The sequence below is a fragment of the Tinamus guttatus genome, unplaced genomic scaffold, assembly GCF_059628265.1.
Source record: "Tinamus guttatus ecotype Peru unplaced genomic scaffold, ASM5962826v1 Tinamus_guttatus_pri_ptg000060l, whole genome shotgun sequence".
Lineage (NCBI taxonomy): Eukaryota > Metazoa > Chordata > Aves > Tinamiformes > Tinamidae > Tinamus > Tinamus guttatus.
This window is the reverse complement of record NW_028288594.1, coordinates 4,826,309-4,894,350: the sequence shown is the minus strand read 5'-3', so window position 1 is coordinate 4,894,350 and position 68,042 is coordinate 4,826,309. Positions and strand designations below refer to the sequence as shown.

Here is a 68,042-nt window from a genome sequence, read left to right as displayed (position 1 = left end):
TGCTCTGGGAGCCTTGGGTTGGAGTTGTCTCAGGGACCCAGAGGAGGCCCCTTCCCCTTTCTCCAAGGTCCCTGACATTTTCTCATGGTAATTCAATGCTGGTAATAGTCAGTGAGGTTGTAAATCTCTTTTCAGGACTGAAAATGCAGAAAGGGAACAAGAGGGGGAAGGGGAAACAGCACCACGTTTGCACAGCACGTGCTGGAGCTGTTCTCCTCAGCTTGGAGCCGGCCATGGCGAGCCAGGCTTCACTTGCATTCCCAGCAATGGTCTCATCCTCAGGAGCGCTGGGGGCTCCCCACCAAGGCCAGCCCTTCCCTGGGGACTACCAAGCCATCAGCCAGCCTTTCTCCATCCCCAAACCCTTTCCAGTAGCCTCTCTACTGATGAAAGCCCACTCAACTCCTACAGTTTTCATTCTCATCCTTCTGCTGAGGTTTTCCTAAGGCTCTGCCCCAGTCCTGTCGCTTTGGCTGCCCCCACAAGGTGCCATGCACCCCTTTGGGGTGCTCGGTGGGGCAGGGAGGCTTCATCGTTCATCTCGTGAGTGATGCAATGCGCAGCCCTCCCCACCGAGCTCAGAAGGGCTTCGCGGCCCCTCTCCTCCTCCGGCTCGCCCCCCCGTTTCCCTACCGACGGGGCTGGCGCTGTGCCTTGCCGTGCTGCCCCGGCAGCCCCCGGCCCGCCGGGGGACTGAGCGGCGGCGGCGGAAGGTCACGCCGGGGCGGCGGCGGCGGCGGGGCCGGGCCGGGCCGGGCCCCCGCCGCCGCCGAGGGGCGGGCAGCACCGGGCGCCCGCCGGGCGCTCATTGGCTGTGTGCGGCGGGGCGGGGAGCGGCGGGGCCGCGGCTGGCTGCAGCGGCGGGCGCCGAGCCCAGAGCGGGCGCGGCGGAGCATCCTCGGGCACCGCGGCCCCGGTGCGGGCCGCCTCCCCCGCAGTCCCGCGGCCTCCTATGGGCGGTGCCGGCGCCCCGGCCCCCGCGGCGCTACACGCGCGTCCCGCTCGGCCTTAGCATGGGCACGGTGCTCTCGCTGTCCCCCGCCGCCTCCTCGGGCAAGGGCGGCGGCGGCGGGGGGCTCCTGGCCGACAAGGCACCGGGCAGGGTGCCGGGCAAGGGCGAGAGCCGGCTGAAGCGCCCCGGGGTGCTCATCTCCGCGCTCACCTGGAAGCGGCTGGTGGCCGCCTCGGCGAAGAAGAAAAAGAACACCAAGAAGGTGACTCCGAAGCCCAGCGGCGGGGCCCCGGGAGGGGCCCCGGGCCAGCCTGACCCTCTGGTGGTGCAGCGCAACCGCGAGAACTTGCGCAAGTCGCTCGGGGGGCCGCCCGACGGCGCCAAGCAGGGCCCGCTGGCCGTGCCGGTGCCCACGGTGCCCTCGGCGCCGCAGGAGCTGCACCCGGGCTCCGGGGGGGGCAAGCCGCCGCCGCCGCCCGGCAGCCGCGCCCCGGGCTCGCCGCGCCGCGTGGTGGTGCAGGCGTCCACCGGCGAGCTGCTCCGCTGCTTGGGGGACTTCGTGTGCCGCCGCTGCTACCGCCTGAAGGAGCTGAGCCCCGGCGAGCTCATCTCGTGGTTCCGCAGCGTGGACCGCTCGCTGCTGCTCCAGGGCTGGCAGGACCAGGGCTTCATCACCCCGGCCAACCTGGTGTTCGTGTACCTGCTGTGCCGGGAGGCACTGCGGGGCGAAGACATCGGGAGCCAGGCCGAGCTGCAGGCCGCCTTCCTCACCTGCCTCTATCTCGCCTACTCCTACATGGGCAACGAGATCTCCTACCCGCTCAAACCCTTCCTGGTGGAGGGCGACAAGGGCCGCTTCTGGGAGCGCTGCCTGGGCATCATCCAGCGCCTGAGCGCCAAGATGTTGCGAATCAACGCAGACCCGCACTACTTCACGCAACTCTTCCAGGACCTCAAGAGCGAGGGCGAGGGCGGAGACGGGGCCAAGCACTGGACGATCAGCCTGGACCGTTAGGAGGTACCGGGCCCCCGGCGCCGGGGGCAGAAAGGGCCGCGCACGGCGGGCCGGGGGAGGCGGAGGACTCCCGGCTTCTTCCCCCCTCCCCGGCCTCCAGCGCCGCGGAGACGCTGCCTGGACCCTCCCTGCTCCGCGACAGCGAGACGGCGGCGACGACCGGAGTGGGGTGGGGGCGGGGAAGGGTCCCCTCCCGTGTGCGCGATGGGGAGGGCGGGGGGGCTGGCGGCGAGCAGAGGCTCCTGCGTGTGTTTTCTCTAGGGGAAAAAATAATAATAAAAAAAAGAGGAGGGAGGGGATCCGCAGTTGGGCGGTGGGGGCAGGCGGAGGGCCTGGCTGGGGGAGGGGATGCGGGGGGTGCGAGGCGCTTCCCGGTGGGGAGGGCAGCCCCTGCATGTGAACGTGCCCCGGCCGGCGGAGCTGTCCGCGGTGCTGGAGCCGCCGCCGCCGCCGCGCACAAAGGCGGCCGGGCCGCCCCGCCGGGCCCGGGCGCCGCCTCTGCGGGAACGGGGCTCCCCCCGCCCGGCCCGGCCCGGCCCCCCGCGCCCCTTTGTTCGCGGCCGCCCGGCCCCCGCCCCGCGGCTGTTGCCTCCCTGCCCGGTGAGGGGTCCCCGGGGCTGCTCCGGGGGCGGGCGAGGTGCCCCCCGCCCCGGCCAAGGGCCAGCGGGCGGCCCCACTGCCTCGCCATGGGCTCCCGAGGGGAGGGGAGGGCAGGGGGCTGCTGGGGTCGGGGGGAGGGAGGTCCTCTCCTCTTGCTTTGCTTCACTGGAGAATAAAGAGGTGGCCTAGATGGGCCTCGTGGTGGCTCCCTGGACTTGCTGGGCTGTGGGGTGTAAGGGGGAATTGAAGGGGGAGGTGGGAGGGTCTGAGTCATGTCCTCCTCCTCCCCCCAGGGAACATGGGAGGAAAACCCTCTCTTACGATCAGCCCCCCCAAGTTGAGCTGGGGGTCAAAGCTTTGTTTTTTGAAATATTTATTTATTTTTGGTTTTGGTGCACGAGGCCAGTCCGAACCTACCTGGATGCCTCCTGACTGCCTTGTGAGCTCCCCTTGCCTCCTCCATTACAGCTCGAAGTGCCTGCTGTCTGCCTGCTGCACCGATCTGAACTGGGTTCCCCCCACCCATGTTGACTTTGGTCTTCTGCCTAAAGCCACCCCATCCCCAGTCTCCTTCCTCCCTGTTTCTGCTCTGCAGGGCCTGACAGGCTTCACTAGCACAGCAGCAGGCTCCAAGATTTATGTTGCTAGCCCCATTACCAGCCCAGTTCTTCAGCAAACCCTGAAGAGTGGGATGGAGAAGGGGAAGGCTTTGCAATTCTCCTAGCCAGCTGCTATGCTTCTGGCTGCTGAGTTTCCTGGGGTGTCTTTGGCAGGATGCACAGCACACACTCTCCTGCTGGAGCCCATGTTCAGTGCTCCCCAGCCCCTCTGAAGCAGACAGGCAGGCTCCCGTCAGCCAGGAAGAGCTGTGCTGGCTCTGCAGGTCATGGAGGGTAAGCTGGATTCTCCACCTTTGTGTGCATCAGCAGAGCTGCTAATTAGGCCCAATCTGGCTCATTCAGGCAAAGCTGTGCAGCCAGGAAGACAGCACAGATGTCCCTGTGACGGAGTCAGATCTGGCTGGGTGCTGTGCAAGGCTCTTCTGTGTCTAAACCTGGTGCGTAAACCCACAGAGGCCTGTGATACTCCATCCTCCTTGTCCCCAAGGTGTATTGTTGTTCCTTCCTTGCCATTTGTGTGACCTTGAGATAAGCTGGTCTGGGAGCTGGGTGGGTCAAAACCCACTCACTCCCCCACACATTTGGATGGATCCTTGTGAGGGAAGGCAGCACAGAGCGGTTCTGACTTCTGTCTTAGAGAGGGAACTGGACCCTTAAAGCCACTGTAGTGCTGCAGAGGGGATCTTTGGCTCTTCGCTACCAGCATTTTGCAGACAGAGGGGCTGATGTACAGTGAGAAGCAGCAGCATGTCACAGCCCCACAAGAGGGGATCTCAGTCAGCAGCACTGCAGGGTAGCACCCATCCACTGGTGCTAGCTGTCTTCATTCTGAGCCAGGGATATTTGCAGAGCCCAGTGGCTACCACCCCCTCATAATGGGAGTCTTTTGCCTTTACAGTCTCTTTCTTCTCCAGAGCTAAAAAATCTGCCAAAATTCGTGCACTATTCCCACCCTATAGAGACCCTTAGAGGCACTTTCAGGCACTTTCTAGCACCACAGTCTGCCTTTAAAATGCATCTGCAGAAAGGCTGTCCTTTCCCTCCTTTCATTGATTAAGAGTGCTAGGCATCATTGAGGGATTTAGGAAGAGCTAATTGCAGACTGGTAATTGAAGACAGCTTGGAGTCTCTGGAAATGTCAAGGAATGAGAGATGAGCTCGGATGCTCCCATGCATTTAAATATGCATCAGTGGCTCAGCTAGAGCCTTACTGAGGGGAGAGATGTCTGGTTTCCCCCTCTGCCAGAGGGAATTGCACAGTTGCTAGGAAGAGCTGATGGGGAGCACTGACCCTACTTTGCCTGTGTGCCTCCTGCTCCCATGAAGGTAAAGGGGAGGAGGGAGAACAGGGCACAGGTGGATGGTGAGTTGGTTGTGAATTTGGTGTTTCATGCTCTTAAAAGCTTGATGCCTTGCCCTCCTAGGCCTCATCTCCAGTGCAGGATAGCTCAGGAGTCTGGACTTATCCCATAGCACAGCCTTGGCAGCCCAGAAGCTACCTGCAGGACAGCGGTGGGGAATGAGTAGAGCCTGCCCAGACACCTGTGATCATTGCAGCCACCCAGGGCTCCCTGAGGAGCTACAAGAACAGGGCAGACCTTTCCTCTCTGAGCTGTAGAGCCCAGGAGCATGTGGCCTTCCAGGGATGTTGAAGCTGCATCAAGTTTGCGGGTCAAGGTCATTCAGCTGAGCAAAGTCCACTGCCCTGGCCCTTGGTGGAGGTTCCCAGCTCTTTCCTGTAGCACCAGTCTGCCCACTGGGTCTCTCAGAAGAAGCCCTGTCCATTACATGCCATGTTATCCTGGGGCAGGTGGGCACAGCTGCCTATGGTCCCCCCCATCCTGCTGCTCTGCTATCAGTGCACACAGACATTGCTTCATGTGCTGTGCACACAGACCATGGCACTGGGACATGCAGCAGTGACGGGTGGCTGTGCCAGGCTGGCCCAGCAAGCCGTGCCTTCTCCTGGTGGATAAACAGCAGGAAACCTGTGCTCTTGCTATTAGGAGCTGGCAGCAGCCCCCAGAATTACTTGGAACTACTCTGTGGGGAGAAAATATTTCCAGATTACATGGGCCTGATGCCCATGTGGCTGTACTTATGGCTGCAGAAGGACCTGCCTGGGGCCAGCTCTGCACACAGGCCCTTTGCCTCAGTTCAGCCACAGAGGTGAAGGACAACATTCCTCAAGACAGATGGACAAGCAAGACATCTCCTTTTTTCATCTTCTGCATGAGTTGCCTGGATGCTGTTTCTGGCCACTGCTGCTCCATTGCCTGGGGCGGTATTTGCTGGCTCTGCCTTCTGGTTTCCTCCCTGCTCCATCAGGTACATCAGTCACAGCTGCAGGTGGGTTGTCTTGGGTAGGGGGGAGACATAGTGAGATAGACAGTGCTAAATCCATCCCCCTGCCAGCTGAGGGCCAAGTGTGGGGCTGCTGCATTCTGTGCTCCCAGTTCCGCTTCTTGCGGTCCCCCTGAGGACCCAGCTGCTCGGCTGTCCTGCAAGGAGTGTCCCAGGGATGTTGATGGGAGGCTGCCTCAGGGAGGCCCCAGGACCAGGCTGGGGCTGCACCGGGTGCTGCTCCTTCATCAGAAGCCCCGTATTAGTGCTTAATCTGGCATTAGCGCATTAATCCAGCCCTCCCTGCTGTCCGGACCGTGCCCTCAGCAGGGCCCAGCCCAAGGTCTCAGTGCTGCAGATGGGAGCACTAAGGAACCATTTCCCCCAATAGCCCTTGTGCAGCCACTGGAGTCCACACAGAGCCCAGGCTGGTCTCTATCCCCCATCCTCCTGAACATGTGCAGGGGCGGTGCACTGAGGAAGGACTGTGACAGGCCACACTGTACTGGGGCCCTGGAGAGGCTTTGGGAGCAGGGCAGAGGCTCCGGATGGGAAGGATACAGGCCACAGCCTGGATCTAGATCCCATATCAATGCATAGGTGTCAGGCATGGCCTCACAGCCCAGAGCCCCTCCGCAGAGGAGGAGGACATAGGTGCCCACATCCTGGCTCTGTGCCCAGGCTCTGTGCCCAGGCTGGGGGGTCGTGACTACAGGTGGTGGCAGGGCCATGGGTTGGGGCTCCATCCAGCGCATCCCTGTGTCTGGGGAGGGCAGTGAGCAAGGAAGAGACTGGAGGTGCATGAATCTCCTCCCACCTACATCCAGGACCAGAGGAAGAGGAGTCCCTGGCAGTTAGCCCAGCAATAGGGCAGGGAGCTGGAGCCCAGGCTGCAAGGGGCTGGAGATGGGGGGGCCCTCCACCTGAGAGAAGCCCCTCCACCTCCTGGTGCAGCAGCTGCCTTTGGCTTGCCCTGCTCTTGCAGATGGACTTGAGTAGCTGCCTCTCTGTCCCAGGGGCTCTGCCTGCCCTTCTGGGGCTGAGCTTCCCTCTGGCTGACAGGGTCAAGGAGGAAAGGAAAGTCAAGCTGCGCCAAATGCATTGGGCACTGAGGAGAAAAGCTGTCCCCTCCATTCCTGGCCAAGGCAGGGACGAGGTTGGCCTGACAGCACTCTGGGGCTGCTGCTGCAAGGAGTGCAGTGGTTCTGAGGCTGTGAGACAGACCCTGGTGCAGCCACTTCGGGGACCAAACCCGTCGGAGGTGACTGGGACGGCAACTGGAGCAAGGTGAGGCTTTGCACGGCGTGTGCGAGACCCCAATTCCCTCCTACTGTGGAGAAGGGCCGGTGCTGGAGCTGCTGTCTCCCCTCCTTCCTGGCAGTCCAGGCAGTTGCCAGATCTCCAGGGAGCCTCCGGTGAGCCCCCAGCCCCAGCGCTTCTGCAAGGGGGAGGGAAGAGCATCCTTCAGAAGCGCGTGGCTGGCTGCCTGCCGCAGCTTTGCACCGGGGCTCAGAGCCTGGCTGCCTGCACCTGCGGGTCCCCACCAAGCCACGCTCAGTCACGAAGCACTTTGCAGGGAGCAGGGCCAAGGAAAGGTGGCGTCTGGAGAGAGGATGTGAGTCAGCAGCCTGGGGGTGGGGTGCGAGAGGGGGAGCCAGCACAGGGAGGATGCGGAGAGGAGAAATAGGTGGGAGCTGGGAGAGCTGGAGAGGAAGGGGTGGGCAGGGAGGCAGCCCTTAGTCCTTCAGGGCAGATATGACCCGGCTATGCTACAAAAGCTCTTCCCAGCGTTAGAAATTAGGAAAGTGACAATGTAGCCCTGGGAAAATGAGGGGGGCTACTCCAGCCCCGCTTAGATTATTTGCTGCATGGTTGGAGTCTGGGGGAGCTGGAAGGGTCCCTCTGCTGCTTGTCAGGAGGCTGAAGCCAGGGCTGAGCTCAATCCTGTTCCTTTTGCCAGCTAAACAGAGAGAAAGGGAAGCCAGGCAGTGATATACATATACATACATGCATATAAATATATACATAATGGGAAAAAAAGCCTTCTGCCTTTAATCACAAGGCAGCACAAAAATGTCCCAGGCCACGTGCTCTTCTTCCTGACTGTTCCCAGCTCAGCACAGGCTGAGGTTTTTCGGAACCTCGTTCCCACCCACGGTCTCACCCTTTGCAGGGCACCTGAGGACGCCTGGTGCCTCTGCCCCTCCTGGCACGCGGGGGGAGTGTTCTGACTTGCAGCGCAGCAGCGCAAGGCAGTGCTCTGGGCCCTGGCACCTGGGCTGTGCACGCATCCTAATACCCACCCCTGCACTATGCATCTCTCCTGCCAGCTGCCTCTCCACGCACCCCCGGCACCCCCCCAGAACGAGCATTCCCATCCTGTTGAGTGGTTGGGGGCTACACTCCCCCATGCAGCCGGAGCAGCGCCGGACGCGTGGCCCCGCTCCCCCATTGGCAGGATTTTGCTGCAGTCTGCTCGGAGCCGCTGGCTTTGACGGCTGTGGGGAGCGGCGCTGCTGCGGGGTGGGTCGGCCCGGGGCTGGGGGGCGAGCGGGGCTGTGCCGGGGGGTGATGGTCTGCCCGCTCCCTGCCCCCCACCGCTGCTGGGAGGCTGCTCCCCCTGGGGATGGGAGCATCCCGGGTTGCCATGGTGACACCGGCTGCATCCTCTGGCAGAGGAGAGCATCCCTGCTGTCCTGCATGGCTGTCCCCTGCCTGATGTCCCCCAGGCCATGAGGGAGCACAGGGCTGGCTCATGGATTTGGGGTGCCTTTCTGGGAACAGCACAGGGGATGTATCCAGCGGGAGATGTCAGAGGGGAGTTAACCCCTGAGCTGCAGCCTGTTGCATCCTTCCACGGGGGAAGGGTGTGCACGCGATGGTCCTCCCTCTCTGGAGAGGGTAACTGTCCCCTGGCACATCCAGGGATCTGGGTAGGGGCATGAGAGAAAGCCAAGCTCACCTGGGATTTCCCTGTGCAGGCCTGGCAGAGAGATGGGAGGGACGAGAGCAGAGGGAGGCTCTGCTAGTGACCCATATCTCTTAATCTGTGTCCTGCCCTGCGTCACATCATTACCTAAGCCCTGAAGCAGGCTCTGCCAGCGGGGATACAGCCCCCTGCCATGGCTTTGTGGTGCCCGAATCCTGCTGTGTCCGACTCCGTCACTCTGCCCTTGCAAGGCCAGGCACAGTGAGACTCCAACCTGAGTGGTGTCTGTTTCTGGTGTGGGGTAACCAGTACTTTCCTCTTTCCCCTCCTGCAGTCCACGGGAGACAGGCTGGGCAAGGAGCAGGGTCCCTCGAGGAGGGGAGGCCTTCCCACCTGCAGCCTCAGTCTCCCCCTCCCAGTGCCCTGGCAGGATCAGCCCCAGTGCCCCCTGCCCTGCAGCCTGAGCCCTCTGTGGTAAAGGCATCAACATCAGCTCCCTCTCCCTTAAGCTGATTAGGGCAGCCAGGACATGGCCGAGCAGATGCCACTGGGGCCTGAAAGCTACCAGACCACAGAGGGACATGGAGGGGACAGCACTAGCCCCAGGTCCCGCCGCTGCTCTCTTCCTGGCAGCAGATAGAGGAGCTGGGGGCTTCCCACCCCCTGTCTGCTCTGGGTAATTGCACGTCCTCCTCTAGCCCCCTGTCTCATCCCTGCCTTAGGTCTAGCCCCAGCTCTGGCACCCAGACCCTGGATGGGAATGAGATGGGGAGCACTGCCTCAAGGACAGAGCAGGCACGAGATGAACCCATGCAGAGTCCCTGTGCCCAGAGGCCGGGCTGCTGTGACCTGCTCCAGGGACGCTGCGTGCATGCGGCCACACTGCTGCGCCACTGCTGCACTGCATGCATGTGGCCACACTGCTGCACCACCAGCCCTAGGGAGCCCGGGGACGCATGTGGTGCTGTGGGAATGGGAACTCTTCCCAGGCTTGCACCAGTGTCCGGCCTCGGAAGAGATAGGCTGAGCCCCAGGAGAGCCTTGAGAGGAGCTGCAGGGCTCCTTGCCTCCCAAATTAGCCCTTTCCCTCTAGCTGGGGCAGCAGGGGACCTCGGTGGCCCTGCAGGTTTTGCTTTTACTCCACTACACAGCAGAGCCTGGCCCTCTCCCCGAGACCCTGCCTGCCCCCTGCACGTGCTCAGGCTTGGCAGCCTTGCCTGGGACCAGAGGACACCTTGTGGCCTGCCCTGAGACCACACCAGGGACTGCAGGCTCCAGGTGGCAGTAGTTTCCTGAGCAGTGTCACCTCCTCTCTCCACCCACTATGGACACAAGCAGACAGGTCGCAGCACCTCTCCTTTTTATTGAAGATAAATCACTGCCCCCAGCCTGCGCAGAGCCCAGCTCTTCTGCCCCTGGGCCATTCCTGGCCACCAGGCCCAAGCTCTACACTGGAGGATGGGGACTCACAGCCCTGGTGCTGGCCTTTCTCCAGCTCCACTTCTCCTCCCAGCCTTGCACCTTGGCCTGGGGGGGTTCCCCATCCTTGGAGGGTCTCCCACCAAATTCCACATGCAAGTGGCTAAAGCTGCAGCAAAATGAGCATTAGCTTTATCTGGAACAGAACAGCAGGGCCAGGGCTCCGTGTAGGATGTCTGGGACAATCCTGCCCTGCAATATGGGCCTTGTGCACTTGGGAGAGTGTTGAGCAGCTGTTACTGGCTCCAGGCTCTGCCCTAGACTGCGGTGTCCCCACACCTCCCCCAGCACCTCTGTCCCAGAGCAAATCCACCCAGGCAGGAGAGAGGGGCACTGGGGACCTGCTCTCCAGACCAGAGGCTTCTCCTGTGCTCCAGAAGCAGAGATGGGGCAGGAGGTGCAGGAGTCATGACAGCTCATGGGAGGAAGGGAAGGGCTTGAAGACAAGCAGCAAGGGATTGCAGCACTGCAAGGAGGGGCCCCTCCTGCCCCTGCTCAGTGGGACTGTCACCCATGGATAAAGCTGTCGTGGTGCCCCTGCTCCTGCCTCCTGTGGGCTCAGGCAGCCACAAGGGTCTCTGTGGGGAGACAGGAAGGCAGGCGCAGGCTGGGAGCAGAGCTAGGCGTGGATGGGGTTCATGGGGTGAGGGGCATGTTGCAAAAGAAAAGGGGGTGTGGGTCCCTACTGAGGGAGTTCTATGTTTTTTCCTTTCATTTACACCCCAGTTTGAGGTATCTTGCCCACTCCCAGGGTCATGGATCCCTCCTCACCCTTAATTCAGGTGCCTTCTGCCCTATGACCACCTTCCTAGGGGAATGAGCCCAGCTACCCTGCAGCCGCCCCTCTCCTCCCATGCAGCTCTCCAAATCAAGGAGTGGGTAGCTGAGAGCAGGGCAGGATCCCACTCCCATCTCCTCCCAGCGAGCCCCCCAGCCTGGCACAGCCCCACGCGCCCAGGTACAGGGAGGGCCGCCTGGTGCGCCCGTGCCTCTAATGGTAGTGGTTGTTCATGTTGTTAAGATGGGAGGCTGCCATGGCACTGAAGGGGGCTGAGGGCTGCAGGCTGTGCCCAGGGTAGAGCGACGGGCTGGAGCCAGGCCAGTAGGAGAAGCCGGCCGGCGTGACCCCTGAGGTCATGAGGTTGAGTTTGGAGATGCCCGAGAAGGGCAGCGGGGCCAGGTTGCCCTGGAATTTGTAGAGGGTGTGATCGGGGGCGGCTGGCTGGCACACCTGCGCCAGCCCGTGGAAGTCGAACTTGTAGGCATAGCGCTTGCCGTGGACCTTGGTCATGATATTCTTGTCATAGTAGTAGCGTAGGGCCCGGCTCAGCTTGTCGTAATTCATGTTGGGCTTGCTCTTCCGCTCGCCCCAGCGGCGCGCCACCTCGTCGGGGTCGATCAGCTTGAATTCTCCATTCGTGCCTTCCCATGCAATGCAGTTCAGGTTGGCTCGGTCCGAGAGCAGCTCCAGCAGGAACTGCCACAGCTGGATCTGCCCGCTGCCTGCAAGGCCATGCCCCAGAGAGGTTAAAGCTCCTGCCAGGACATGGGAACAGGGCAATTCCTGCTCCCTGCTATTTTGCCCTCTGCCATTCCCCGCTCTCAGTTGCCCCTCGTTGCATCTTGAGACACAGAAGATATGAGCCTGTGTCTCCTTTGCAACACGTCAAACCTACCCAAGCAAAAGGAGAAAAGGGGCAGAACTGGACCCACCGGACAGGGGCAGGAGAGCCCAGGGACCAAATCTGCTTGCGGTGGTGCCTTGCCTAGGGACTTGATCCAGGCTCCACATGTCCCTCCTGCGCTTGTTCACACTGCACCGAAGCCCAATACTGCTCGATCGCTTTCATGAGTAGCTCTGACTTGGTTGTTTTATCTGCAGCCCCAAGAAAGAGGTATCATGGCAGCACCTGGACCCACTCCTGCACCTAGGGTCCTCACTGCCACCTCTGCCTGAAGCTGGGCCAGGATCCCTAGAAGGACCTTGCCCATCTCCAGGGCTGCCATGACCAGCAGGGATCTCTCCACAGTGAGCTGATAGCGAGGGGCAATGCTGGCAGGGCCAGGGCAGGCACAGAGAAGGAGACACCAGGACATGGAACACCCACCTACTGTGGGTTTGAATCAGGCAGCAGTTTCCTGTTTCCAATGGAAAACTATTCTCTTCGAGCCATCCATGGCCATTTCACCTGCAGATGGGACTGAGCAGTGCCTGTGCTGAGTGCTCGAGGTGCCCTGCACACACAGGAGCTTAGCACACCTGGGTATACCCATGGCGAGGTTCAAGTACAGGCTCCAACGAATGCGGCCAGAAGTCACAAGAGGAAATGTACCCCAGGCCTTAGGGTGATGCTCAGTCCCACATCTGTGCCTCCCCTCTGCAGAGCAGCCCTGCGCTTACCCGGCAGAGCCAGGCATCCCAGCTTGCTCCTTCACGCTCTCCCACGGGAGCACCACGGCGCGGTGCACCCGCCGCCCGCCCCAGCGCCAGCCTTTGCAGCACAGGGACATCCTGGGACAGAGGATCTGTCTGCATTTCATCCCCCTTCCTGCTTTCTTCTGCAGCTGTTCTGCCTAATGGGTCCCATGCTCCACTGTTGCAGACAGCGCCACAGCTCAGGTGTGTTTTGCTGGAAGAAATGTCTGCTCTTGCTTGCTTTGCACCCACCTTTCCATTTGATGCTCCCCTGGTTCTTGTCTTGGAAAATTCAGGGAATCACCACACACCTTTGCTCTCCTCAGTGCCACTCTCTGCCCCTGTCTCAAATTTTACCAGGTTCCTTCAGGGAGGTAGGGGAAGGGGAACTAGTGCAGCACTCAAGAACTGGCACCCATTTAGTCACTGAGGTCAGTTGCTCGCAACCCCACACAGAGGTGTGTGCTGGGCTTAAAAACTCGAGGAGTTACCATTTGGCCTGTAACTCACAGCCTCTGGCTTTCACCTCTCTCCTTCCACTGCAGCTGAGGAGCTATCACCTCCAAACCAGCCACAGCCAGGCTGCTGGCAAGGTAAGAACCCCAGCTCAGTATCCAGGCAGGTCCTATTCCACCATCCGATACACCTGCTGCTTTGCTGGCCCTGTCTGCATTGAGCCCCATCCTTGGACTGGGGTGTCCCATCTTTATGGCACATTCACAGCCCTCCCTCCAGCCTCCACCGCGGATTGCTGCAGCAGGCTGAAGCACGTGCAAGCACAAAGTGTGCTCCCCTGACAGGCAAGGAGGGCACAGAGGGGCTGGGCAGGGGGCAGCTGCCCGGTGGGGAGCCGAGGCTCAATCCCGCCTGCTGCAGGGTGCTCTGCTCGGCACTCTGCAGCTCCCCAAGGAAAGCTCCCGTGGCCAGAAAAGCCCCATCTCATGCACTGCAAAGAGTACGGCCGCGTCAGGGTCCATGATGCAGAGGCACAAGAGCCCTTGAGTCCCAGCTTTATGCATAGACCCAGCACGCCCCTATTCCTGCTTGGAGCAGCCCCTGGCCCCATCTCCTTGCCAAATAGGCAAGCTGTATGGTGCCCATTCTACCTGGGGCCTGATGTCCTGCCACACTGTGCTCCCCAGCAAGCTCCAGGCTACTCCATGGCCAGCACTCGACACACCCCATGGATCCCTGGATGCGTTTTCCCAGACCAACAGCTGGAGGATCTGCCTATTTGAGCTGACCCGTGCCCCTGCCCAAGCCACATCCCTGCACTGGGAGCTTCCTCCAGAGCAGCCTCCTGCCTGGTTCTTTCTCCTCTCCAGGACACAGAGCCCGAATCGCCTCCCAGCTCCTAGGGTGGCTGTCAGCTCCCTACCCCTCAGATCTGCCGGTGCTGCCGGGGCACCTGGGCTGGGACTCGGCCCGCGAGAGTGGAACGGGAGCCGCGTCCTGCCACTCCCGGTGCCGCGGCTCGCGGAGCCTCCTCGGTGGGACGGGAGCAAAGCGCGCGGCCACGGGGCCTGGGCCGCTTCCCCGGGCAGCGGAGGCGGTGCCGGGCGAACCGGCAGCGCAAGGCGCCCGGGCTCCGCGATACGGCGCACGGCTCGGGAGCGCGGCGGGGCGGGCACGCGTGTCCCCGACGGCGGCGGGAGGACCGTGTCCCGCCGCGGGTCTCTGCTCCGGGCGAGCCTGTGGGGAAGCGGGGCCGCCCCCGGGGGCAGCGGGATGGGGGTCCCCGAAGGTGCTGTCCACCCGCGCTGCGGGGCAGGGGCAGGAGCGCTCTTACCTTTCTGCACGGCCGGGCTGAGGGACCCCCACGCCTGGCTCTTGCCGTCTTTGAACAAAGTTTCCCCGACTGGATCTGCGGGGAAAAAAAAAGGGGGGGGGGGGTAGCGGGTAGGGGGTAGGGGGGCCGGGGCCAGCGCGACTCCCCGGCGCCCGCCCGCGGCAGCGCCCCGCAGCCCCCGGCCGCTCCCCCTCGCCTGCCGCAGAGCCAGGAAACGCGTCCAGGAAAAAGGAAATCCGATTTCCGACAGAGCCGGCGAAGCTCTTAAATAGGAATAGAAAATCCCGCGGGCTGGGATAGGGGAGCGAGAGGGACAGAGGGAGAGATGTGCAGGGCAGGTGGAGAAGGCGACGAGGAGGGTGGGTTGGAAGAGTGGATGGATGGATGGATGGATGGATGGATAGGAGGATGGTTGGGCAGAAGGATGACTGTGGAAGAAGTGCAGGTTGTGAGTAGATGGATGGAGAAAAGAAAGGAGAGTTAGAGAGAGGGATGGAAGGAAGGAAGGGGAGAAAGGATGGGAGGGCAGACAGAAGGAGAGAAGGAAGGATGAAAGGATAGAGATGGGAAGACAGAGTGAAGAATAGGAAGGATAGGTGAGAGGTAGAAGAATGTAGGGAAGGACAGGTAAGTGACAAAAAGGTAGAAGAATGGATTGATGGAAGGAATGGTCCATAAATGGAGGTAATAATGGATAATACGGCTGGAAAGAAGCATTGAAGACCAAGTGGGGAGAAGGATGGATGGAGAGACAGGGGACTGGTGGGTGGATGAGGAGTGGAAGGAAAGCCGAAAGGAGGAGCTGGTGGAATTGGAAACACAGAAAGCTGGCTGAAAAAAAGAGGGAAAGGGTAGGCAGATAAAGGATAGAGGGAAGGAAAGAAGGATGGGTCCCTGCGTGTGGAAGGCTGGAGGAAAGGCTGGAAGGAAGGACGAAGCGATGGGTGTGTGCGAGTTGAAGGCTGGAGAGCAGGCAGACAGGAGGACAGCTGGAGGGACAGGCGAAGGCTGCGTGGGTGCCGGAGGGAGACAGAGCAGAGGAAGGGCCCAGGGCGGCACGGGGCAGGGCAGGGGGCTGTGCAGTGCGCGGTGCTGCGGCGGGGCAGCGGCCGGGGGGTCCGCCCGTACCTGGCAGGTACATGTTGAGCAGCAGTGGCACCGCTCCGGCGCCGTGTCTCATGGCAGCTGTGGGGGCGGCCCGCGGGCTGCATGTTTTAATATTCCTGCCCCTATTATTATTATTATTATTCCACTTTATCAGGGAGCAGCTGATGGCGAATAAATGGCAGCGGGACGGGCAGGGGACGGGCAGGGGCCGGGGGAGGCGGGAGGGGGGGAGTTTCCAGGCAACTCGCAGGGGCTCGGGGCCCCGGCTCCAGCAATTTCCTCCGCTGTAATTAAAGCGGGCGCTGCCCCCCCCCACCCCCCCTTGCTATCGGGCCCACATCAGACTTTAATCACGGCCGCGGGTTTCTATGGAGAGCTGCTCGGGCCGCTTCCTGCCTCTTCCGCCTCCTTAACTCTTCGCAAACACGGCGCTGCCATCCCAGCTGCGAGCGCCGCTCGGACAGCGCCTGGAGACCGCCCGGGCCCCCGTGCTGCCCGCGGGGCCGCCCGGCGGGTGCAGCGGCCGCCAGCATCCCGGACCCCTGTGCCTCGCCGCCCAGCATCGCCCCGCGTGCCTCAGCTTGGGCTGCTGGCCATGGGACCTCTGCCTGCCCCTCCACAGCTGAGGGGACCTCTCCTCACTCCTGGGGCTCCTTGCGGTGCCCAGAGCTCTGGGTTGGGTAAGCAGGGTCCCCTTACATCCCTTCAGCTCCTGGAGCCCCGCTGCCTTGGTCTCTTTGCAGTGCCAGGGCTCTGGGGTGTGTAGGCTGGGTCCCCATCGTGTCCCTCTGGCTCTTGCTCAGCCAGTGCTGGGCCCCTTTGCAGTGCCAGGGCTGGAGGCTGGTAATTGCCACACCAGTTCAGGGCACTGGGACACACCACACACCTGTGCCTTCCCTGGCTCCATGGCGCCCAGCCGGACGTTACGTGTGGCCGTCCTGGGATCCTTAGCCTGTCCCGACCTTTAGCCCAACTGTTTTAGGTCCAGAGATACGTATTAAAATAGATACAAGCTGTGTGGCCCCATACACCTACCCAAAGCCACATGGCCTGGTGTCTCTCAGCCCCTTCCAACTGGGATGTTGGCAGACTGTCCTGGCCCTGCATCCCCACAGCTCCAGCCCCGTGCGGTGCAATGCCAGCTCCTGAAAACACCAGCACCCGTTGGCCTCGGACAGTCCAGCTTGGTACTGGCAGAGATCTGTCAGCAACCATAAAACTGCAAATGTCATGAAGGGTGAAGATGGGAGGTGATCAGAGAGTAGACATTTAGCGGAGAAAGTGTCTGGTGCAAATGCAGCTCCCAAAAGGTGCAGCTGGCCACACATCTGTCCCCACGGACGAGGTCTCCATGTCACAAGCTGCTCCCTGCCCTCTGGACATGGAGGTGGATTAGGAATTGGCTGGAGGGCAGAGCTCAGAGAGTGGTGATCAGCGGTGCAGAGTCTAGTTGGAGGCCTGTAGCTAGCGGTGTCCCCCTGGGGTCAGTCCTTGATCCAGTCCTGTTCAATTTATTCATCAATGACCTGGATGAAGGCACAGAGTGCTCCCTCAGCAAGTTTGCTAATACAAAACTGAGGGGAGTAGCTGATACCCCAGAGGGCTGTGCTGCCATCCAGAGGGACCTGGACAGACTGGACAACTGGGTGGTGAAAAACCTCATGCAATTCAACAAGGCCAAGTGCAAGGTCCTGCACCTGGGGAGAAATAACCACGGATACCAGTACAGGCTGGGGACTGACCTTGTGGAGAGCAGCTCTGCAGAGAAAGACCTGGGTGTCATGGTGGACGACAAGTTGACCATGAGGCAGCAGTGTGCCCTCGTGGCCAAGAAGGCCAATGGGATCCTGGGGTGCATTAAGAAGAGCGTCTCCAGCAGGTCGAGGGAGGTGATCCTGCCCCTCTACTCAGCCCTGGTGAGGCCGCATCTGGAGTATTGTGTCCAGTTCTGGGCTCCACAGTACAAGAGGGATGTGGAGCTGCTGGAGAGAGTCCAGCGCAGGGCTACAAGGATGATCAGGGGCCTGGAACATCTGCCCTATGAGGAGAGGCTGAGGGAGCTGGGCCTGTTCAGCCTGGAGAAGAGAAGGCTGAGAGGGGATATAATCAGTGTATATAAATACCTCAAGGGAGGCAGTGAGGAGGATGGTGCTGGCCTCTTTTCAGTAGTGGCCACTGATAGAACTAGAGGAAAAGGCCAGAAACTGAAGCACCAAAAGTTCCACAGGAACTTAAGGAAAAATTTCTTAACAGTGAGGGTGAGAGAGCACTGGAACAGGCTGCCGAGAGAGGTTGTGGAGACTCCTTTTCTGGAGATCTTCAAAACCTGCTTGGACGCAGTCCTGTGCCACGTGCTCTAGGTGATCCCGGGTGTGCAGGGGAGTTGGACTATATGACCTCTAGAGATTCCTTCCAACCTTAAGCATTCTATGATTCTATGACATGTAGAGAGCTGCAGCTGCCAGCTCCAAGCGCTGTTTCCGTCCCCGTGAGTAAGACCCGACCTTGTTGCAGCACTGCTCCGGAGGGACAGCAGCAGACACTGGGATTTCCAGCCCGCTCCCTGCTTGGGCGGGTGACCACCCACCCCGTGGGACAGCAGGGCTAGAGAGAGGATGGGGTTGGAGGCTGGGACAGTTTCCTGTGCTGAAGACACATGGTCCTGAAGGTGCTGGAGCAGAACATGGATCCGATGCCTTGAAAACACCAGCCAAGCTGCTCTTCTGTTAGCAATCTGGTCCTGCTTCATTTCACTGATGTCTAGCAAAAGGATAAGCTCTGGTCCTGGCACAATCTTCTTTTAAAGCGTTCATCACGAGATGTGAAACCAATGAAAACCAGGATGTGCTCCTGCCAGAACCATGGTTATTATTTATACTGCAGCCTAAATGTGCCCTGCATGAGAAGAAGCGCCCGCCCTGCTGTTCCATGCACAGGGAGCAGCACCATGTGCACGTGCTCCGAGTGCAGGGCTGGGCACCCCAGTCCCATGTCCCACATTCCACATTCCACATCCCATCCCTCAGCTGCATCACCCTGCCTCCTCCTGCCCCACAGGCTGGCAATGGTGGCTCCTCCTGGCAGGGGAGCCCTGCAGGGGGGTGCCTGATGGGCTTGCAAATGGTGCTGCTGAGAGCTCCTCCCTTTCCAGGACGGGTGTCCCACACTAGGACAGCAGTGGATCCCATAGGTGCTGAGCCCAGCCTCAGTGGCCCTGCCCGCACTGCCCCTCTCCACTGGGGCCAGCAAGCAGATGCCGGTGGGAGTAGAGACCAAAGCAGAGCCCACGGCGGCCCCATCACCCCTCTCCCTGCTCAGAGGGGCCATTGGGATGTAACAGCCCCAGGAGAGCGTTTCTTCCGCGTTCCTCTCCCGCGCTCCCCCAGCACCTCGCCGCAGGCAGTGCCACGGGGTATCGCAGCCCCCCGTGCTCCCGGCTGCTCCTCGCGCCGCGCAGCCCCCTGCCCACAGTGCAGCCCTCCCCAGCAGCCTCTCCGCAGCCTCCCGGACTTGCTTTCGCTGCCTGAGTCACTGCAACAAACCGCAGGCAACGGAAAACAAGCCCCGGACGCAGCAGGGTGAGGGGAGCAGGGGGCCGGACCTGCCGAGTCCTCTCCCCCAGCTCACTTGCCTGGCAGCAGGCACGGGACACATGTGGCTGTGCCGGTGCCATCCGACGTGGTGGGACCCCACGGCAGCCTGGAGTGGGTCTGATAGTGTGGAATTGGCTGGAGAAGCAGTGATGGGACTGTGGGAGCTGGGGATGTTGTGGGGGGCATTAGGGATGGGGACCGCCGGGTCCCTGTGGAGGCAGGGGGTGCAGGGCTGCAGGTGGATGGGGTGTAAGAGGCTGGGGGACAAGAGGAGCAGGGAGTGTAGGGCACCCGGGTGCCAGGGAGCCTGTGTGCGTGGGGAAGGTGGGGGGTGAGGGGCTGTGGGCACCCAAGGAGAGGGGCTTGGGTGCACAGGGGCGCTGGGGTATGGCGGTAGGGCTGACCCACACAATGGGGCCCAGGGTATGTCCAGATGTGGGGCCCAGATCCATGGGGGAGCCTGAGGATGAGGGTCTGGGTGCCTGGGGCCTCCAGGAGGTGGGGGGATCCAGGGATGGGGCCCTCAGTACATGGGCAGCAAGCTGGCAGCTGCAGAGGGCTGCGAGCAGAGACCTGCTCCTCCCGTCCCCAGCCCAGCACCATCTCCCCCCAGGCAGGGCAACCCAGGCTGTGCCCCTTGCGGCTCCCCCCATCCCAACCCTACGGGCCGGTGCCCGGGGTGAGTTCACCTGTGTGCCGGCTGCACGGAGCGGAGCGGAGCTGACGTGGCCTTGGGCTCGGCGCGGCCCCGGCCGGTGTGCGGGAATGTGTTTGTGCAGGGGGAGAGGCCGGGCTGCGCCGTGGGGCCGAGCTGGGGTGGGGCCAGCAGGCTGCGAGGGGCCGGGGGGGCCGGGGGCGGCCTGGGTGCCACCAGGCAGCGGGGATGCCCTGCAGCGCGGCACGGGGACGATGCACAGGGTGCTGAGGCACCTGCACAGAGTGCTTGTGCATGCTCATGTGCAAGCAGGTGTGCAATGCACACGCACTCCGTGAGCCAGGACTTGGTCTGCCCCAGGCTTTGCAGAGCTCTGGGTGCAAGGACACACACATGGTTAGTGAGGGGACAGAGACCCCCCCAGGTCAGTCCTTCCAGGACCCCTCTGAGGTAGCCACAGCCCCCAAAATAATGGTGCCTGCAGCATGTGGGCAGGCAGGGTCTGGGCACCCAAGCTACACGGTGCTATTCCACACTCCTGGGCCTTTGGAGGCAATGTCCTGAGCTCGGGGAGCACCTTGGGATGGCAAATGGGGGCCTATGCCCAGGGAGGGCACTGGAGTGGGATGAGAGGAGAGCTGGAAAGGGTGCTGGAGGTGGAGGAGGGAAGCAGGGTGGGGCTCCGGGGAAGTGTGTGCCCAGGTGGAGCCGGAGCCGGATCCTGGCACGGATGTGCTGGCGTGGCCAGGCTGGGCTGCGGGGCGGGCAGCCGAACCCCCGGCAGGCGGCCCCGGGAGCCCCTGCTTGTGTCCCCTAACCGCCCCCCCATGCACCCTGCAGGTCCCTCTCTGCTGGACATCCCCAATGCTCCCGGAGTCCCCTTGTCCGCTCTATGAGTCCATAACCCCCATTACACCCCTGGATACTCCCCCCTCTCTCAGCCTCTGCCCTGATCACTCTGGCCATGCTGGACGCCTGGTTTGTGTCAGACACAGGGACAGGAGTAACCCATGTCCCTGCCACGTGCTTATCCCAAAGGGAAGGACCGAGGGAACAAATCCCCCTGGCTCTGGCTCCAATTCCCACTCCCTCTCTGCGTGGGTCCCTGCGCGGTAAAGCCAGTACTTTGCCATCTCCCAGAGCAGAGCATCCCCCTGCTCCCTGTGCATGGACCAGCACGCCCAGCCAAGGTGGACGTGGCCGCCTGAAGACTCCAAGGAGCCTTGTGGGTGAGAGCTCCAGAGCGGATGGGAATAACCCCCTCACACAGGCCGCCCAGGCAAGAAGAGACCAGGGGTCCAACCCCAACCTGGGAAGAGGAAAACGTCTTTCCTGGTGCTGAGAGCTGGGATCGCTCCCTAGAGCCTGGGAATAGAGGGATGGGGCAGGAGTGACCTTACCCCCAGCCCCACCTGGTGACAGCAGCCCTGCAGCTCCCGAGCGGGGAGGAAGAGGCAGGAGCATCCTTTTTTTTTTTTTTTTTGACAAATGCCTTTATTTGCTACCAGATTCAGGTCTATTGCACAGCAGGCCCCGGAGGCTGGGGGGCGCGCGCCCTGCCCCTGCTCAGTGCTGGACGCGGCGGATGGATTGGATCTGGTTGGTGTGCGCCTGGCTGCTGTATTCGTTGTACTTCTTGAACTCGCCGTTCTGTCTGTCCCGCTCCAGCACGTACTGGTAGCCCCTGTATCCTGGGTACTGGTATGCCACCCACCTGCGGGGACAGCCTCCCTCAGTGCTCCGGGCCAAATCTGCCCCCCACTCATCCCCTCCTCTCTGCACCGTTGTCTCCTCCTGCCCCTGTCCCTCTGCACCTCCTTTTTTACCCTATGTTGGAAGTATGGAGGTGCCTCGTGGCCAGGGGTGGCAAGCACAGAGTCCCCTCCCTTTGGGATGCCCCATCCCATGGGATGCTGGTGCCCCCCCGCGCCAGCAGGACTCACGCTCCAGAGTTGACTTTGATGGATGCCACCTCCTTGTTGCCCCAGCCCATGGCCTGCAGCGAGGGGTAGTCGTCGCTCAGCTCAAACTTGTGCCCCTGGAAGTTCTCCGCCTCGTAGAGGATGGCTTTGCTGTCGTTGTGGTTCTGCCGGAGCAGCGGGACGGGGCTCAGCGCCCGCGGCCCCCCTGCCACCTGCTCCACTCGGGGGGCTGAGGCGGCGGCGAGGGGACACGGGTAGCGGATGGGGCCGGGGCGACGCAGCGCACGGAGAGGGGCAGCAGGAGGAGGGGGAACTGGGCTGTGGGAGGTTGTTCAGCCACTGCCCCCACGGCCCTTCCCTCCCCTCCGGAGCCCCGCACGGCCCCAGGGATCCTGCCCCCCAGGGCGAGGGGTGTGTGGAGCCAGGGCACAAGCCAAGGCACCCAGGGGAGCCGGGCTGTGGGCGCACGGGGCTGTCCTCCAGCCTGGCACCCCTCACCAAGAAACCCCAGGCCCCGCCAGACGATGCTGCTCATCACGGGCTGCTCATGTGCAGCTGCATGAGGGCAGCAGGTTTGGGCAGGAGCCCAGGACAACAGTGGCCACGTCTGTGGCTTCCTCGCTCCTGCTGCTGCTGGGGGCCGCAGGGTAAGGGCAACTCCTGAAAGCCCCATCCAAGCGGTGCACCCGGCTCCGCAGGGCCCTGCTGGGTGCTGGGCACCAAGGGGTTAACTGTTGGGACACTGATGAGCGATGCCGCACTGTCCCCCCATGCCCAGCCCCCACACGCATCTATCTGCACGGAGGAGCAGTCCTGCCAGTGAGGAGTGATCTTATCGTGGCCCCTTTATTAAAGCCCAAGCATATCTGCCTGGGGATTATTAAAAATTGGGGGGGGACCCCGCTCGGAGGCGCAGACGTGCCGGTACTGCAAGCACCAGTGTCTCTGCAGATGGAGCGATAGAGGCTGTGTCTGCACGGGAACGGTGTGGGCACCCCAGGACAGGGGAGGACACAAACCCCCGGCCCCCAGGAGCCCCTTCAGCCCCCTGGGCCCTGCCAGCAGCTCCTCTCCTCGCCCCAGGCATGCAGCCAGCTGTGCTTCCAGCACGGTGCGGGTGGCGAGGCACGGAGACCCCAGCTCTTGAGTGCACAGAGCAGCCAGTTTATAAGAGCAATCGGGACGGCATTTCAGGCTAAATTTTAGACCTAAAGAGCTTCTCAGCGTCCCCTGGCTGCAGAGAAGTGAGGGTCAGATGGTTCCTCCATTGAGCCTCTGGCTCCCACAGCAGCTCCGTGCGTCCCTCGTGCCTCCGCCTGCAGCACCTGTGTCACTCCCTGCATCCCTGTGCCCGTCACCCACCGCTCCATCCGTCCCTCTGCCACCCTCCGGTGCCGTGTGGACAGGCGGGACGGCTGCTCCGGCCGCTGGCACTCGGTGCCCACGGGCGCCCATAACTCACCGCGCATTTGATGGGCCGGAAGGAGAGGAGGTGCTCGGTCCTGTAGCCGCTGTTCCCACTCCAGGCCTCCCACCGCGGGTAGTCGCCCTTCTCCAGGATAAACTGCTGCCCCTGGTACTCGGGGTACTCAAAGCCCACCCAGCTGGAAGGAGAGGAGGAAAGAGCTGAGGGAGGCCGGACGCAGCCCGGGGACCAGCAGCACAGGGCAGGGGCACCCCTGCCACCCCTGTGGCTCTGTCACTGAGGCGGGCTCTGGCTAGTGGCAGGTCCCATCTCCCCAGGGCCGGGGCTGCCCAGCTCCCCAGGCACCCCCTCTGTGCTTTGCAGGTGGGGAAACAGGCACAGTGTAAGCAGTGTGGGGAGGGAGGCTGTGTGGTGACGCTGCAGCCACCATAGCAAGGACCCAGCTCTCCTGGCAACTTGGCAACCCCTGATAGCATCCAGGGAGCAAAGGGGGTTTGCAGGAGGAAGGTGCCCGGGGCCGCGAGGCTGGCGGGGCACTTACGGGCCCGACTCCACCTTGATGGAGCGGATCTTGCGGAAGCTGCGCTCCATGATGCTGGGGCACTCCATGAGGAACTCGCAGCGCTTGCCCTGGAAGCTCTCTTCCTCCCACACCGTGATCTTGAACTGCCCCAGGGTGTCCATTGGTTCGCTGGTCATGCGGAGCGCTCCGCTGCGGGCAGAGCCCACGCGTCACCTGGGGTCCTGCCAGCCACCTCTGCCCTCCCACATCCCCTGCCTGCCACTGGCGCCAGCCCCTCGCCCTCCTGCGGGATGGGGGCCACCTCCTCCCCTTCCCTGGGGAATGCGGACTCGCTGTGCAGTGTCCCCAAAGGCCCCTGCACTTTCAGGGGTCACTTGCAATGGCCACCTCTCTCCTCCAGCAGTGTCCCCTGAGTGGCACCGGGGGCGGGGGGGGGCTTGGTGTGGGGGGCAAAGGGAGCATCTCTGCAGTGTGGGCGCTTCGGGGCGCACAGCCTGGTACTTACTTGGTCTGCAGGGCACAGAGGCGGAGGTGGCAGTGCTGGTAGCACCCGGGCGCCGGCGCCTTTATAGGCGGGCGGCGAAGTGCCGATGGTGCACAACGGCGGGGCGCTGCGTCAGCAGCCCGGGGCGCCCGCGCCAGCCTCCCGCTGTCCATTCCACTTAGGCAGCGTGGCGAGAGCGGCCCCCCCGCGCCGCGCGCCGTGCACAATGAAACTGCTGGGCTGTGTTTGCGCAGGGGCTCAGGGCACAAAGCGCAAAGGGCCTGACGCGCCGCTTTCCTTTCTGCCCCCGACAACGTCCCTGCTTGGCCCGAGGATTAGGGACGCCGCCTTTCCCAGGGCGCCCGGAGCCTTTGCCAGGGTGCCGCTGGTGGAAGGAGGTGCCAGGGTGAAGCAGGAGGCTGCGAGCGCCAGGGCGCTGATGGCTGCGGAGGGGCATGCGGGGCTCGCCTGGCCCCCCAGCCCGCAGCCGCCCTCCTATGTGCCCTGCACATCCGCGCGGGCAGGACACACAGGGCTGCCCAGGCTGCGGGCTCCGTGCCCTCAAGGCCGCACATGTGGGGCACTCTGGGCAGCGGGAATAGTCTGGCCTGAGGCGGCACCGTGCCATGCAGATATGCCCTATACTCCCCCACAAAGTCCAAGCTGAGGAGGCCATGCAGGCTGGATGAGAGGGAGTGTAAGTGTCTGTCAGGCCATGGCATCCTGGATCTCTTGGTGGCAGCACTTCTTGTGCTGCTTGTGCTTAGTCCTTGTTGAGTCTGGGTACCACCCAGCTCCAGTTGGGCAGTGGCCTCCAGGCCAGGCATGGTCCTGAGCAAGTCAGCCCCCACAGGGACCCCAGCCCTCTTCCTTGGGGTCCTGAGGACGGGGCTGGCACCCGAAGGGAGCCCAGCAGTGCCGGCAGCAGAGGGATGAGTGCGGGAGCCGGGAGGCAGAGAGCTGGTGCCAGGTCGCTGGGCTCTCGGTAGGAGGGGCACGAGGGGTCGGACTGGTCGGACAGGTAGGACTGGCGCCAGGACATCTGGGCTCTCTCCTGTGTACCACGGCATTGCCAGGAGCAGACTTGGCCCTGGCCTGGCTGTCCCCTGCCTGGGAGGTGTCAGTGGCAGGTGTCACCATCCGGCTGTGCCGATGCCTCGAGGTCCCAGCAGAGGGTGCAGCCTGGCAGCGATTGGAGCCGGCTGCAGCGTGGGAGGTTGGTGGCACTGGCAAGGGACAGGCAGGGGCAGGACACCCCCCCCCCCCGGCTTGTAACCCCCGGGGGCTCTGCGCAGGGGACAGCGGTGTGTGGCCCAGCAGGACCCCTGGAGGTGTCCGCAGCTGCTGGTGGGAGCAGGGATAGAGGCAGGGATGCTCATTGCTTCTAAGCAGCAGCCAGGGCAGCGATGCCTCCTCCAAGCCCAGACCTCAATGCCACCCTGATGTGGGCTGGAAACGACACGGCCCTGCTCCATCCACCCACCTGTCCTGGCGGTTCCCACGTCCATCCCTCCCTTTCCCTTCCATCCTCTCCCCTGCCCGCCTGCATCTCCCCATGCAGCAGCTCTGTGCCATGGCCATGCCTTGGTGCTTTGGGTGCACCCAGGACTCCCGAGCCCTGGCGATGTGACACCACTGCACGGGACAGGGGACACGGCGCGGACATGTCCCCTGCCTCAGGGGGCTGGGGTCATGCCTGAAAGGACTGTGCTGCATGAGCAGAGGCATGGGGCAGTGGTGGGTGTGCGGGGACATGGGAGCCGCCTGGGCCTCTGGGTGTAGGGCACAGCGAGGCATGCTATGGGGTAACAGGGTGCTGTTATAGGGTATGTAGGGCACTGGTGGGTGTTGGTGGGTGTGGGGGTGCTACGCGGTGTGCTATGGGGTGCAGGGGGACTGCTATGGGGAGCAGACACATAGCTCGAGCAGACACGTAGCTCGAGCAGCCCCATACAACCATTGGAGTGAAAACCCCACGGCAGGCACAAGCACAGGGAGAATCCCCCCCACACACATTCACAGAGACACAAGGCGAACCCTGTCCTTGCTGCCCAGCCCTGCGCCAGGCTGTTTCGTGTCACGCACTGGCCCCATGACACCCCTGGCACACTGGGGACAGCCGCAGCGAGCCACGGGCCGTGCCTGGGAACAGCCTGGATGCTCCACCGGGGCCGTGCCCGGCACCCCTCCCTGTGCACCCCGGGGTGCTGGCCAGCCTGGCTTCTTGGGCCCCCTTGGCCCGGTCCCCACCAGCCGCGTCCCCCGCAGCCCGCAGGCACATCTGCCCGGCCCGCCCGGTACGCGGCAGCGGGAGGCAGGCGGGGGCGGGCAGCGAGTCTGCTCAAGGGCAGCCGCCTGCGTCACCTCCGCGAGCCGGGGCGCGCTCGCCCAGGGCCTGCTGCATAGGCTAATTTAATAAGGGCCACACGTTGCTCCCGGCTCAGTCTGTTCCAGCACTAGCAAAACAGATCGGGTTTCGGCGTACCAGCCCTGCACCATGCGGCCAGTGGCCCTGGAGCCTGGGTATGGCTGTGGGACGGGCTCATGTGAGCACCCTGCACCCAGCCCGGGTCCCACGGTGCATGGGGCCCAGCGCAAGTCCTAGGTCCAGTGCATGGATCAGGGAACCGAGCAGCTGGGAGCCAGCCCTGAGGGAGGGCACATGGGCACTGCAGGGGCATCCTGGTGCCAGTGCCATACCCACTGCCCTGGGACTCACGGTGACACGTGCTCTTCCCTACACGTTTGGGTCAATGCAGCAGCCTGTGCTCCAGCAGATGCTGTGGGCTGAGCCCTGGCCACCTCCCCGAGCCTCACAGGCCCCCTACCCTTGTCCCTGTCTCCCTAAGGACCGCGCTGTCACCACAGAGGGCTGGAGGGCCAGGGCCCGGGCCAAGCAGGAGCAGATGGAGCCGGTGCCGGGCCCTGTTTGCCTTTCTCCCAGTTGCCTGGTGCTCTGTTTGCTCTGGGGATGGCTTCCTGCTGCCAGGGCAGAAACAGGTGGCTTTTATTTGCAGGGTCTGGCTGATTAGATCAGTGCGTCGGTCCCCCCACCCAGCCCCACACCTCCCTTTTCCCAGCACCCTCTTCCCCCAGCCTCATTTCCCTGGGAAATCATCCTCATCAGCAAGGATGCAAATAACCCCTTTCCCTCCCCAAGCAGTTCCCCTCTGAGGCTGCTTGAGGCCACACGAGGACTGGCCAAGGCCACATTTCCATACCTGGATCCCTCAATCATACACCTGGGGGGCTTGCTGCGGTCCCTGCACCATGCGCATGTGCAGACACATGCGCTGCCTGTCTGCAGTGTCCCCCACTCGCCCGAGGAGCCCCGCACATGGCAGCACCCGCACCCCTCCTGCGCCCTCCCTGCAGCCGGAAACCTTGGGGATCACAAACAGCCTGGCAGGTGTTGCCAGGATTAGCTCCCCCCGCACTCACACACACGCCGTGGGCTGCCCAGCCCTGTGCCTGGAGATGCTGGAGAGGCTCCAGCCACTGGCACCCCAGCTCCGCGGTGCTGAGGCAGAGCCCCTGTTCCCCTGCCTTGCTCTCAGGCTGGTGCTGATGTTGCTTTTGAGTCCTCCATCGCATGCAAACACCCCTTGTCCCTGCTGCGGCAGGTACCCGTGAGAGCTCCTGTGGGGGGACAGGATGGCTGCTCCACCTGGACCCCACACGCCATGCCCCGTGCCGAGGGCAGGATGAGTCCCAGGGTGAGGAGGCAGTGGGCAAGGGGCTGGCAGATGTGATCTGCCAGCTCGAGCACTGCTGGGCACTGCCACCAAGACACCGACAGTCCCAAGGTGCTGTCCGTAGCCAGAAATGAGCAGGGGCCCCAGGGCAGGGAGGATACCTACAAGGAGCACCCAGGTTTTGCAGGCTCTTAGACCAGCCTTGCAGTCAGCCTGCTGGGGTGGCCATCCACGCGGTCCCCAATGCCACCTGGACACATGCGGCCCACAGGCAGCCCAGCCCGCGCTGGCCACCAGGTCACCTGTTGTCCCCAGCGGCAGCCGTCAGGCCGCCCCTCAGTGCTCTGCTGTCCCCTCCCCATGGCGCTGTGCGTGCGTGCTCTGCCCGCTCTGCAGCCCTGCCGCGGGCGACCCACACAGCCCACAGCCCCTCCGGGCCCCATCCGCATGCACAGCCGGGTGGCCAGGGGGACTCGCACTAGCCCTGCTCACCATTGCACACCCCAGGGACACCAGCCCAGCCTCTGCCAGCAGTTCCGGAGCTGCCCTGTGCAGCCCCTGCCTGGAGCTGCCGGCTGCTCCCAGGCTGGGGTGTCCTGCCAGCCTTGCTCCGGTCCCCACGCTGCCTCCAGAGCAGTGGCCTCACCTGCTGGCTCCCCACTGTTCCCATGGGGACTAATCCCACCTGAAGGTCAGGGAGACTCCACCAGCTGCTCGCCTCCTGCCTGCGGATTACAGCCTGGCTGTGAGCAGGTGGCAACTGCCGTGTCCCCAGGCCCAGACCTGCCGTGGTGCTGGCGGTGAGACAAATCCTGATGGGCTGCTCTGGAAGGGGTCCTGTGGCCCTTGCAGATGCAGGGAGGGCTCTGTTGCCCCCCACATTCTCCCACCCTGACTGCGGATCCTTATGTTGAGGCTTGGGGAGATTGACGAGTTTTGGGGTATGGAGTGCCCAGGCTGGATGGGGATGCCAGCTCCAGGGCTGAGGAGCAGGGGTCTGGTGCTGGGGACAAGATCCTAACTCAAAACTGGTGCCAACCTCTGCAGTTCCCTGCCTATTACCCGAAACTCTCCCACTCCAGCATCCCCAGGACAACCCCATAGCTACAACATTCTGGAGACGTCACCAGCTCCTGGGGAGCCATCCCAGTGCCCCCAGAGCTCTGCTGGGCTCTTGGCACCCTGTCTCCTGCAGCCCCTTTGCAGAGCCCTGACTTTGCATCCTGCTTTCAGGAGCTGGAGGGTGCCCATGGGGGGCTGCGGGACGAGGCAGGGGCTCCAGCCCTGGACTGGCGACACTGGTCTCTGCTGCCAGAGGAAATCCTGGAGGGCATCACCTCCCCTCCTCGCGCAGCTCTGAGCCAGAGCAGGTTCCTTATGCTCCCTGTCCCCATCCTTGTTTTGAACAGGCTGGAAGGCTGGAGAGAACAGGGAGCAACAGCAACAACCCAAGCTGCCACACCAGCCCAGGGGCTCAGGTGGCCTGGGAAGAGTGGGATCTCAGGGACAACACTCAGCGGCTGGGGTCCCCTCTGCCCTCACACAGCCCCAGTGCCACCAAGCGCGGGGCCTGGGCCGGTCCCCCCAGGCACTAGGGCACAGAGGGCAGCCTGCTGCCTCCATCACCTCCTGCAGCAAGCTGCCGCCAGCCGCGGGGACGGCGGCGCACGACACACGGCCCACGGCAGCGCCTGGCACCTTCGGCTCACTCCCGCATGCACCCACACACGGGCACCCACGCAAACACGCTCCTGGGGCTGCACACGCGCATGCACAGCCTGCAGGGCAGGGAATGCTGCAGCTCCGCGTCGCGTGCCCAGCCCAGGGAGCGCACGGCCGCACGCACACAGGAACACACATGGATACGCAGATACACCTGCGGATGTATGTGCATACCCCCGCACACGCTTGTGCCTGCACACACACACACACTCACAAATACACACGCGTATGCAAGGCACAAATGCTGCCCTCGCGCTCCTGCTGCACCTTGCTCTGCCCATGCAAATCCTCCCTTTCGCAGAGCTGCACATCATCCTCCTTGTCTTGCCTCCATGCAAATCCCCCGCCCAGCTCCCCGGAGCACTGAGTGATGCAAATCCTCACGCAGGGGTTCGCTGGGTTTGGGGGGATGCCAGCACAGCCTCCTCCTTGTTCCCTGCCAGCTTGGCTCAGAGCTTGGCGCCAGCGCTGGCCTCTGACGTGGGAGCTGCGACCCGGGGATGGCAATGAAGGAGAGGGCTGAGGGCCAAGCAGGTCCCTGATGCCTGAACCCCAGAGGTGACTATCTGCAAGATTTGAAGGGGAGAACATGTGCGGGGCCAGCTGGTGCCCAGGAGTTTGACACCCTACTGAGACAGTCTGGCCCTGGAAAGGGAGCTGGACGGGCTCAGGGGCCGAGCGGGATTTCTATCTGCCTGGAAACAAGCTCCACCAGGCACCAGGAGCAGCTCACCCTGGACTAGCCCTCTAACCTCTTGGGTGATAACCCCGATTAACAGCCATTTCCGTGGCAACACAGCCCATAGATCACCGCGGCTTCCCATGGCCACCCACGGCACGGGAGGACGTCACAACTTCCCTGTGCACTCAGCCCTGCTGCTGCTGGGCCAACAGGGCTGGGACAGGGAGAGCTGGCTGGGGACATTGGGGTAGGGGAACAGTCCTGGCACGTGGTTCCCAGCTGCTGTCAGGGTGCCTCAAGGGCCAGAGAGGCCTCTCTGGAGCATGTGGGATATCTGCAGGGTGCAATGCAGGTGCCACCAGGCTCTGCCAGCCCCAGGGGTGCCAGGCCCCGCTCTGGGACCACGCAGCCCTGCAGCACGTAGGGTCACTGAAGGAGAGCAAAGCACAGGGCATCTGCCCCAGTCCTGCTCGGTAGATACAATCTACTGCCAGGCTCTGCTCCCATAGGGAGGCACGTGCGGCGAGCGGAGCGGCACACACAGAAGGGTCTGGCTTTGCTCAGGGTTATTAATCTTGCTGTGTTTGATCCCGGGCTGGTCGGGGTGGCTGCAGGGGCTGTGGGGATCAGGGACGTGTTGTGCTTGGCTTTTCAACTTTGTCGGGCTCAGTGGCAGGAGACAGAGCCCAGAGACGTGGTCCAAAGGGGCCTGTGTGACCACGACAGCCGGTGCTGTGTGCAGTGCCAGTGCACCAAGCAATTGCTCCTGCTGGCTGGGATGAGGCACTGGGCTCCTGGGGGAGCTCAGCACCTCCAGAGATGCGCTTGGAGTTCAGTGCTTTCCAACACCAGCTGTTGGAAACTCCCCAGCCAGGGAGCCAGGAATGTATCTTATCTCCATCCCTTGCAGGGCCATAGCAGAGAGGAGAGCCGATTGCATTGGGAAGAGACACACAGGTCTGGCTTTGCTCGCCTGTGCGGCCCCCGTGCCTGCAGCCCCTGCTCCGCACATGCTCTGCCCAGGGGTTGCGGCTCAGCCCAGCTTGTTCAGCCTTGGTGGCGTTTGCAGAGAGGCTGCGGGAAGGGCTTGGGTGACCTTGGAGCCCAAGCTCCCTTAGGGCCTGTAGCCGGCCCTGCTGCTCACTCCTGTGCTGCCGGAGAAGTGCAGGAACCTGAGAACAGAGCATTCATCAGGCAGGGTGGAATTGTGCCCAGGGCTATTGGAGAAATCCTGTCAGGAGCCAGGTGGAGCCAGACCAGGGGGCATGGGACATTTGGCACCCCCAAATGATGCCCCATGTCCCAGCTCTCCAGGACCCCCTGCCACGTGCACGGGGTGAGGGGCAGCCCCGGACCCTGGCCAAGGGGGACAGAGCTGGCAGCCAGCTGGTGTGAGCTGCACCCAAGAGGGCTGCAAAGTGCAGCCCAGCTGCCTGGGCACAACAGGGGGCTGGGGGTGCCAGACAGGGTTGGACCCTCCCAGTCCTCTGCCCCGCTCAGCCCCTGCCCGCTCCTGCTCTCCCTCCCTACGCCCTGCGGCCACCAGCGGCTCCCATTGCCGCAGCGCCAGCAGACCGTGGAGACCTACCTGGGCTTTTGGCAGAGCCTGGGGAGCTCCACCCTGGGCCAGCCCCATGCCAGGGCAGGGCTGCACAGCCAGGGCTCCCCGTTGCAGAGCTGCAGGCAGAGTTGGCAACCGTGCGGTATGTGTGTCCCTAGGTGCATGTGTGCATGGCTTCCCTGCCATGCCAGGGACACACGTGCTCTGAGTCCTGCGTGCCACAGCCTGGAGGGCATCGGGGCAGCGTGTGCATCTGCTGCAAATGCCATGAGCATAAATGCCACGAGTCCCATGTCCTGCACGTGTGCAGGTCCCATGCCATCGTGCTGGCTGTGTGCTGGCTGTATCTTCTGTGTGTGCACTGACTGCCAGTCACTCCATGCGTGTGTCACTCACTGGTCACCTGGCTTGCATGTGTCTGAGTGAAGGCTGCATGTCGTGTGCGTGTCCCCCGTGTGCCCTGCACGCAGGCTGCGTGTTCATCATGTCACCCAGGTGGCAGGCCAGGGTGCGTCACGCACGAGTGCCCTCCGTGCACGAGCTGCACGTTGCGGATGCACGGGACATAGCACCGGTGCACGGCTGGTGTTGCACGTGTGCATGCCTGTTGCACGCTTGCAGACGGGCTGGACCTGCCTAACGCGAGCCGAACGAACAAAACGTTCAGGTCAGGTCTTGCACGTGGGGCTCGACGCCAGGCAAGTGCAGAGTTGCTCCGGGCTCAGACAGTGTTGGCTGGAGGCTGCTCTGCTCTGGGATCCTGGGAGCCTCTTTCCTTTCTTTCCTACCATGCTGGGTCCCTCCGGGCTGGCGAGCAGAGGTCCTGGCTGTGCCCGCTGCTCTGAACCGGCTCCTCCGGGGGTAAAGTCCGGAAGGTGGATGCTTGACACCTGCTGCCTGGGAAAGCCAAACAGAGCAGGGGCGGGTTAAACTGGCACGGCAGGCTGGGAAGGGAGTGTGGAGAAAGAAAGAAGGAAGGAAGGAAGAAAGAAAGAAAGAAAGGAAGAAAATAAAGAAGGAAGAAAGAGAAAGGCATGTGAGAGAAAAGAGTTAAAGGATGGGGAGAGCATCCCGTGAGCCCACCCTCCTCCCTCCAGGGAGCTGGGTGGGTGTCCTGGTCCCCAGGGAGCCCCATGCCCTGCTCGCCGCCGGGCACGCAGGACCCCGGCAAGGGTGCGCCGGCTACAGCACCTCACCTGGCTCCGGTGACACGTTGGCAGCTCGCAGGTGAGCAGCTTCGCCTTCCCCCACCGGCTCACGAGCGGGAAATGAGGGTGACACCGGCTGGATGGGGCTTTTATAGCCCTGATAAAAATAGCTCCGGCTGGTCGGCGATCGGGGGGCCGGAGAGATGGGACCGAGCGGAGACAGGCGAGAGGGCTGGGCCGTCCGCGAGCCTTCTCCCCAGCGCACCTGTCACGGCTCCGTGTTTGCCCAGCGCAAATATTGACCCAGGGAAGGCAGCCCGGGCAGGGGAGGCGATTAGCCCACCTAGATTAGAGGCAGAGCAGGTCTCTATGCAAACTCTCCAGGGCTGCCGCTGTTAATGGGAGCCTGATGGGCTGATAGGAGCCAGGAGCCTGGGTGCTGGGGCGGGCGGTGGGGAGGAGGAGGTGGCGGCTGGGGGGAGAGGAGGAGACATTCATTAACCTGCACTGGAACAACACCAGCTGTCACTTTTCCACCCACCTGCCTGGCTCACTTTGCAGCCGGGGGGTGAGGGGAGAGCAGGTCGGCAAAGGCGGGTGTGGGGGTACCCCCTCCCCGGGCGGCTCTCTTGCTCCTTGGCAATGCTTTGGGCTGCGGAAGGTGAGGGAGCAGCAGGATCCCAGAGCAGGAGAGTGAAGGGGATCCTTTCTGCTTCCTGTCCCCAGGTAGCCTGACTCTGAGTGCCAGCTGTGCCAGGGGCTGCCTGGTCCCCTTTCTGGAGAGTCCTGGGGACACCAGAGTGACGCAGGCTTCATCAAAAGGAGCCCACAGACCTCCAGGGTGGGGAACGGAGTCAAGATCCTCAGAAACACCTTGGCTGGCTGTGCAGGAGTGTTTCCAGCTTGGCCTCGCTGGCAGGGATCCCATCCTCCCAATGCAACGGGGAGAACAGGACGTGTTTCGCTGTGTGCAAACAACCCTTCCCTGGGGGCACTTCATCCCGGAGCCACAGCAACCTCCCACACCAGGGATGTCCACCCACACGGATGCCCTGGTGCCGGCCCTGGGGGACAGGAGCAGGTTGGACGCAGCACCCGGCCGCACCACTCGCTCCTGCCAGCGCCCTGCTGACCTCGCGCACAGCCAGCACAGGCCGGGATGTCTCTCTGGGTTACTCCGGCCTCCGCAGCTCCCTGGAGAACGGAGCATGAAGCACAGTTGTGTGGCAGGAGAAGCTCCTTTGTGCGAGTGCACTGATGTGTTTGTTTGTGTAGACGGGTGTGTTTGCGGGTAGGGAAAGGGGCAATGTGGCTTCAACCCCTGCAGGGGGTCCTGGCTTGGGGACGTGCGTCACCTGCAGGGCTCCTGGCTTGGGGACATGCATTAGAAACCGCCACCGTCACCCCTGCCAGAGGCAGAGCGCGCCTGTGGGTTGAAGTAAATGGATTCCCAAATGTAAGTGGATATCCACAGATCCTTATCAGCCACTGCCACCAGCTCCTCTTTGAAGCGTCAGCCCTCTCCGGGTCAGGATTTTGAAAGACAGGCTCCATCCCTCCTCCGGAGCGCCTGCCTGCTGCTGTCCCCAGGATGCCGTGTGCCCCTAGCCCACATCCCGCCATGCATCATTCATAGCCCTCATCCTCTTTTCAAGTAGTTTTTCCAGCAAGAAAAAGGCAGGACTGCCACTGCCTGGCTGGCAGCACCCGGAGGAAATGGCATGTCCTGCTGGCCTCTCCCTGCTGCTCCAGGCTGAGCAGCAGGTGCTCACGGGCTGCCCGGCCATGTCCTGCGCAGGGCAGCATTTCACTCATGCAGGCTCTGGTGCTGCCAGCCGAGCCCTCTGGCACTGCACGGGACAGGCTCTGCCTCCTCCTGCAGCACCCAAGGGTTTGTGCTGCTGTCCCGTCCCACAAGGAACAAATAGCCCATGTCGAAGCACCGCACAGCTGTCAGGAGAATCCTTCCGTGTCCTGGTCTGACCTGAGCACAGGCTACAGGGTCTTCCAGCCCAAACACCAAAGCGATGCAGCCGAGCTGCAAAGTGCAGCCATGGGAGACTGCAGATGAAGGGTCTCTGCCCACTTCTGACATGGACCTCAGGGAACCCCTTCACCTTTTCCTCCCAGGCCTTTTCCCTTATTGTGCAGACACTGCAGGCAGCTCAGAGCAGTGGCTCTCCTCGGGCCTGGGGGGAGAGCAGGGCAGTGCAGACCTGGGGAGGGGGTCGGAGGGACTGTCCCCTGCCACTGCTGCCTTCTCAACATGTACAGGGAGTCCCACAGCCGGGCCAGGGGTGTCTTTCCAACCATCCCTAGCTGGGGGCTAGCACAGCCCTGCAGACAGGCTGGCAAGGAAGACAGCTTTGTTCTCCCTTTATCTCCCAGACAATGGCACGATTCAGCAGGTGTTAAATGTTTTAACGGGATTCAGGATAGCTGCTGTTGCCCACCTGCCCCCAGGCCTTTTCCCCCCTCCCTGGAAGGCAGGACTAACAACCAAGAAGAAAAGGCCTGTTGTGTGCGGCATGGAGCGCCCACGGAGAGCTCAAGCAGGGCAGTCCCAGGACTTGGCAGGCTCCCATTCAGCCATTCCCACTCTGCTCCTATACCTGCAGGCCAGCAATCTTGCTCATCCTGCACCAGCATCCCAGACCCAAGGAAAGGTCACCTAAACATCACTGAGAAGGAGACCCATACCTATGATACCTCTCCAAGAAACGTATATTAGAAACAAGTCTGGGCTGGGGCAGGTCTGCAGCGTGTGGACAGCGCTCTGTCTGCACTCTGGATTTGACAGGTGGATGTGGCTTCCTCTGGCTCGAGACCTGAACATGGTCAGCAAGAGCCAGGGCTGCTCCTGTCCCTGGGAGGTGGCCGTGGATGTTGCTGTGCTGCAGTCCTGCTCCCTGGGCCTGGGCTGCTCCATGTGCCAGGCTCATCAACGGGCTGTGAGGGAGGTAAAGATAGAGCCTCTGGCTAGGGCCAAATGCCCAGTGCCAGTGCTGCACGTGCCCAGCCACCCTTCTCCTGCTGTGGCCCCCCCAAGATGCAAGTGTGCAGGGGAGCAGCTGGGGACTGAGGCAGCAGTGGGGAAGCATCAGTGGGGTTTGTAGTGGGGGCCAGGCTGTAACTCTGGGACAGAGCTCCTGGGGGCCAGTTTGCTGCTCTGGGCTCTCCACCATCCAGGGCTCACCCAGAGCAGAGCCTGGGGGTGCTGCCACCCCCCTCCCTTTGCAAAGGAGGGTAGGGAGGGATGCTGACTCACCGGGTCCCTTGTCACCACACAGAGGGCTGACCTCACAGAGCCCCTGAGGCCGTGAGCTTGCACAGCTGAGCCCTGTCCAAGCCCTGCCAGGCAGGCAGCTCCTGCTGCTCCAGCTGCTCCTGCTTCCTGCACAGCTGGGTTAGGGGGCACCACCTCAGCCCCACGGCTTTAACTGCTGCTGAGCCAGTCCCGGCTGCAGGGACCAGCTTCCCACAGCGAACAGCTCCCCAGCCCTCCTGGGGGCACACAGCGCTGTGCACTCATGGGTGTCTTCCAGAGCCAAGGCCCACGTCTGTTCCCAGCTTGAGAAGATGAAGTAGGATTTTCTCCAGCTTGGGGAAAGAAAGGTCCTGTTCCTATTTTTAATTTAGGATGAGGATAAAAAGAAAAATATGCAACAGCTCCTAATGGCTTTGCCTAGTACACACTGGTTTGACAGGAACTGGAGAAGACCAAGACCAGAGATGACACGGCCCTCTCACACTTTGTACAGACACAAGGGAGGAAAGGTGGAGCCCTCAGAGCTAGAGGTAGCTCTCAAAGCTCTCATTCCCTGCTGACTTCTCCCCTCTGACCATCAGCGGGGCTGTCTCAGGGCTCTCTCTCCCTTAGAGGAACTCTATAAGCTGGCCTGGATGGTGGGGAAAGGGGCAGCACTCCCTGCAAGATGGATCCAGGACCCACATGGAGGCCCAGGTGCCCAGGCTGAGCTCCAGAGGGCCCAGAGCCTCCTCTGCATCTCCGGCACCAGGAACAGCTCAGCCCTGGGGCTGAGTGGCAGTCCCGCACACAGTGCTCCTGCACGGAGCGCGGCAGCAGCGCTGGGAGAGCTGCAGCACCTGTGGGCACGCAGGGCATCTGCCTCTGCCAGACAGGGCAAGGCCCTCCCCAGCTCCGAGGCCTTGAGGAGCAAGGGGAAGCGGGCAATGCCCATGCTGGCTGGTCCCGCTCTGGGAACACAAGGCCAGGAGGGTTGGAGGGGGACGCTCATGAGTGTGGGGCACATCCCCTCGCAGGTGACCTGCGGGCGAGGAGCCATGCCCGAGCGGTGGCCCTGCTCCCTAGCTCGGCCAGCGTGCAGCCGGGGCAGCAGGGCACGCAGCTCCGCGCTGGCATCGGGGGCTTCTCAGAACTAACACTGCCACCTCCCGGCAGCCACCAGCCCCGCTGCCTCGCTGCCACACTCCTCCCTGGGGCGACAAGGTGAGAGCCTGGGAGCTTTAAAAGGGCACAGATGAGGGGCATCTCATCCAAGGTGCTAACAAACCAAGAGGCATGGGCTACGCTGGGTCTTTGTGCCTAGGACCAAGCTCCTTTTATTGGGCTGCTCAGGGTGTCAGACCAGTGCTGCAGCTCTTGCTTGGGCTGTGCTGCTGTACACGGGGTCGGCAGGGCAGCCAGGGGAGCAAGGAGGGAAGGACTCAGCACCTGCCTCACTCAGAAGGGGCTCGGCCCCGCAATGCCAAATGTTGGTTCCTCCTCAGCTATGTTTTAAAGCAGCACCACATTTCTCCCAGCTGTGGACAGAGGGAACAAGCACAGTTGCTGTCCATATGCTTCTTGTAGCACAGAAAGGTTCTTTTCTGATGATGTGGCCAGACACAGAGGAAGAGATTTCACCACCTCTGCTGCAGAGTTCCTGGAGGATTCACTTTGGAGCTGAGGACACAGCCAGGAGCAAGCATTCCTTGGAGGCAGCCAGTGTGCTGAGGTCAGGTAGCAGCCTATGAGGATAAGGGTTGGTCTGGATAGTGTAGGGGCAAGAAGAAGACTAGAGACCTCTGATAGTTGCAGAAATCGGGCAGCACAGAGTATAACATCTATGCTCTCGGAGGTGTGGGTACTGAGCTGGAATTTCTGAAAGAGAAGACATTACCTTTGGAGTAGAGAGTACAGACTGCTGCCTCTCCCTAGGGCACTGTCCCTCCCCAAGGGGTCACAGCCACCCCCTGGACACGATTCCTGCAGCTCTGGAAGGGATAGCTCCATCCAACATCCACCACTGCACTTCCCTCTGCTTCTCCCCCTCCTGCTGTGGCCTTAGCCCCAGATCTGTCACCCCACATATAGCCCTTCCTTTAACCTCTTGGGACCTTCTGGTCACACCATTCTGGAAGTGGAGTGGGCACTGATGTGGAGAGCTTGGTCCATGTGGAAGCCCGGTCACTCTTGTGATTCCAGTGGCAGATCTGTGTGGATGGGCTGTTCCCAGGACAGCAAACCACTTCTGGCAGCAAGTTCTCCCTTGAGACATGCAGGGGAAAGCACCGCTGGCCATGCCCAGAGGCTGAAGCTCAGTTTGCAGTTTGGCATTTCTTCAGCAACCAGGGGCAACACCTCCCATAGCAGAGGCTACTCAGTGGTGTGGAATCAAGAAAGCTTTGCCTCTTTTCTGCTGCCAAAGGCCATGTTGCCTGCACCCTCAATGACCTCCTGTCTCCTACTTCTTTACCAGGGAACTTGCAGCATGGAAGAGAGCCTCTTTGGGCTGGGAGCTCCAATGCAAGCATCCTCTGCTAGCTGTTCATTCACAGGACTCTGCCCTGGGGCTGCACACTATTCTCTAGCCCACAGGAAGGCAACAGGGTTACTGCCTCCGGCCTGTGGCTCAAGAAAAGGCATAAAAGGGCAGAGGGACTGCAGGGAAAGGATCCCCCCTTTCACACAGCCAGCCTTGTCACAGATAGGCAGCAACCCAGCTAATCCAGGCAGTCTAATAAAAGGGCAGTCTGACTCATTAAGGACAAGTCCTGTCCCCCACAACTATACAGACGCACTCCAATACCTCTGGAAAGGGCTGGGAGGCAGAGTAATGACTCTGGGCCGGGCCGTCAGCACCACCTCCCCACGGCTGGCTTCGATCAGGATGTTCTGCAGTGTGTTTTCTAGCACCAGCTCTACCAGGTTCCCAAAGGCCGGCTCCCTGGAAGAGCAAGAGCACAAGCGGACAGCAGTTATCAGAGAGCCGATAAGGAAGGCTGCTTGCCAGGACTCCTCCTGGGACACGGCAGGCAGAGCAGCGGAGCACACACTGTCTCCTCCAAAAAAACAAAGATTTGGGGCATGTGGTGCTGACCCTTCTCCCAGAACTGCCGCCAGCCAGGGTCAGGCCCTGACCTCAGGCGGAGATGGGTGACAGCAGTTTTACCGTTTTCTCCCTCCAAGCTGTGCCACAGCAAATACTTGCACATATACTCATGGCTTGTAGTAAAGTGCAGGCTATAGCCACGGCAAACGTGAAGTGATGCTGCACTGCAGTAATAACAACAGCTAAAGCAAGCACCTACTGCGCTCTAAGGTCTAATGTCTCTAAGGTGGCCAGGGGAGCTCCAGGGCAAGGCAGGCCTCACTTGCCACCAGCGTCCTGCTGCTGCGCCGTGCTCCGGCCCAGGGCATGGCACACCTGCACCCTGTGCAAACTGCCCTTGGCGGGCAGGGGCTAGGCAGGGTAGCACAGATTTCCACACAGCTCGAGAGACAGTCCAGCAAAAACACCCTGGGGCAGAGGAAGCTTCTGCAAGGGGCATGTGCTGCCATGGCTGTGCTGCCTGTGCAGCTCTGCCCCTCTTTGTGTGAGCTCTTCCTCACCTTCTTATCATCATCTTCTGCTCATTTAACTGTTCGTGAGGAAAGAGATCATTCATCCCTTCCCAAGATACAGGTGAATAATTGCTGGGGAAGGTTTCCTGCCTCATTTCTTTCGTTCTATCATCCTCTTCCTCAAGGTAAAGAACTGGGGAAAGAGAGATCCTGGAAGGGGCCCTGGAGCTCTGTCCTTTGTCCTCAGACTCTGCTGACTCTTGACATCGCAACTGGGAGAAATATGGGATGGGCTCATCCAGACTTCTCATCACTCTATCATGGAACTGGGTGTCCTCCAAAAGGCCTCTAGGAAAAGAGAAGACATGGAATGAGACCTGGTAGATCAAGTATCTGGTCCTGCAAGCCAGTACAAATCAAAAGAAAACCCTGGCTGATTGCAATGAACAGTCTGGCCCTTCTTGCTCATGGGTCTAGAGAAGGCAGAAATGTGGCTTGAAATACGGCTTTGCCTCCTCAGCATTGCTGCTTTAGATGTTCATAGCTCACGGATGAAACAGGTGAATGAATCGCTGTGCGGCCTGTCCCCAAGGTGCCTCGCTGGCTGACAGCAGGGTGAGCCACAGCAGTGACAGCACCTGCCTCCTAGTGAGCAAAACCCATTGCTGTGCAGAGATGGCCCCAGTCCCCAGCTGGGGAGTCAGGCACTGCCTTTGGCTGTCACACCAGGGCTCCCCAGCTCACAGTCCCCAAGGCAGGCTCCTGTGCATGCCTTTTACAGGCTGGATCCCCTGTTCCAGCACAGCACAAGTGCACGGACTCCTTTCGGATCAACAGAGAGGCTGGCAGTGCTGCCAGCACTCCAACAGGTGTGAGGGTGAGGACACACACCTGATTACACCTGTAAGGACGTCAGTCAGTATCTGCATCTCCTGTTTGGAAGCAGCAGCCAGGGACAGCCAGTCAGGGCTCATGACCATCCCATCTCTGTCCCTACTCCCATGCACAGATTCTTTCTCTGATCGCTGGTCCTTGAAGGAGCTGTGAAACAAGGAGTTGTTCTGTGAGTGTCAGAACTACTGAACTTGATTTATTCCAGTTTTGAGTCCCATGCACCCCAAAAAAGCCTTGGAGTCTCCCACGTCCTTGCTGTGTCACTAGGAAGGGAATAAAAAGCATTCTGAGCTGTGGCTCGCTAGGGCCAATGGGGCAGCTGGGTGATCTTATACCTACAAAGTTCTTACTGGATCCTCCCCCAGGGCAGGGCAAGTCTACATCACACTACGGGGTCACACGGGGGCAACTGAAGGAGACAGTACCCCATGTGCCACATGCAGGTGTGGACAAGGCACTAGTGACGGTGACCCACAATACAGCAGAGCAGATAACTGGTGCTGCAGCAAGCAGGGGGAGGAGCAAGAGTTGATAAACACACGAGAGCAGCAGGGATGCTCTCATGCCAGAGGAACACTCAGCTACCTGCTGGTGTCTCCCAAAAGGCTACTTCATCTCACATCCCTCTAAAGACTCGCTCCTGGTTCACACCAGCATCAGCAAGTGGCTGCAACATCCCAGTAGAGGCTTTCCTGGGCTTAGAAGTTTCCTGGAAAAGCACGTTGTTAAATACTCCTGCCTTCCCCACGTGTGGCACTGCTAACAACGATTTCAGCCAACACTTTGGCTTCCCATAAGTATCAAGGCCTTGCACATAGGACTGTTCTCCTGCGGGAGGGACAGAAATAGGTCCTGTTGATCAATGCTAGGGAAAGCAAGGCACTTCACACCTAATATCAAGGCACTGGAGAGGAACAGAGCACATCTACAAGAACGTCACTTAATGTGCCATAGCATGGTCAGCACTAGCTTGTTGAAGGTGCAAAGCCAAGGAGCTGAATGTCTTACCAGTTCAGGAAGTACTTGGGGAAGTCTGCGGTGAAATTGCTGAAGAAGTCTTCAATGGAGTGGGACCTGGCTGTCACCCCAAGGTGTAAGAGCATGGGCTTGGGTGGCTCTGGTTTGGCCCACAGCCTGCCAGCTTCCTTGTCCAACAACTGCCTCCTCTGAGAGCGGCTGGCGGGCGGATTGGGCACAGGGTGGTTTCCAATAGGGGGTAATGTCTATTGGAGAGAAGGAAATAGAAGATGTTCAGTTCCTCCTTTGGTCCAAGTAGTTTAGTATAGATGTGAGTACAAGTGTGGAAACTGGAACACTGAGTGGTCACAGCCATCAGATCCTGGACAGGAGACAGTAACGAGACAAAATGATCCTAGTGCTGCAACACTCCAACTAGGCACGAGCAGCTACCCTGGAAATCAGGCCTGCTTCATCCCCGTTGCCTAGTGTGGCACAAGCCCTGATTATCAGCAGGGCCTCACGGTGATCCTCAGGGCCCTCAGGATTCTTGTGCTTCAATCCCTTTCCAGGGAGGCTCCAGAAGACCATGTCTGCTCTTCTGAGCACACTGGAAGGGCTGTAAGAGACCACACATGTATGTTGCGTGTTTAAATCATCCCCTACATCTGGTATTCAACACCTCTGACATAACAGGCCATTGCAGGCTTCAGGTTGTGACTGAGAACTAAAAGCCTAGAGCACCAAATGGAGCTGTCTTTAATTTTCTCCAGCCATTCCTACATCCACCCCAACCTTGACCTAAGTCTCACACACTCCCTGAATCCCTATCATACCCAACAGCTCAGTGCAGACAGTCCAAGCTAGAGTTGCCCTGAGCTGACACAGCACAGTGCAGGACATCACGGGTACTCTGCAGGGCCCCAGAAGCACTGCTACAGTCCTGGCATGGTGGCAGCCCTGAGCTAACAACCTGTGTCTCTCAACCGAGTTATTCTGCTCAGCCTCACATCCTTCCCTATCTCAAGTTAGTTTGCTCTCCATAAGCTCTGTCCCCATCATCTGTCTCCTTCCTTAGGACAGCCAGCTTGATCCCAGTATGGGAGAGGCAGCCCTCACTTACCTTGTACTTCTTGATATCAGCTGAAGACTCGGCAAGATTTTCCTTCTCAGCAGAATCTGATGACCTCTATGCAAATAAAGAGAAATCACAGGGTAAGGAAAATGAGAAGCAGAACAAGACTCCAGGATCTTGTTTTACCTTGCCTCAGCTGAGAACCACTGATCTCATCCCCCTGTTCTTTACTCAAAGCCAAATTCTTCATGGTAGTTACACACTTAGCTCCAGTGTTTCCCCCTGCTTAAAAATCCAGTCATCAATTTCCAGAGTTCCTAGCTATGCTTTTCATAAAGTTTCTCATGCATTTCCAAATTTCAGATGATCATTAGCAAATTTTCATTCCAAGTTCCCCATCTGCTATCCTTTCGCTAGGCATTAACCAGAGAGCAGAGGATTCTGCTCTTGTGTGTGAAGCACATGGCTAAAGCCAAATTTTCTGTTTCTACTATCCATAGGCCAATAGTGACATCTTGAGTAGATCAGAACCTCATGTCCTCCTGTTAATTTATCTGTATTTTCTTCAAGAAGGTTTGTTGACAGCTGTCTGCTGTTTCTGAACTGAGCTAACTAGTGTAAGGTTCTGGCAACACTTACTCTTGCAGGTGACTTTGGCTTCTTCTCAGCCCTCAGGTCCTTCTCTGTGATGGTGAATTCCACAGTCTGCCGTTCCCTCTCCTTTTCCCATTCCTGTAGACCCCTCTCATACTGAATCAGGGACTCCTGAACATACACCTGTGAGGAAAAGCTTCAATTGCAAGGAGCAGGGCCGGAGAGGAGCAGCAAATAACACACAGCATGTCAGACTGTCCCCTTGGCCCAGCTGCATACCTATTGCTCATTCCTCCATCCCAGGAGATCCCAACTACAGCCCTTTCCAAATGTCCCAGTTGCAGAAAGGGAAAATAGAGTTATAATATACAGAAGACACAATATCCTACCAAAGAACACATGGAAAGAGCAGGCCAGCAGAACAATACCACAAGTCTGTGCTGTCACTAGTATCGATGAAGCAAGACCTGTTTTTTATGGATATTTAAGTATCTGATTTCCACTGAAAGCTACTCCTATTTGAATCCTGGCTTCTAAAAACCCATGTTAAACTCAGAAAGCCACATGTTGCATGAACACTTCTCATCTATTGAGCCACAGAGATATTTCAGGCATCGGCAGAGACAAAGCTCACTACTACGGAAAAGTACTAGCCATCGCTACAGAGCTAAGAAGGATTCCTTCAGCTGGAAGGTAATTGCTGGGGCCAGGCATTTGGGAAGCTCTGTGACATGTCCAAGCGATGATAAAACACAGGTACCTCCTGGCTCTCACCTCACACACCAGATCTATGCTGTAGAAGGATGCACTTCCTGATGCTTGCAGCACAATGAAGCAGGCGGTGCTCTCTCCAGGCTGTACAACTCCCAACTCCGGAGTAATCTGCAACATCTGGAATAAAAGCCCATGGAGAATCTTTTACTCTGTCTCATGCCCTTGCTGCGTGTCTCTGCCTCCCAGCAGAACACACAGTGTTGTGGGGATTCCCAGCTCCAGCTCCTTGCAGAAGCATGTGGCATGAAGGAGTCCCTTTGTCTGAAGAACAACCATGGGCTTCATTAGCAAATGAGATCCTGAAGTTCATTAGAGCATGCTCTAGGTCCAGGTTTGTGTATCTTCACTGAAGTCCACAGAGTTCCCTTCTGATTTTTTTTTCATCCTTTTATCTCATTCAAAACCTTGCCTTCATTTTTTTCTCAGTCCTTTCCTTTAATCTGCTGGTACAAAAGCCAATTCCCTAGTACTGTTTTCTGAGAACCCAAAAGGAAAGAGGAAGCTCCTTTCATGGTACAACAGAGATGGGCAAGAAGGCTGCAGAGGAGAGAGAAAGAAGAACTCACCGCGCTGTCTTTGGGAGTGCCTACACGCCAGGCAAACACAACAGCCTTGCTCTCCGAGGTGTTGTTCAGGAAAACAAGCCGACTCACTCTGCTGCAGTCTGGGATGTTTCCGAGGCAAATCCTGTGATGTGATAAGGTGGCTACCTGCAGGAAGCAAGTGGAAAGCAGATCTCAGCAGTAACGAAAGATGGGATCTGGCCCTTGGAGAAGAGCAGCCATGCATCCATCTTCAAGATTCACAGTATTTCACAGACAATATTTCACCCATTACTTTTACTGTAACAATTTGATGGGGTGTTTTACTTCTCTTACTCTGGAAAAATGTCTTTTTGCAGTAAGAGGACATCTGGGCTGCAGTGGGGTTGAGAGTGCAGTGAAGGGAACATTATGCAGATACTGGGGCTGGAGGGGATCTCAGGAGCACATAGTGGCACCCAGCTTCTCTTTGCAACACTTGCTATTCAGGACTATTCTTCACTTCAGTGAGCAAAGGTGTAAGCTCTGTGCTTGAGCAAAATCTGCATCAACCTGAGCCTGAGTTCTGCGAAACTGCTGCCTAAATCACCCTGCTACCCTGTCCCATTTCCAGGCACAACACAACTCTAATTAATTACAGTGATCATTTAGAGGAGCTAACTACACTTGGTTACAGACATCAGAGCCCCAAGGAATGGCATCTTCCTTGGCAATCTGAGACAGAATTTTAATCATCTTCTATTTGCTTTTCCCAGGAATGCAATTGGCCCTGCTGAAAGCCAAAGAGCATATGCAGCCGTTGCTGGGCCTCGGAGAAGGCGTGCTAATATCACTCAGGACGAATCCCTTACCTGCCTGGAGTATCCCTTCACTCGTGCTGTTTAACGCTAACTCATTACACTGGGATCTCTGACTTCAGTTTAATAACAGGTCGCCCAGACTGGCAGTTCTAGCCAGGCCAAACAAACTTCTGCTGACCTAGTGACGCGCCAGACAAGGGCATTCCTCTGAATGCGCCCGAGCCGGTGACCATCCTGCAGTCTGCATTCAGGTTGTGCATTGCCTGGGTTTGGCTGTGAAATGGAGGCATACAAGCTCTGACAGGCTATGTCTGTGAGTATGAGTATAATGTTCTTTTCTTTTTTGTGAACTAAGTACCAAGAAAAAGGTATTTTAGCTGAAAATCAGTACAGCAGCTGTGATAGGAATAGCTTAATAAGGGGAAATTCAGCAATGAACAAACCTAAAAACTCTGGTTGTAATGGCAGTGAAAGTAGTGGGCTGGGAGAAAAGCATTTTTCAGGACAACTGCTTTTATGAGTTGGGCTATTCATTATCTGCTGGATGTATTACCCTATCTCATAACAAAACTCCCCTGCAATGCAGGCTTACTGTTAGAATGGGCCTGCATATCTCGATCATTTTCATGCATTCCTGGGCTGATCATATTGCCCATATCACGATACCTGGACTTACCTGCCCAGGAACAGTTAGTTTGTTAGAACCTGGAATGACTGAAGGAGATGAAACTCTGTTGAATGTGGCAGTCTCTCCCATGATATTTGGGTCGTAGCCCACTCCTTGGAAAGTGATCAGGGCAGAATCACCCCCAAGGATATGGATGGGAACATCAACCTGCCTTGGACAAGATAAGAGGATTAAATCCAGAGTCATATTTGATACATGTATTTGCTAAAGGACTAATGGACTGAAACTAGACCCCATCTCACAGGGAGATTTCTTGCACACACTCCTATCCCCTCAGAGTCTCAGAAATCATGAAGAGAAAAATGTTACCGAGTACATTCTAGCTTCCAGTGGCGAGAAGATCCACTCAATGTGTTCTGTTGTGCCAGGGGGAATTTCTCCTCTAGGAGTAAGGCAGACAAACACAGGATGCTGAAAATTCTCCTCCTGAATCCTCTCAACATTGTCCAGCTGGACCTCAAACATCACAGGCATAGAGCCACCATTGTACAGCTCATAAATCTGGAATCAAGTCAGACAGTGGTTCTTCTTATACCATGCAGAAGTTAAACAAGTTAACACTTCCCAGAGGATTCTGATAAGCATTAATGCTTAATTAATTAGTCATCTTGTCTGCTAAGAATGCGGATAGCTCATAAAGTCAGAATTTATCACTGAGGCTCTGATAGGAGATTGTACTGAAGTTTTATCAGCACACATGTACATTGATGACTACAGTGCCTCTCCAAGTAGTACTTGGTAAATTCAGTCTTGGGGAAAATTAATACAAATTAGCTAAAAGGATCACTGTAAAGTGGATTACCTAAAATGCAAAAGCACTCATTTAAAGTGCTCTTAATTCAATTCACACTTGTTCATTTCTCAGCTAAATTAGGCTGAACAAAATCAAAGCCACTTTTTTTTTAAATAAGTGTTTGAGGAAGTTTAATTAATTTACTAATTAAGATTTATTTCCACAGTGCCTGAAGCAGCTAGACAAGTCTTCACTGAAATCCAATGTAAGAGAACAGGGGAACAGCCTTTCCTCATAAGGATTCTGGCTAGACTGAATGCCAAATCTTATACAACTGGAGATCATAAGAGCTACTTTCCCTATTATAATCCTAATAGCTAGCTCCAGGCTTTGCCTAGTATTGATCTCAAGGTTTTGCTGCAAAGGAATGCCCATAACTTCTTTGAAGAGATCATTCTCCTTCTTGGGAAATGTTGCACACACTGTCTGCCCTTGAGACACAGTGACATTCTGGCTAATTCCCTCTGCTTTCTGCATTTTTGGGTCCCAAGCTGCTCACCTGTGTAGGGGGGTGAGGGCTCCCAATGGCAATGGGTGTGAAGAGATGCTTAGTGGATGTAAATTGAACATACTGCTGTCCCTGTTCCACTGTCACACCGCTGAAGTTGAGCTACAGCAAAAAGAAACAGTTACTTTCTCAGAGTCTTGCCTACGTCACTTACAAATACAAAAGGAATCTGAAGAATTTTGTAAACTATTTGTGTGCAGATAGGTACAGTAACAGATTTAAATTTGTTACACTAGGGGGCATGTGGTAAGACATAAGCAATGAGATGCAGAGCTTACTCAACTGTCAGCTCTTGTCCAAAACTTTTCTGTTCTGTATCAGGGAGATGGCTTATTTCTCCTAAGCCAGATACCAGTCCCAGGGTAACATGCTTCCCTTTGAAAGTATATGATAGAAGTTCTCCATGAAAGGTGATGTCTGCACTGCAAAGGGGAAAGTATACACCTGTGACAGACAAATCCTTGGAAATCCAGGATTTTAGGGAGATGTTATGGCCTCTTTTTAGAGGACATCATCTGGATCTCCTTAGTATGGAGAAGATTCTGCTCCAAGGAGGCATCTAAAAAAGATCTCCAAAGCTACAAGAAGATTCCAGCTGAATTTTAAGAGATCAGGTAATGATTTGCTTGAAGTGTCTGGCTGCTGCTCTGCTAAGCAGAGGGATTTACAGCAGTATTTCATGGCGGGGGTGAGAAAAGAAAGAAGAAGTCAAAAAAAAAGAAAAAAAAAAAGAGAGAGAGAGAGAGAGGAGAGATACAGGAATCTACATTTGGAGGTAACTGGAATCAAGCTAGAGATGAGTAGAGGAGTTACGTTGCATAATTTCCTGTAAGAGCACCCCAAAAGATCCCTGAAATGTCTGCTGCCTGGAGAGATAGTTTACGAAGTATTCTCAAAGCCAATAATGTTTTTGCATGGGCCACAGGGAGCTGAGTCACAGTCAGCAATTCACAGTTATACAGTTAAGTCTAAAGCACGGCCACATTTTTCAAGCAGAATGAGAAGACGCTTGGGATAATAGGTTAGGTAGAAAACTGTAGGAGATACTGTGCCAGCTGCTTAAACATTCGCAGAGGATGCTGACTCCTCCAAAGCAATCCCTTTCAAATTCAGCTTCATAGGCAAAGTAAGGAGGAGCCCTAAAAGAAGGGAGAACTAAAAAGACTGATAACAGTCACACATAGAATACCACTGTTCCACCTTTCCAGCTACGTGAGAGGTCAGCCTCCTGAGGGCCTCAACAGACCAGATGCAAGGCAGAGAAAAGAACAGCAGCTGACAATTTCAAAGAGCAAGGGACACAGGAACAGGATCTTCCTTGAGCTTTGGGAGCGAGACACCTGTTCATGTTACTGGATTCAAAGAACTGAGCTTACAAACTTGTGATTCCACTGGACCACAACTGCTGAGGAGAGACTGTCATCAGCCTCCTTAGCCACAGGATGCTCCAATTAGAGTGTTATTTGTTAAAATGAGACAACTGGAGAAACACGTAGACCTGCTGCAATCCATTCTCCTTCCAATGTGCACAGACCTCATCCCATAGCAATGACCTAGAGCGTGAGAGGATGGGGATGTCAGAGTCCCTGGGGAGCAGAGCTGCCTGGAGAACACATGCTTTGTGTGACAGCATCTTACAATACCTAATTAGCTGCTATGAAGTGAGATGCAAACACAGGCAGCTTATGGAATTTATGTGCTAAGGAATTCTCCCTAGGATCCAGCCGTTCCCTCCAGCGAGTTCTGGGAAGCAGCCTGCAGCCACCTCACAGCCCAACACCTGCAACCTGCTGGACTTTTCCTATTGAAACTGCTGAGGGCTACAGATTCTGCCCAGCCAAACTATCCCCAGGCTCTGAGAACAAGGTCACAGCTGCACTACTAGGGAACAGCTGTGGTGACGAGGCAAATAGCAATCAGTGAAAGCAAGAGGCCCTGTTTCCTTCCTGGACAAGAAAGTGGGCAACACACAAGTGGCACAGAAACTCACTCCTACAGTCTGAAGAAATTTCCAGCAGGAAATTGATTTGTTTTCTTCAGAGCACCCAAATCCAGTTATCTCAATGCTTCAGCTACTGACTGGACGATTAAGGAAGGAAGGAATTTCCTCCTGAAGATGAATCAGTCAAACTGGACAGTGTGGGGAACACAGAAAAATGAGGTCAGAACTTTCCCACACAGGTAAATCCATCACAGAGCTGTGATGCACCTCAGAAAAATTATGGACTGGCCTGCAGCTGGCTAACATCACCAGTATGACGTGAGGCAACCTGCTTTGCAACCTTGAACTGGATGCAAGCACCAAGCAATACTCTAGCCTAATTCCCTTACTGATGCTGTCCCAAGTTTCCAAAGCTTAACTTCTTGTGTGATATTACAGCATTTTCTTCTCCTAAGGCTAGCATGTATTCTGCAAACATCAGTGAATTCTAAGGGGACGGTCTGCTCAGCCCTAGCCTGTGAGTGCACTTGGAACAACCTGTGACAGCTCCACTCCTCACACCATGACTGAAAGGGATGAAGGCACCCTGTGTGCAACCCTTGTCTGCCCCTTCTGCACAAGGGCAGTCATTTGCACTCCTTCTTTCAAATGGCAGCAATCCAGTACTAGCAGCATGGAGAATGCATAAGAGAAGTAACCCTGGCATGTCACCACCACCTGCATTGCTCCAAGTCTCTGGATTGGCCTCTGTAGCTCCTGTTGCCAGAGCCCCAGTGCAGCCAGGTGTGCTTTAGCATCCTCAGGTCCTCTGACCCTCTTCAAGCACCTTTCACAGTGACTGTGTGGGGAAGGGTGGCTGCCTCTGATAGCCACCAAAGCCATCAGTTACTGGCAAGGGAAGATATGTGCCCTACTGGCTTTTAGTGCTCCAAAGCCTAATCTCTCACTGGCCAGCTGGCAAAATGCTTGCAGCCACTCTCAGGATTGTGCCAGGCAGGCAGAGCACAGGGAGCCCATCCAAGGGCTTTGAGGGAAGGCACAGTTAAGCCACTGTTTGAACAGCTTGGTCAACGGGATGGATTTTCAGCTGACAACAGTTCTGAAAGAAAAGAAAAATAAAAGAGATGTGTGAACACAATGGTTTCATAGGAAACTTTAGAGACAGACAGGAAGGCTCAGCCGGGCATGAGCTGTACCCAGCAGAGCACAAGGTGACTTTGACTCTAACTGACAGTTAGAGAGAAGGGGTGAGAGAAAAATTAGTTTCAAGCCTGAGGAAATGCTCAGGGGAAAAAATACAGAGCAGGATGAGCGCTGAGATATTTTGGTAAACAGTGAAGCAGGAAGAATGAGCAGGAAACTCCTCGACGGCTGGCAAGGTGAAGGAAATGGGTGGACAAAGGCATCAGGGCTGCCTGGGAACAGCCAACCAGGAAAGGGGACAGTACCTCCTGGGCCTGGCAAAGCAGCTGTCTCCACACCTCCAGAGGGGATGTTCTGCCAGCCCTGTGCCAAAATGTGCGTCCCATAACTGCAGCCAATGCAACTGGAACATTTGGAGAAAAGTACATTCCAGCGCATGCTGAAGAAAGGGGAGTGGTGATGAGATGGAGAGATTCAGGAAAATTGGAAAACAGATGTAGGATGGGCTGTAGAGCTGAACTCTGCATGGAAGAACTCACAGTGAGCCAGAAGGAAAGAAGGGAAGCAAGTAAAGAAATTCTGCCCTTGATATATATTCAGGTGTGGAAAGCATGCTGAGAATGTAAAACCCAGGAGAGCTGTTTTGCAGTTACTTCAGAGGAAGAATAAATTCTGCACTAAAAACATCAATTAGTAGGTTAAGAATCAAAAAAAAAATGGAGAAACCAGTGGATACTACATCCAAGAGGGCATTTTGCCAGTGCACTGTCATAGCACTCTTTACTAGAACTACTAGTTTGTCAGGATGTTGATTTTATGTCTCTGCCTCACCCCCTGTTACCACCTGGTCAATGAAGACTCTTGGGGAAAGCTACAGCTTCCTGCATGCCATGCAGCTTCTGGGGACAACACTTGGCTGTAATTTAGTTCCTACCTGCTGCTGCAGGCAAGACATACATGCTAGCTTACCATAATCTCACGACCATGAGAAACCTTCAGTAGAACAGGGAGGCGATCGGTGCCAATGAAATCGTGTCTAGCAGAACAAGACGAGAGAGAAAAAAACATTAAAAACCAACCTTGTGCCCAGGGTGATAGAATCAGGGTCACACAGTCCATTAGAGACAATTCATTTCCCTGCTAAAGAGTCACTGTTGCGTAAGGGCCACTGAGACAGGGAGGGGGATAGTTGTGTTTGGGTGGGAATGAGTGATGCAATGTTGATTTTAGTCACACAACTATTTAGAGACACAAGTTTATAGGCTAAAACTATTTGAAACAGCATCACTCCTCAAATCAGGACTGCTGTCAAAGTCAAGTTGGTTAGATTCCTTCATACCATTCACAGGAGCTCAAGAGCTAGGACCTCTAGCTGATGACAAAAATAACTATGCCCATATGGTCAAAGCCATAGGAAGTACATTTTCTTGTTCATCTCTTTTTCATACTTGTTACTTGCCCAGTCTGTGCTGGGCAAGTAGCATGAGAGGGGAAAGGATCTGTTCTGGAAACCCAGGAGGTTCCACTGGCACTTTGCTGTCCTGGCACAAAGCATGAGGCTCTGGAGAACAAGTAGTTGCAGTTACCTGTGTGAGAGCTGGACTGATTCCTCTTGTCCTGGAAGGAGTCTTCCTGACTTGGGGGAAATGCTGAAGAGCTGGTTCTCCTGAATTCTCATCTGGTGCAGCTCATGGGTGCTAAACTCAACATCCTCTGCCCAGTGCTCCATGTCCATCTTCTGATCAGAAGGGAACAGGAAGGTCCTAGGGATCCAGCCAGCTGGTGAGCAACAGGGGCAGAAAAACTCCCCAGGGACATGGTCATTATGTTCTGTCCAGCCATGCTTAGCACAACAGGAGGACACATGACATTTCATCTCCAACTTTCCACCAAGACACGGCAGGTCTGACCTGCACAACTTGCTGCCTTCTCTTGCTTGCTTCTCCACCCAGACCCACCAACAGATCAAACACAGCCCAACAATACAAGCCAGACCTATGAAATCCATCCCACTAATCTGTAAGTGTCCCATGGTCTTAGGAGTATTTCTGTATACACAGACAGATCCCAGGGGAAAGGCTGGGCTCCAGCAATCACTGCTTACCACTCAACTGGCACCACACCCTTGTTCAGCAGCAGGAGCATCACAACGGTAGGCTCTGAATCTATCGGGGCAGCTCCAAAGTTGAAATCCAGCAGCACAGGGGTGTACACTGGAGGAATTGAGCGCGTGCTGGTTACCAGAGAAAAAGAAGAAAAGAAATTGAGCATGGAAGAAGAGCTGATATAGCATGACCAGGGAAAGGGTCATTCTACATTGGCTTTATGTTGTTGGGTCTTGTTGGATAAAGGACACTGGATGCAAGCAAGACCTTTGGTCTTCTCCAGCCTATCTTTTATATAAGACTAATGGGAATGAGTGGCATACTTGGAAGTTCAGAGTCCTGTTTAGTCCTGTTTTGGATTCCCCAGTAAAAGACAGACATTGGCATACTGGAAGAAGTCCAGTGAAGGGCCACCAAAATGGTCAAGGGTTGGATCACTCTACAAGGAGAGATTCAGAGAACTTTTTTATTTTTCCTGTCTAAAGGAGAGAGGGCTCAGATCATACCTTACTGCTGTCTACAACTACGTGATAGAAGGGTGTAGAGAAGATGGAGCCAGACTCCATCAGGCTCCAGAAGTACTCAGCAACAGAACAGGTAACAAGGGAACAAGTTGCAACATGACAGATATCTTAGATACTAGGGGAAAAAAATCACAGTGAAGGTGGTCAGTCACTGGAAAACTGCAGGCAGGTCGCAGTTTCTGCGTCCTTGTAGGTACTCAAAATTGAACTGGATAAGGTACTGAGCGACCTGATCTGGCCATGCTTTAAGCAAAGAATTGGACTAGAAACTTCCAGAGGTCTCTTGCAATTAAATTATTCTGTGGTTTCTCTCTGTGAGGGGTAAGCAGAGAGGCAGAAGTAAGCAGCTACCTACACAGTGACAGAATGATATGAGTGATGGGCAGCAGTGAGCTGCAAAACAAGCCAACAGTCACAGCAACTCTGGCTTGCACTTGTGTCGAGGCTAAGTGTGAGCCATCTCCTCTTCTCACCTGTGCCTTGTGGGAACTCTGTAGGTGAGCTCGCTGGGAGTTGGGTCTCGCTCCAAGTATTCATTCAGTGTGTCCAAGGAAAAGAGCCTCCAGAGCTGCAGCTTGCTGATACCACTGGCACTCCCTGCTGAACAGGCATCTGTGATGCAGAAAGTTGGGTATACACCTGTTGCTACTATGCTGCAGAGGGGCTGCTGTTCCTCTTTGGGGTTCCCAAAATCTGGAACTGGAGAGAGAAACAACAGAAAGTAGTCAAGCATCAATAAGGGGCAGCTGTCTGGAACAGCTAACTAGAGCTTGGAACAGCAAACTAGAGCAAACTACCCGGGCCAGAGAAAAAATGAACAAAATTCACTGCTTTGTTGTTGTACCATGACTTCTGATTTAAAGATCACCAGAATACTATGAACACACTCCTTTTCAACAGTATATTTTCACAGTTTAGTTCTGCACTATATGAAAAAAAAAATCTCCTTAATTGAATCCTACAGCCTAACCGTTTTATGAAGCTCTCCTTGTTTTCACACTGAAAAAACAATGAATAGCTGTTTATATCCCATCTTTGCCATGTTATTCATGTGTCGCTGCCCTTCTCCATTGTCCAGGCTGTAAAACCCTTGTGCAGCTCATCTCTTCCCATACAGATGATGTTCTCCACCTCTGAACATTCCTTGCCCCTTTATGTGCCTTTTATACTTCTACTGTATCTTTTTTTTCATACAGGCACTGTTCAAGATCTCCAGTAAGGAGAGCACAGGGAATGGGTTGCATGAAGCTCTCAAATACATTATAAAGTACATCATCAGAGATCACAATCATGCAAAGGAGTGGGGAATCTTGTGGCTAGAACAGCAGGGAACTTGGAGTTCTCCTTATCTGTGTCTCATGGCTCAGTCACATCTAACAAAAACAACACAGGAAAGGGGACAGCAGGCAGGACCAGTTCTAGTGAATTGCTCAGAAGGGAGATTTCTGCAAGTCAGACTCATACGCTAGGAATTGGGCAGCTCAGCTTGTTATGACACAGTCTACTTGACTGGGAGATTATTTTTCCCCCTTTCCCCAAAATACCTATCCCTCACCTGTGGGGGTGCAAATGGCATATTTGATTGACCAGGTGTAATGCAGCTGGCGGGCTGGCTTGACTGTTGCTCGAACAAAAACTTTCGACCTTGCTGGGATAATCCCTCTGGAGCGCTCCAGCTCTAAGGCTGCAGAAGAAAGGAGGTAGTATAAGCCCTTGGCACCACAGATCTCTTACACCATACATGCATTCAGTACACAGATCCCCAAGCACTACCTCCAACGTAGCCACTGGTTTCCCCACCCTCCCTACAATACTTAATCCTTAGGACTAATCTCTGAAGTTCAGACACACAGACTAGAAGCATAGGCAGCTCTCCAGGAGCATCCAGGCTGCCTTCGACAGGCAAATAGTAGGATCACAGAGGACTGGACACCACCAGCTCTTCTGGGAAGCTTTAACTCCCTTCTTGTATCTTACTTCAAGGTTCAAATTGGTCCAGTTTTAATCACCAAGTTCTGGGAGATGCTTTTACCAGCATGACAAAAGAATCAGTCACCTGTAGCAATCCCCTAAGCAAGAATCAGACACTCCTAGTGTCAGACTTCTTCCTCCAGTGCACACACTTGACAGTGCAAGTCACACACACCATCAGGTGAGCGTGTAGGTCCTGCCTGCACTATTTGAGCAACTGTCCTCCACACTCCCGTGCCACTCCACACAAAAGCACCTTCACATCCTCTGTGAAGTACAAGCAGCCACACTGCACTCAGGATTATAGTTGCCCTCTTACTTGGGCTGTGTTTGGTAGCATGATCCCCTTTGACTTCTCACAGACCTTTTCAACTCACTAATTAAGTAATAGGAACATGCATCTACTTATGTTTTCATAGAAAGACTTTGCAAAGTTAAAATAATAAGGAATATTTCTAACATTTACCCTGTACAAAATAAGTTACTTGTGTTATTCACACATAGAGCTAGTCTCGTGTCTTCTCAAGTGTATTTCTATCATACAAAACATGGGTAGCTTAAGGTGCCCATGAAAATAGTTACAGACTAGCCAGCAAGCAGCCCCATTTTTAAGTTCATACTAGAAAAACTTTGCAAACAAGAGAGGAGTCCCAAAGTCCCATCCCATGTGAATCTCCTCAAAGTACCCAGTGGATCGTTGCAGACTTCCTCAGGATCACAAGGCCCTGTGATCTGCTGTTCCACGTTGAGTACATAGTTTAGAGAGCAGATCCCATCATTCAGCAGCACAACATCACCACTCTGCAGGTCACCAACCAGAACATGTCCAAGGTCCAAGCGCTCGTTTTGTGCCTACAATAAAAACCCAGTGTGCAGAGGTTGCTGGTAACTGTCAAAAGCAGCAGGCAAGTGCACTGGTCACTTATCCCAGTTCTGATCCCTTGGCACACACAGTATGGTGCAAAGGGCTCCCTACTTTTTGTGGGGCATCTCATGCCCAAGGGAACTTTAGGAAATTGGACCCCAAGAGGTTTGATCCCTCCCTCCAAAGCCCTTCTACTGTTATTTCAGCTGGCAGCTAGGTAAGATTCAGCTCATTCAGGGTTTGCATACACTTGCAGGAGAACTGTGCTGGGCACAAGGTCTGAGCTCTGCCTTTCTGTCCTTCTATGACTGTAGTAAGAGGTTCCCTGCCTTCCAGCTAGTCACCCACTTCCATGCAATTTATAGGGACTAAATACCTCTAAGATCATTCTACCCATCTGTCCAACACGGTTGACACCGAGCAACAACTTGTGAGGTATTATTTTATTTAGTTCAGCTTCCTTAGGAAACACGCTTAAAAATAAAGGCAGCTGCACAGATCCGCAGTCAATAACAGAAAAGGCAGGTGTGCTGGCCATGTAGTCAGTTAACAGTCAGTTCTGCTACATTTAGAAATAGGACCAACCGCAGAACAAATGAAGAGAGGAGGAAAGCAGAAAGTGTCAACAAACACGCAGTTACCATTTGGCTACCAGAGTCAGCTCTCCCACCTCTGGGAAAAAGTTAAAAAATTTCTAAGAAAAAAAGTCCCCAAAGTAGCTGAAGATCCCCAGCCCATCCTCTCATACCTTGGATCCCAGGTCCTTACCCTGATAGCCCCCAGTGCTCCCTCTCCAATAATCCTTAAGGTGTAACGCACACTCTGGGCAGATGTGGGGACTGGGCTTTCCCTGCCCACGAACACCACAGCTCGCAGGAGATGCTTCATCTTCTTGGCAGGAGCAAAAGTCCAAGCTTGAGCCTGAAACCACAAGCGAGAAGGCGCACACTCACAGGAGCTCCAGACCAGAGTCAAACCTAGATACAACCACCGCTGCACTCAACGCACAGCCCCTTCCTCCATCACCGCTAGCCTGGAGACACTCTCCCTCTTCAGACCTCTGCTGTTTCTACCCAGGTCAGAGGTTCATACTGGGAACATATATTCAGACACAGCCTTGGAGATGTGCTGGCCTCAAGAGGCACTCAAGGAAGGCAGTAGAGATAAGCAGAAGAAGAGCAAGAGAAGACCATAAACTCTTTTGTGCTCTCACTTATTCCCCTTCTATTAGCATTTCCTCCTGCATGATCCCGTTGTTACTGGGTCATCACCCAGACTCATCCAGCATAATTGTTATCTGATCCTTGTAAGACACCTTTGGTCTCGCAGTCAAGGAGGGTGTGATCATGTCTGGGCAAATTATGGTCACCAGCACACTTGTGAATGCTTGCTACTGATGCAGCCTAAGATACTGACTGGTATTTTCCAACCTTGACATTAAAGACTGGACTGCAGCCCTCATTTCTGCTTTAAATACTCCACAGTTGCATCACTAATCAAAAATACAATAATTTTGGTAGAATCCAAACTTGCCATGGCTTCATAGGGCTGGAGGAGCCCTGTGGTAGGGGTGACAGACAGGATCTTGCGGTCAGACTGATGGATCTTCCACATAAACACCATTGGGAGCCTTGTGCAGTTCTTTATGGTATACATGCGAGTGGAGGAGGTCCCTATATAGGTAGGCTTGAAGTACAGATTTCCATCACCTTCTAAGAGCAAGTGAAGAGACTCCCCACGGCTTCTGAGAGTAATCTCCTGTGGAATTCATGGAGAAGTAACAGACATTAGCTAGAATCCTCAGCTGACCTCTGGAGGGAGCTCGCAGTGGTGTCGATCCTTCCAGAAGGGAAGGAAGGACAAACTGAGGCTGAAGGAGGAATGAAAAGACCATGGATTGGACTGGCAAGGAGCAGTTTACAGTATAGTGACTTCCAGGGGATGGAGACCCAGGAGAACAATGGCTACAAGACTTCTGGCACTACAGTGATCATGGCATACCTAATGGCACGTCTTTAAACTGCAACAATGATGCCACCCTACATTATGAAAATATTACTTCATTCCCATTTCTAAAGGCAAAAACCCAGACTAATCATTAGTAGATATAATAGGGGTCACAATAAAAGTAACTTTAAAAAAATGCAAACACCTCTCACTAGCTTCAACTTCCCTCTTTTTACCTGGGTGTACCCAGGACAGGCGTTCAGCTGCAAGGGCAGGACATGCTGCTGCAAGTCTGTGTTAACTGGATGAGTAGAGAGAAAGAAAATCTGGTGACCTCCTGGGATGATGTGTCCAGAGTGAGGCTTGACCAAAACAGAGGGACAGGCAGCTTGGTTCACACAGAAGGTTATCATCGAGGTGCCTGTGTTCAAGAGCAGCATGCTGCAGTAGGTATCAGTGTTAGGAGCTACAGCAGGAAAAGTCTGGTGGAGACAACCAAGAGTGGTGCTGGCATTGAGTTTTGAAATCAAGCTTAAAGAAAAAAAAAAAAAAAACACACACAAACTTGCTACGTTGAATCTGAGTTCTAACAAGCACTGTCCTATGACCACAGAGAACTATGCAAGTGTTTCTCTTCAAGAAAGGAGAATCACCCAAGGGTATACAAGATACGGTCCTTTCCGTTCTCATAGTCTCTTCCCTCTATCATAGGCTCATGACACCAATGAAACTGCTTTCTGTTATACACCACTTTTCTTGATGCCACAAACAAGCTGCTTACTGGGGTCTGCAGTTTCTGCACATGTAGTGAACTCCTGGGTTAAGGACAAAGTGAGCTGGAATTTGCTCTGGTTTATGCATACCTAATATAGGTTGTGCACCCTTACGTGAGAGGTTCTGGAGACTCTTCCTTCCTTATCTGGGTTGCATCTAGCTTCACCTCATAGAAACAACTCTCTTATGCTACAGAAAAAAAGGCTGGGAGAGTCAGGGAACAGCATGGATGCTGTTTGCTGCCCTCTACTTGTCTAAATACACGCAGAGTGCCTGAAGCATCTGGGAGGGGACTAAGCAACTCTTGCCAGCTTTTCTCTCAGAGCTAAAGAGGTCAGTGCAGCTTGAGACCCTGAGCCTGGGAAGCTACTGCAAGAGAAATGGGAGCCTACAACTGTTCTAAAGCACAAGTCTTTGTGCCTCTGGAAACTCCCAAGACTCTATGTCACAGGACGATGAGATGGGAGACAACGTACAAATTTCGAAGATAAACCCAAGCATCTCTGCAGAGATCCAAACCACTAGTCACATACCTTGGGGACATCGAGTATGTACTGTGGGATGAAGTGTTCCCGTTCTGCTTCATACGTGTGTGCCCTCAGCCTGACGGTCAGGCACCACGAGGGGCAGATGGTAGCATCCTCATCGATGTTCTTGTAGTGTCTCAGCACCTGCAGGCACACAAGGGACAGGGCAGAACACACATGGGAAGAGTGTGGCAATGTACCTCCAAGTGCATGTACCACCACAAGCTGCTATTTGTTTCAATAACAGCCCTGGGGTGGGGGAATTGGTTTTCTCTGGGAAAAGTACTGACCAGTGCAAGATGAGGAACATTAGGGAACTGTTTTCACAAACAGGTATATTTGAGACATGAAAGATAACAGAGTGACTTTTAAGTTGAAAGATGGACTAGATGATCTCTGTCCCTTTCAACCCAAATTATTCTGTGATTTTACAGTAGTTGGGAACAGAAATAAAACCAAGTTACTGCCCATCACGTAGACCTCAACCATCCTCGTGCAGCCTCCCATATACAGTCATAGTGCAGTAATTCACAGTAATTTCTTCTTCACAGAAGTGTGAGTTACTTCACATTCACTGTAATATAACAGCAGCTGTAGATGTGCATACACAAGAGCAGCAAGTCTATGGCTTAGTCTCCTGATTTATCCTTGCCAGGACAAAGACGATGGTACAGTGGCAGGCTAAAATTTCTCCTCCAAAACCCTGGCCAAAGCAGTTAGCAGAGATGTAGGTTTGCCAAATTCAAAATATAGAGTTATATTTTAATTTGTACGTGCCCCAAAATATTTTGGCAGCAAACAGTTTTGCTAGGCTTTTGCTGGGGACTGGTTGCACTATTTTCTACTAACCTTGTAAAAGGCAAAGCCTTCCAGCTCTGCTGCATAGAGACTGTTTAGCTGAGTGGGCTGGAAAAGGACACGGAAGGCTGAAGACTTCAACGGTGGGATGTCACAGACTTCAGGCATCACTTGGAAGGCACTGCCATGGCTTGGAGTCCAGACAATAGTGATCTTCCCTTTGGTATGGTTGGTCACACAGAGAGGAAGAGGTTCTGGTTTGTGGAGCGGCACACAGCAACCAAAATCGTACTCCCTGGGGCTGACACTAACGTGAGGGGGAAACAAGGCCAGGTCACTGCTTGCACCATCGTGGAAAAATTCAGTCATGGGGCTGGCCTCCGAATACTCCTCGGGAGGCTTGTCCTGCGGAATCTACAGGATGGAAACATCTCAATGTGAGCAGGGAAAGCAGAACTGAGAGATGCGCCAGGCACAGCAGCCCTGTCTGCCTACATGAGCAACAGGAGGTGAAAGATGCACCTCAGTATTAGTCCCCAGGACAGCTCAGAGCCTAGACTTCAAGTATGCTCTTATTTGTAGCCAATCCTCCATGTGAAGCTTAACGTGGCATAAGAAGACCCAGCAATTGAGGTGAAGGTACAAAGTAAAATAGTGGTTGAGTTTTGGTAGAATCCATCTGAGGCAGAGAGTGTTGGTACATGCTGGGCATATTAACAGCAGAATTACTACAGGGATCAGGTGGACACCTGCAAGTTCTCCTGGATCTATCGGGTCTGTGCCAAGGCAACCAAACATCTGCAGAAAACAACACCAGGATGACTTGGATTCAAGAAAAGCCAGTTCATACCTCAGGGGGCAGCATCAGGGCTCTCTTTTCATCCAGCTGCAGCTTCCCATCTTTCAGCATCATGCTCAAAATGTCTGGGGGGTAGAAGGTCAGTCCCCTCACTATGTTGGTTTTGTACCAGGAGAGATGTCTTGCCCGAAGGATGGCCGGCTTATCCATGTCTGAATGGCAGGTACCAAATAAGTCCACATATATGGGTTCCTAGGAAAGCACCAGAAAGATCTGTAAGAGATGAGCTCTTCTACAGTGATTGATTTGCTAAGTACACCATCCTAGCATTTTGTTCCCAAAACCACACCTGGGAACAGCTTAGTACTGTGTGACCTTAGACTGCAGTTTATTTTATGTGCAGATATGGTCCAGAAACTTTGGCATTCAGTACATTGGTGCACAAGCAAATTAATCGGAGATCTAGAGGAAGGGATACAGCTGAGGATGGACCTTGTCACCCTGCGGGCATTACTGATGGTCTGTCCACATCTGTACAGTTCAACCTGGGAGCCTGCACCATGGAGACTCTGCTCAGCAAGAGCCCAGGACAGGAGTCACTAGAAAACAGATACGTATTTTCGGGGCCTGTTAAGAGGTTCCAATCAGCCATAGTTAGTAATATTTGGAGAACCTGAGATGGGAGAGCCCTGCAAGCCAAGCTCCTAACCCAGTAGGAAGTTGCAATTAAGAGAGTACGTAACTGCAGCATGAAATAGCTACAGGAAGTGGTGTGCCAGCAGAGCCTAGGTTTGGCATGCTGCGCAAGTGTTTGAGTACGGATTTTGTTTCTAAGCTTTTACACAGAAATTTGAGTACTGGGTTTGCTAACTGTCATTTGTTTAAAGCTGCTTTTGAAATAAGGTACTGGCATCTGCTGCAGCTGATGGGGGCAAAGCCATAGCTATACACGTACCAGCCAGCAGATAGGCACTAGGCATCCACCTTCATCCTGAAGGCTTCTAGTTTCTAAGGAGACACAGGACCTGAATCATGCAGGACTGAAGAAGCAACATTTCTTCTTCTTCTTCTAAGACGCAAGGTCCCACAAAGAGAGTTTCCTTTGTGATGCCACCCTTTGCCTCTCCTACCTGATGGTGGACCAGGCACTGCACTCTGCGGTAGTAGCTGATGGGGCGAGTGGGCCGAAAGGTCACCTTCAGCACCAGTGTCGTAGTGCCCTTCAGGACCCCACAGGGATGATCAACAGAGAAGACGCTCCCTCTGCCATCAATATCAAACTGATAATACGCAGGGGCATCTGAATTGTTGCTGATTTCCAATGTCTGCATTGAACTTTCCCCAAGATTGATCCAATCAAAGTCCATGGAATATCGGTGCATAGACACTAATGGACCTAGCACAATGCCAAGTAAAACAGAGCTGTCACAGCTGTTTCTGTCAACATGTCACAAGCTACACTTACACAAATTGCATTTAACAGAGCCTCCCAAACCAGAAGCACCTCATCTGCAAACCCACCAGGCCTAGGAACCAGCTGGACATTCACTCAATGAGAAAGAGTTAAACCCCAGTAACAGCTAGATACCAGCAGAAGTTCAGTCCTTGGCCAAGGGCTATGACAGTCTCTAGTTCTTCCCTTGACCTCTGCACTTCTCTTACAGTGCTGAGAAGAAGACAGAGAGAAAAAGGAAGGCTTTAATTGTTTGATACCTTTACATGAGCCAGTCACCTTCAGGACAGTCTGCAGGAGGCAACCGGCAGATAGGACAGTGAAGTAATCAGTACTGTGTTTTCCTACTGTCTGTGGGTGAAATCGTATGTGCAGCACCAGCTTCCCTTTGGCAGGGACAACACCCTGGGAGACATCACAGGAGAATGCATGATCCTGAAGCAGAGGGTCTTTTGCTCTTTCTATCCCAAAAGGGGCATCAACCTACAAGTAGAAAAGAAACAGGTTAACAGAAGAGCAAACAGAAGCAAGAATGGCATTGCTCCAAATGCAGTTCCAACTGAATTGCACTGAGCAGTGAAGAACTGCACTATTTCCAGCAGAGCTGAACACCATCAAGACCACTGAGGCTGCTATGGTCCAAAACAGAAAGGCTGCACAAACCAGTACAACCCCATTCAGATGAGAAACTGAACAGCAGGCTCCAACTGCCAGTACAGAACTCTGGGCTGCTGCAAGTGGATCATTTGTTAGTATTTTAACTAGAAGGCAGGAAGGAAGGGCAGACAACCTTGCACAGGCAACCCTGCTAGCAGGCCAAGCCCTCACAAGCAGCAGCCTACCTCTATACATACCACAGACATGTTGCAGATTTCTACACACTTTTCCACGGTTGTGCCCACGGGCACTGATCCAAAGCACAGCACATCCCGAAAGTGTCTTGGTTGCACCTCTTCACACAGTTCTCCTGGCACGTCCACCCGCAGGTAGGGGTATTTAGCTGTCAGGAGGGATAATATTACTGGGTCAAGAAAGAGAGGTGGAATCTCCATCCTCAGAGTTATTTAACATTCCGTTGGACAAGGCTATGAGCAACCTCAGCTAACTCTGAAGTTGAAGCTATCTTTAAAGCTGGCCCTGTTTTAAACTGGATGAGCTACTTTCCACCATAAATTTAAATACTCAGAGAAATATCTTTTGTTTATCAGTGGCCCAATAAGGCTCTTTAGGCCCCCTGACAAGGAAAACTGGCAAAGACTTGCACATGAAACTGTTTTGCTTATTCTAGCTCATAGCCTGCTTGGATCCAGAAAGCTGGAGAGACAGCCAGGATAAAGAGTGCAGACAAGACAAATAGTTTCTGGAGTTTTTTCCATTGCGCCAATGAACTCATCCCATTTCTTGCTATCTGTCAGCTTAACTAGGAACAGAAGTGCCAGTCTGACCAGAGCAGGCCACAAGTCCTGCTGTTTCTTCAAATCATTATTTCCAAAGTGATAATAACATATTACAGAATTTCACAGGCTACTTTCCACTCATCAGTGGGTTGTGTCAAGGTACAGCTTGGCCTCACAGTACAGTGCCCTGATATAATTCTGTGGAATGAAACTCCACAGTTCTGGATGATACATATTTGAGTGCTAAATGCAAAAATGACTCACACAGGGCTCTTAACTGAATAGTCCTCTTTTGTTTCTCTTCATCACCAAACCAGCATGTTGCTGCCACATTACACAACATAGCTGCCTTGGGCTGGAAGACCACCTTTACCATGCACTCGGTACCCGGGGTCAGCAAGCCACAGTCAGGAATCATGTGGAAAGGGCTTGGCGTCTTCCAGGCAAACACAGTGGCAAGATCACTAGAAAAATGGAGATACGTTTTAAATAGACAAATGCATTCTTCACTACCTGTGTAATCATATGGAGAATGGACATTTCCCAGTGCTTCCAATAGACAAATGTGACATGCCAAAAAGTACCCACAATGAGATCTGATGGGCATCTTTGGTCAATTCAATCTGTTTTTCTACCTCTTCTGCTGTGAGCTCCGAGAGAGCAGAGACCAGCTCTTAAGGCAGCCAGCTGAGCCTGGAAAGATGAACCCCAAACTGTAACCAGTTACACAGTGAGCACTTTGGCCGTTTCAAGGAAGGACATTGTTCTGGAGGCAACAAGATGTTGAATTACAAAAACAAGTGACTCTCAATCAGATCAGAGAAAGCTCCAATTCTAGTGCAATTTGTTCTACAATTGCTTTTCCAGTTCCTTTATGTGCTCCCTGAGAATTCTTTCAATGCAGACAGAACTCAGCAGAGGGCCTATTACTAAGCAACTTTGATTTGAAAGGCTGTTTCCCACTGCCACCTCCCAGAGGCAGGCAGTCTGCCTCAGCAGACAGGAATGCGGCGACAGCCTGGTTCCTCTGGACAGAGCTGGACACCCCTCTGAGTCTTCCCTGGGTGTCTTGACAGACTGGTGTGAAGAGGGGATATTTCCAGAAGGATGATATTAGCCTAAGATCAAGGCAAAATCTAATAACAACTGAAATGAGCTGTGTTAAACTGAGGGCCCAAGGAGGTGGCCAAACACCTGACAAAACAGAAAGAGGGCCTGCTCAGCCAAGTCTCACTCACCCCGTGTTGCGCAGGGGGAACGTTGCCTCCGTGACGTTGTAGACGGCGCACAGGGGCAGGCGGACAGCAGCTGGGAAGAGCAGGCTGTGGCGGGGGAGTGTGGCACGCAGAGTAACAGAGAACTCGCCCTCAGCCTTCTCAAAACAGATGCTGTCCTCATACTCCCTCTGTATGGAAAAGCAAGAGGAGACAATAGTTTGACAGGCCCCTCTCTTTTAGGGACTGCAGCTTCTCCCATGAATCCCACCACTTAAACCTTGCCTCTGGACAAGTGTTGGGAATGAAACATGTGTGATGGAGGCATTGGGGAAGGCATCTGTGCAGGACAGAGCATGAAGAGGCAGCAAGTAAGGTGCTCAGGCATATTCCTCACTGCGTTCCTCTCAGGGAACACACAAACATATTCAGGGACTGCAGTTTAAGAGTACAGTTGTTTAACCTTGATTGTTTTGATGCAGAGGGACATTTTTCAGTGTTTTCAAGACTCTGATTGAGCTTAATTAAAACAATGCACATTGCCCTGGATCTCCACAAGCACAGAAAAATTAGTCTTTGATTAAGTGCTTTGCCAACGAGAGACTTACAGTGGGTAACAGACCACTTAAAGATGCAGTGTTGATACCACCACACAGATGGCTCCAGGACACCTGCTACCTTGCTAAGGCAGAAGGAATTGCAAGATGCGCATCTTCTGAGCTCCCCCATCCTCACTCCTGCTGAGTACCACCTATATAGCTACAGAAGAACCGTGGGCACTGCAGCACACACAGTCCTTGCTCTCTCAACCTCCTGCTCTAGTGACTGATGGAGCTCACACAAACTCAAACTCTTCACTACACAAAGTCATTAGCTTATTTCATAAAGGGAACACCGAACAGTCATTAGAAAATGGTAATAATAAGAGACCGGGACACAGAATCTACCCAATGATGACATCCTACAGCCAGGACACAGATACATATGAGACACACAGCTGTGAGATCAAGACTCAAAGCCAAAACAGACACCAGAAGTAAGATGGAAAACCAAGGAAAGAAACTGATAATGAGACCTGTTGCTGTCAAAAAATGAAGCTGAAAAGGAAATCGCCCCATTGAAGAAAAGGGAGGCCCTTAACATACCCCTCATAGAAAAACAGTAGTTGTTGAATATTCCCCAAGGCAAGCAGCTTTTGACTGTCCTGTGACAAAGCAGAAAGCAAATTCCTCAACAGTTCTGTAATAAAACCACTCAGTACAGGCTTCATAAAAACAAAGCTGGGCTAGGCAATTCAAGTCCTATATTCTCAGTGAGAAGCAACGCGCGCGCACGTGTGTGTGTAGGGTGGGCGGGAGCAAAACAAAAAACAAACAAACAAAAAAAAACAACAAAAAAAACAATGCTTTTTGTGAAGATCCCTCTCAATTACTGACAAACTCTGCACAGATACCAGGGACTGTGGCTCCCTCAGCTGTTGTGGGTGCAGGGAAAGCAGAAAGGCCGTGCTGGGCCTCTGTTCAGAGGACAAGCAGAGGCTGTCGCCCTCCAGTGTTTCCACGCTAAGGACAGATTCGAGTGAAAAGAGAACATATATGACAGAGACAGAGGTCAGCCCCCTCCTGGAGGCCGGCCTGGACACGGATAGCCATTCTGCTGTTGCTACCTTACCTTTTCAGTGGGACGGAAAATGACGGGCAGAGTTAAGGACATACCCGGACTCAAAACAATCGGCTGTGGAAAAACAGTGATGAAGACTCGTGTGGAAGGACATCTAGAAAAAAAAGCAAAAAAAAAAAAAAAAGAGAGAAATCTTCTGACAGCTTAAAGCCATTCTTATGTTAGACATGAGAAAAGAGAATGCCAAAGCGAATCCCAAACTCCAGGCCTTCACGATTAGAAACAACTTACAAACCTGATGCTGGGTTTACCCAGCAAATCCCAGGGAAAGAGAACTCAGATATGCTGAAGCCCATTTCCAATCCTAAACATATATTCCTTTTTTGAACCGTATTTTACATTCCCAGATCATGCAGCATGAGCCAAGCACTTATTAAGAGCAGTGACATCGGAGCTTCAGAGCACAGAGTGTCACAGGGATTGCTGTAGTGGTTCAGCATCCAGAGGGACTCCTGCGAGCAGTGGTTTCAGGACACAGTAGTGGCTGGCTGGCATACATCCACAATTAAAATCTCACTAGACTGGAAAAGGCTCACAGACAGAAGTATCAGCAAAACAGAATATTAAAGAGGCATTTTGTTTAAGAAACTCCTGCCAGAAACAAGGGCTGTGTGACTGAATTAGCAGGTTTCTGTCCTATGCATGTGCGTGCACGCTGTCACCAGCAAGCAGCCCAAGGAGGGAGCTGGTAGACTAAGTCCAAGGAAGTGTGCTAAGGTGACTGGTACAGCAGGAGGGATAAAGATGTAGCAAAAGAGTATGGAATACAAAGGAGAAGGAAACTTTCTACACACCTGTAGCTCAGCTTCTGGGTTTTCACATGAACGTTTTTCAGAATTAGATGTTTGATCATCTCTTTTCCAAGCTCCCAACCATGCCAGCTGAGTGTTTCTGCCACTTCAATGCCCCAAAATACGGCCTTCTTCTCCTTGGCCTTTCTTCCAGATTGCTTTGGAAGTTGCTGAGGGGACCCTAGCAGTTTCTGAAGGAGGAAGGACAAATCACTCACTTCTGTTTCTCTTTTCCAAAAGGCTCTGGCAAAGAACAGAAGGAGCCACCCTATGGCAAAGTGCCAGCAGTCAAGTAGAGCCCTGACATAAACTCCAGATGCCCTGGTTGATGCACGTTCAGGGCACACCTCCGGGGCACCAAACCCTATACGTGCTAAGGAACATCATGAACTAGGGGAGCACCAATGGGATCTTTTTCTAAATTCCCCTACGCAACATACTGCTCTGCCAGTAAGCCTAGCTATGACCATGGCACCGTCTGCCACTCACCTTCCTGGTGCGGCCACAGCAGAGCTTCTGGAAAGAGCCAGAACTTTGGCAGTCCCTGTGCGGCTGAGCAAGCATCTGGAAAACAGGAGGCAGGAGCCCTCCTCACACGAGCTGCTCCTGCGCGTGGGACCCGGCTGCTCCCCCAGAACCACTCCAGCCCCTCGCTGCAGCGCAGGGCAGCGCAGCAACCTGCCGGGCACACCCGCATGCAGGGTCCCCAGCCACGCACCCGCTTTGCCCACCGAGACTGCCCCCAGCCTGGCACAGCCCCGGAGCAGGGAGCATCCTGGCCCTTTATAGCACAGCCCTGCCCAGCCCACTATAGCCAGTCTCCTAAAGGAAAGCTCTGCCTGGCCCCTTATAGCCCCGCAGGGAGCCTGTGGCACAGCCCTGTGCCCTGCAGCATAGCCCTGCCTTGCTCCCCGCAGCACAGTCTGCCCCTATAGCCCTGCCGCCCCCTATAGCAGCCCAACCCGGGCCGCCGGGACCCCCGTAACGCGTCCCCATAGCACAGCCCAGCCGGGTCACG

The 68,042-nt window shown here is 55.8% G+C and overlaps 4 protein-coding genes across 4 annotated transcripts; 1 reads left to right on the top strand and 3 right to left on the bottom strand.

The window, feature by feature from the left end:
• The first annotated feature begins 883 nt into the window (after nucleotides 1–883).
• Nucleotides 884–2,097, top strand: CDK5R2 (cyclin dependent kinase 5 regulatory subunit 2). Its single transcript, XM_088540342.1, has one exon. It carries the CDS (start codon nucleotides 1,014–1,016, stop codon nucleotides 1,965–1,967), a length of 954 nt encoding a protein of 317 aa, XP_088396468.1. The 5' UTR covers nucleotides 884–1,013; the 3' UTR covers nucleotides 1,968–2,097.
• Nucleotides 2,098–10,900: 8,803 nt separating this feature from the next.
• On the bottom strand, nucleotides 10,901–15,391 carry FEV (FEV transcription factor, ETS family member). The gene is made up of 3 exons (XM_088540340.1): nucleotides 15,272–15,391; nucleotides 14,144–14,218; nucleotides 10,901–11,441 (listed from the first exon to the last, which is right to left on the bottom strand). The coding sequence occupies exons 1-3, from the start codon at nucleotides 15,321–15,323 to the stop codon at nucleotides 10,930–10,932; spliced, it is 639 nt and encodes a 212-aa protein (XP_088396466.1). The 5' UTR covers nucleotides 15,324–15,391; the 3' UTR covers nucleotides 10,901–10,929.
• Nucleotides 15,392–20,980: 5,589 nt separating this feature from the next.
• Nucleotides 20,981–23,545, bottom strand: CRYBA2 (crystallin beta A2). The gene is made up of 4 exons (XM_010215335.2): nucleotides 23,388–23,545; nucleotides 22,883–23,024; nucleotides 21,442–21,584; nucleotides 20,981–21,212 (listed from the first exon to the last, which is right to left on the bottom strand). Exons 1-4 carry the CDS (start codon nucleotides 23,543–23,545, stop codon nucleotides 21,065–21,067), a joined length of 591 nt encoding a protein of 196 aa, XP_010213637.1. The 3' UTR covers nucleotides 20,981–21,064.
• A 13,903-nt stretch (nucleotides 23,546–37,448) lies between these two features.
• CFAP65 (cilia and flagella associated protein 65) lies at nucleotides 37,449–67,588 on the bottom strand. The gene is made up of 32 exons (XM_088519531.1): nucleotides 67,514–67,588; nucleotides 67,028–67,215; nucleotides 66,225–66,327; nucleotides 64,578–64,744; nucleotides 63,604–63,803; nucleotides 62,797–62,942; nucleotides 62,203–62,425; nucleotides 61,620–61,885; nucleotides 60,541–60,741; nucleotides 59,742–60,104; nucleotides 58,899–59,036; nucleotides 57,828–58,073; nucleotides 57,178–57,402; nucleotides 56,413–56,565; nucleotides 55,466–55,631; nucleotides 54,364–54,492; nucleotides 53,282–53,507; nucleotides 52,284–52,412; nucleotides 51,766–51,942; nucleotides 51,149–51,215; nucleotides 47,086–47,196; nucleotides 46,103–46,294; nucleotides 45,782–45,940; nucleotides 44,330–44,473; nucleotides 43,764–43,880; nucleotides 43,035–43,172; nucleotides 42,444–42,509; nucleotides 41,372–41,586; nucleotides 40,361–40,510; nucleotides 39,518–39,817; nucleotides 38,715–38,852; nucleotides 37,449–37,786 (listed from the first exon to the last, which is right to left on the bottom strand). The coding sequence occupies exons 1-32, from the start codon at nucleotides 67,586–67,588 to the stop codon at nucleotides 37,750–37,752; spliced, it is 5,355 nt and encodes a 1,784-aa protein (XP_088375657.1). The 3' UTR covers nucleotides 37,449–37,749.
• Nucleotides 67,589–68,042: the final 454 nt, after the last annotated feature.

What these genes read in the sequence shown, in the direction of transcription:
- CDK5R2 (XM_088540342.1), top strand. Translation starts at nt 1,014, where the DNA reads ATGGGCACGGTGCTCTCGCTGTCCCCCGCCGCCTCCTCGGGCAAGGGC.
- FEV (XM_088540340.1), bottom strand. Translation starts at nt 15,323, where the DNA reads ATGAGACACGGCGCCGGAGCGGTGCCACTGCTGCTCAACATGTACCTG. An exon ending in GCTCAACATGTACCTGCCAG is followed by an intron (nt 14,219 to 15,271) that starts GTACGGGCGGAC and finishes TTTTCCCCGCAG; the next exon opens with ATCCAGTCGGGGAAACTTTG. An exon ending in CAGCCCGGCCGTGCAGAAAG is followed by an intron (nt 11,442 to 14,143) that starts GTAAGAGCGCTC and finishes ATGGCCTTGCAG; the next exon opens with GCAGCGGGCAGATCCAGCTG.
- CRYBA2 (XM_010215335.2), bottom strand. Translation starts at nt 23,545, where the DNA reads ATGACCAGCGAACCAATGGACACCCTGGGGCAGTTCAAGATCACGGTG. An exon ending in TCCGGCCCATCAAATGCGCG is followed by an intron (nt 21,585 to 22,882) that starts GTGAGTTATGGG and finishes CTGCTCCGGCAG; the next exon opens with AACCACAACGACAGCAAAGC. An exon ending in ATCAAAGTCAACTCTGGAGC is followed by an intron (nt 21,213 to 21,441) that starts GTGAGTCCTGCT and finishes CTGTCCCCGCAG; the next exon opens with GTGGGTGGCATACCAGTACC.
- CFAP65 (XM_088519531.1), bottom strand. Translation starts at nt 67,588, where the DNA reads ATGCTTGCTCAGCCGCACAGGGACTGCCAAAGTTCTGGCTCTTTCCAG. An exon ending in TATTCAGTTAAGAGCCCTGT is followed by an intron (nt 62,943 to 63,603) that starts GTGAGTCATTTT and finishes CCCTCCTGACAG; the next exon opens with CTAAATACCCCTACCTGCGG. An exon ending in GGTGTGGTGCCAGTTGAGTG is followed by an intron (nt 51,943 to 52,283) that starts GTAAGCAGTGAT and finishes CTGGATCCCTAG; the next exon opens with GACCTTCCTGTTCCCTTCTG.